This window comes from Elephas maximus, chromosome 5, assembly GCF_024166365.1.
Source record: "Elephas maximus indicus isolate mEleMax1 chromosome 5, mEleMax1 primary haplotype, whole genome shotgun sequence".
Taxonomy (NCBI): Eukaryota; Metazoa; Chordata; class Mammalia; order Proboscidea; family Elephantidae; genus Elephas; species Elephas maximus.
Genome location: NC_064823.1, coordinates 126526492 through 126598580, shown reverse-complemented (window position 1 = coordinate 126598580; position 72089 = coordinate 126526492).

Here is a 72089-nt window from a genome sequence, read left to right as displayed (position 1 = left end):
GTAAGAAAGCAAGAAACTCATTTTTTTTTTCAAAAAAGACCTTTTATTTTTCCTTAGAGCAAAAAGCATTTTTGCCCAAGGTTTTAGTTTCTGGCTTCTTGGCTCTATTCCCAGATTTAAGTATTATCTCATAAGCCATGTGTAAGTAGCCAAATAATACCTAACTCAATGCAGACACATCATGGGCTTAACTAGTAAAGTCCTATGAAGGATCTTAATGGCTCAAATTTGAATATCCCATTCTCATATATTGTGTACTCAGTTACATAGCCCAATTGTTGTTGTTGTTGTTAGGTGCCGTCGAGTCGGTTCCAACTCATAGCGAATCTATGCACAACAGAACAAAACACTGCCCGGTCCCGTGCCATCTTTACAATCATTGTTATGGTTGAGCTCATTGTCGCAGCCACTGTGTCAATCCACCTCACTGAGGGTCTTCCTCTTTTCAGCTGACCCTGTACTCTGCGAAGCATGATGTCCTTCTCCAGGGACTGATCCCTCCTGACAACATGTCCAAAGTATGTAAGATGCAGTCTCTCAATCCTTGCATCTAGGGAGCATTCTGGCTGCACTTCTTCCAAGACAGATTTTTTCATTTTTTGGCAGTCAATGGTATTTTCAATATTCTTCGCCAACACCACAATTCAAAGGCGTCAACTCTTCTTTGGTCTTCCTTATTCATTGTCCAGCTTTCACATGCATATGATGCGATTGAAAAGACCATGGCTTGGGTCAGGCGCACCTTAGTCTTCAGGGTGACATCTTTGCTCTTCAACACTTTGAAGAGGTCCTTTGCAGCAGTTTTGCCCAATGCAATGTGTCTTTTGATTTCTTGACTGCTGCTTCCATGGCTGTTGATTGGGGATCCAAGTAAAATGAAATCCATACTCCTACCAAGAAGACCAGTTAACATGACTATTATTCAAATTTATACATCAACCACTAGGGCCAAAGATGAAGACATAGAAGATTTTTATCAGCTGCTGCAGTCTGAAATTGATCGAACATGCAATCAAGATGCATTGATAATTACTGGTGATTGGAATGCAAAAGTTGGAAACAAAGAAGGATCAGTAGTTGAAAAATATGGCCTTGGTGATAGAAACAATGCCAGAGATCGAATGATAGAATTTTGCAAGACCAACAACTTCTTCATTGTAAATACCTTCTTTCACCAACATAAACGGAGACTATACACATGGACCTCGTCAGATGGAACACTCAGAAATCAAATTGACTATATCTGTGGAAAGAGAAGATGCAAAAGCTCAACATCATCAGTCAGAACAAGGCCAGGGGCCGACTGCAGAACAGACCATCAATTGCTCAAATGCAAGTTCAAGCTGAAACTGAAGAAAATCAGAGCAAGTCCACGAGAACCAAAATACGACCTTGAGTATATCCCACCTGAATTTAGAGACCACCTGAAGAATAAATTTGAGGCATTGAACACTAGTGACCGAAGACCAGACGAATTGTGGAATGACATCAAGGACATCATCCATGAAGAAAGGCAGAGGTCACTGAAAAGACAGGAAAGAAAGAAAAGACCAAGAAGGATGTCAGAAGAGACTCTGAAACTTGCTCTCGAGCATCGAGCAGCTAACGAAAAAGGAAGAATTGATGAAGTAAAAAACTGAACAGAAGATTTCAAGGGGCCTCTTGAGAAGACAGAGTAAAGTCTTATAATGACATGTGCAAAGAGCTGAAAATGGAAAACCAAAAGGGAAGAACACACTCGGCGTTTCTCAAGCTGAAAGAACTGAAGAAAAAATTCAAGCCTCGAGTTGCAATAGTGAAGGATTCCATGGGGAAAATATTAAACCATGAAGGAAGCATCAAAAGAAGATGAAAGGAATACACAGAGTCATTATACCAAAAATAATTAGTCTATATTCAACCATTTCAAGAGGTGGCATATGGTCAGGAACCGACGGCACTGAAGGAAGAAGTCCAAGCTGCTCCGAAGGCATTTGCGAAAAAAAAGGCTTCAGGAATTGATGGACTATCAGTTGAGATGTTTCAACAAACAGATGCAGTGCTGGAAGTGCTCACTCGTCTATGCCAAGGAATATGGAAGACAGCTCCCTGGCCAACTGACTGGAAGAGATCCATATTTATGCCTATTCCCAAGAAAGGTGATTCAACTGAATGTGGAAATTATAGAATAATATCATTAATATCACACACAAGCAAAATTCTGCTGAAGGTCATTCAAAAACGGCTGCAGCAGTATATCGACAGGGAATGCTGAACAAATAATCCAAGAAGCTGGACTACATGAAGAAGAACGGGGCATCAGGATTGGAGGAAGACTCATTAACAACCTGCGTTATGCAGATGACACAATCTTCTTGCTGAAAGTCAAGAGGACTTGAAGCACTTACTAATGAAGATTGAAGACCACAGCCTTCAGTATGGACTGCACCTCAACATAAAGAAAACAAAAATCCTCACAACTGGACCAATGAGAAACATCATGATAAACAGAGAAAAGACTGAAGTTGTCAAGGATTTCATAGCCCAATAATGGTGACAAATCTAATTTTCTAAAAGGCCTGAGATTGTTTTTGAGACTACAATTATAGAAGGATTTGCCAGTGGGTGTCTGACTCTAGTGAGTCTGCTATGGAAGCAACAGAGCAACAGATTCAAAGACATTCTGGACAATTGATTCCATTTTATATTCCTAATAGTGTTTTTGGAGCCCTGGTGATGCAGTGGTTAAGAACTCAAGCTGCTAACCAAAGGTCAGCAGTTCAAATCTATCAGTCACTCCTTGGAACCGCTATGGGCCATTTCTGTTCTGTCCCATAGGGTCGATATGAGTCAGAATCTAATCGAAGGCCATGGGTTTGGTTTTTTTGTTACAGTGTTTTTAGTCAGGGTAAATACCATTCCTAAACATTTATTGATTTGTCAGACCATATATTAAAATGTAGGCCTCAATCTCAGTCAAGATTTGACGTAATTGGAAGTAAGTAGAATTGTACAATGTAGATGATGGAATAATGGTATTAGCAAACTGCTAGTTACTTTAAAAAGATGTAATGAATATCATCAAGTAATGATTTTATTTTAAACCTGGAATTATTAAAAGGTTGTCTGGGGCCATGGGTCTATTTTCACTGTTTGAAACAAATGCTTGCAGTGTTTAAATTGACCCTACAAAAAGCTATAAAAATAAATCTTTTTAGAATATGATAGAAAAGTTAATATGAGGACTAGAGTGTCAAAAGTTGCTTACAGGATCTAGTGTCCCCAGAGGAGTTTATGAGGATAACAGGAAGCTTCCTTTTCTTTTTGCCATGTATCTAGACAGTAGTGTACTGTTGTAGTCCAACGACATTGTACTATTTAGTTAGACTATTTTATCATCTGAAAAGTAGTTATATGCTATATGAGCTAGTCGGACAAACAGCAAACATATTCATTCAAGATACTATGCATTTTAGTGTGCATTATTATGTATTAATAGCCCCTTACATTGGTACAGTACTTTGCAGTTTGTGAGAGACTTTCATGTATTTTACTCACTTATTAATTTGTCTGCTTTAGACCCTAAGGTGTGACTTTGGAAGACTAAAAACATCTCTAATTTACTTCCAAGATTCAGTAAAAAAGCTAAATATAATTTATAATTTAAAAGTAGATATACATTTATACTTGCAGAATAAAAATTTTAATGAAAATGTGTCTGGGAGAAAGTATTTTACTTTTCTACTCATTAAAATAAGGGAAAGAACAAAGTTGATCAAAAGTATAAATAATACAGATATGTTCTAAAGAACAGTATAGTATGTGAATTATAGGTAAAGAGAAAGAATCAGGTTTGATCAACTTAGACTAGACATAATAATTCAACAAATATTTATTGAGGGTATATTACATCTATTCCAGGTGACAGGAATAAAGCAGTAAACAGCAATGACAATGAACTAGGAAAAGAAATTAATATAAAATGTTTCAGATAGAAATAAGCCGTATGAAGAAAAATAAAGCAAGTAAGAAAAGTACTACTTTTATACATTCATCAGGAAATGATTCTCACTTAATGAGTTAGAGCAATATAAAGGAGATAAGGAGCTGAACCACGCTGATGTGTGAGAAAAAAAGAATTTTAGACAGAGAGGGCAGTAACTAAAAACATTTGTTTACCTTCAGGGCTTGTCATCTGATGTATGAATAATTGTATTTGTACAAGCATATATCTTCTTTGACAGGAAAAGATTCATGTATATACATTTACAATGTGAGGCTTTCAAAATACAAGCCATTTTGCCCTGGAATCTGGTTGTAGTATTTAACAGCATCTAAGGTTTTTTGTTTTTTTTTTAAGGTTAGGTGCTCAAAAATGGAACTGACTTTACTTAATTTAATACGTCATAACTTAATTATGGGGCATATGTAAATAAATTAACCTTAGACTTTTCTTAAAATCACTGTACAAATTATGTTGCTGCTGTGTGCCGTCAAGTTGATTCCGACTCATAGTGACTCCATGTGACGGGGTAGAACCGCCCCATAGGGTTTTCTTGGCTGTATTGTTTACAGTAGCAGATTTTTAGGTCTTTCTCCCACAGAAAAATATTATGAAATATAGGTGCTAAATTATGAAAGATGGTTTTTCAATGTCCCATTAAATTTACATGTATCATATGCTTTTTTACATAATAGCATGAAACACGTAGGAATTCAATTGTCTGCCTTCTTTACTGTGTCCTCCTGATTTTAATCTGAGCTATATTTTTTCATTATTCTATTATCAGCTTCAAAGAAGGCTGACACAACGCAAGTAATAAATATTTCTTAAATAAAGAGATACACAAATGGGTATATGAACGTTTGCATGCATGAATGAAGGAATGAATGGAACTGATGATTTGAAGTGGCATGTAAATTGTTCCAGAAACAAGAGCCTTATATGTATACATCATATACTTTCTGGCAAGTTCAACTTTGATTGGGTACCCAGAATAATGAAAGATGAACTTTACCTAATATCACTTACCTAATATCTTACCTTACCTAATATCACTAATATTACCACACCTAAAAAAAAAAAAAAAAAAAAATTTTAATATCACTACCTAATATCAGAACCTTACCTAATATCACTACAATTTTATAGAATAAGTATTTTGTTAAAATCCAACCATCTGTCATGAAATAAATAAATAACAAAGAAGGAGAACAATGGGACCTTATCAACCTGATAAAGGACATCTATGAAAACCACTCAGCTAACTAATGTTGAAAGACTAAAAGGTTTCCCTGTAGGATCAGGTATAAGACAAGGATGTCCATACATGCCACTTCTATTCAACATTGTACCAGAGGTTCTAGTCAGGGCACTTAGGGAAGGAAATAAATATAAGTTATCCATACTGAAAAGGAAGAAGTAAATTATATTTTCAGATGGCATAAATTTTAATACAGAAAATCCTAACGATTTCTCATCTGAGCAATGAGGATAAGAGAAATTGCCTTGAAGAGTTTATCAAGACTCAGAGACAATATTTGTAAGCAAAATTGTTATACTTAGCAGGGTCTAACTCTTAATAAATGACTGCTTAAAAAGTATAGCTATTTAGCAATGGCACAGTAATTAACTGTTCAGCTGCTAGCCTAAAGGTCAGTGGTTCAAACCCACCAGCTGCCTCACAGGGGGAAGATGTGACAGTCTGCTTCCATAAAAATCTCAGCCTTGGAAAACATATAGGGCAGTTCTGCTCTATTCTATAGGGTCACTCTGAGTCAGAATTTACTTGACTACAACAGGTAAGAGGTATATAAGTTCTGTAAGTGTTTTCCTCACATTAGTTTCTTTTACATGTATATATATATATATATATACATCAACCAGCATTATGATATAGATGTTATCGTAATCTCCAATTTAGAGATGATGAAGACTCACCCAAAGTCTTGCAAATATTAAATGGTGGAAATGAGATTTAAAGCCTGATAGTCTAACCCTTGGGCCTGAATTTTTATCCACTGTTCTATATTGTCTCATAAAGTAAGAGGCAAAGATATTAACATTATGTTTGAAATATGTTAGGCTATTGATGGTAAAACATTATCTTTTTAAAACAAATTAGGAAGAAGGAAAAAAACAAAATATTATTGAAATTTTAATTCTACAAGAGATACGTCAAGTCAGGTGTCTTAGTCTGGGTTCACTAGATAAGTAAAACCAGTAAAGCACCTATAGATACATATGGAGAGAGAAATTTACCTCAAGGAAATGGCTTACACACTGGTGGTAGCTGGCAAGTCCTCAATCTGTGGGTCAGATGACAGGCTAAAAACCTCTGCTGGCTCACGTAGTTGCAGGAGCTGACGAACTCAGAACCTGGAGGTCGGGTGACAGACTGGAGGCCTCTGCTGATTTATGTCCCAAAAACCAGAGGTTAGATGCCAAGAAGATTAAAGTTGAGAGAAAGGGAGTGAGCTTTGCCAGAACATTTGTTAATATACTGTATGCAGGTCACACCTCCGAGGAAACTCCTCTTCCAATTGAGTGGCATCTCATATCAGATCACGAAATGGAAAGTAATTACATCGTGTCTGTCAAACCACTAAAAATCATAGCCTAGCCAAATTGACACAGAACATTAACCATCACAGCAGGTTTCTCTTTATTTTGGATGGTATGTGTTCATGTCATAAAGCTAAACAGAGCCAACATGTAGCAAAACTTGAAAAACAGAGAAAACAAAACATGAGGGTCTTTTCTGAGATAACTGAGAGAAAATGCAAAAAAAAAAAAACAATGGTGAATACCAGTGGTCAAACTGTACTGAAGGATTCAGATGCAAGCCTACGGGAATTGGAAGTTTGACATTATATCATGCCATATGATAGAGATCTTTTCTTTCCTAGAATGATCAACCTTTTATCCACTTTTTCAGTAGTTATCTTTCTCCAGTATATAAAACTCCAAGATAAGAGGAACCATATCTTTCTGTCCATATTGTATTTGCTGGGCTCAGTCCTGATTAAATGGTATAATACACGTTCAAACATTTATTAGGTAAATAAATAAACTGACCAAGAGGTATGATTACAATCAAGATGTGTAGGGAAATAAAAATCACTGGTTTATCATTATAATTGGATTATACGTAACTAAAAAAATATAATAATCTCTCATTTTTAGAAAATCAAACTATGCACAATTTTAGAAAGCTTAAGACTCATGGGGAAGAAGTGCTTGACTGGGAATCAATACTCTTGTTATCCATTCATTAGTTTTATGTGGAATTTTAGAAAATTCTAGAAACCTCTTTGGAATTCATGCTTTTCTCCCAAAAGAGTAAGTGAATTCATTTTCTATAATGAATCTAATGACTCTCCAGCTCAAATAATCTTCTTGTTCTATGTATTTTTACATAGAAAGCATTTTTGCACTCTAACAATATCCAGAACTACAATTCTATAATTATAAATAAGAAGGTGACTTTTTATTCTTCCTTTTTCCTTTTTTTTTTTTTCCCATCTTATTGAGTGACTTTATCTCTTACTTGACTAAAGTGTCCCAAGGATTGCCTTTCCTGGCTAGTGTTTCATCTTCCAGACACATCTTTTACCATGCCCTTCCCATTAAAATGATACTACCTTACACCCAATCCACTAAAACTAGTTGAGATATATATCATATGACTTCCTTCTAAATGTCTAGTATGGAATATGTGAACTTCCATGAACCTTCCTCTGCATGTGTCTCTACTTTCATCCTCCTCATATCCTGTGGTGTAGAAATGTTGTTGTTATTGTTAGGTGTTGTTATTGTTAGGTGTTGTTATTGTTAGGTGTTGTTATTGTTGGCCCCGACTCATAGCTACCTTCTGCATAACAGAACAAAAAGTTGCCTGGCCCTGTGTCATCTTCACAATTGTCACTGTGTTTGAGTTCACTGTTGCAACCCCTCTGTCAGTCCATCTTGTTGAGGATCCAAGCATAATGTCTTTCTCCAACAATTGGTCCCTCCTGATGACATGTCCAAAGTAAATGAGATGAAGTCTTGCCATCCTCTCTTCTAAGGAGCAGTCTGGCTATACTCCCTTCAAGATGGATTTGTCTGGTCTTCTAACAGTCCAAGGTGTATTCAATATTTCTTGCCAACACCACAATTTGAATACATCAGTTGTTCTTTGCACTTTTTCATTGTTCAGCTTCCCCATGCATATGAGGCAACTGAAAATACCATGGCTTGGTCAGGCTCATCTTAGTCATCAAAGTGACATCTCTGCTTTTTAACAATTTAAAGAGGTTTTTTTGCAGCAGATTTTTCCAATGCAATCAGCTCCAGAAAACTATTCTTGATCTTTCTAGATAGAAATGATTTCACATTCCTTATAGACCACATTATACAATGGCGTATATCTTCATGGCATTGTATTATATTTATTAATTTAGACTTTCCCTGTATGTCTGCTCTTGATTATAAAAACTTAGAGGATGTCATGTAAATAGTTGGGTCCTTAGCATCTGACATTAATAAGCAGTTGGTAAATGTTTATATATGTATAAATATATACTTTTTTACAATATTTATTGTGTCTTCAGTGAAGATTTACACAGAAGTTTAGGTTCTCATTCAACAATTTCTAAATAGGTTGTTCAGTATCATTGGTTACATTCTTCACAATGAGTGAACTTTCTCATTATTTCTATTCTAGTTTTTCCATTTAAATGTTCTTTTTTTTAATAAAAGCAATAATTAAGTTAGAATGAAATTAGGTATGCTAATTTATTTTCAAGTATGTATTAGTAACTACTTATTGCTGATATTGATACCAGAAAAAAACCCATTGCTTTTGAGTCAATTCCAAGTCATAGCAACCAGTTAGTTTGTAAGAGGTACAATGTGAGCCCTAATAGAATGAAAGGTGCTGGAGATAAATGACAAGAAAAGTCACAGGTCTAGCTCTGAGGAGTTAATAACTTACATAACCAAAAAAAAAAATTTTAAAAACCCATCAGTTGCAGTCAAGTTAATTCTGACTCATGGCAACCCCATGTATGCAGAGTGGAACTACATGCCATAGGATTTTCAAGGCTGTGATCTTTCAAAAGCAGGTTGGGAGATCTTTCTTCTAAGGCATCTCTGGATGGGTTCCAGTCTCCAACCTTTTGGTTAGTAGTTGAGTGCTTAAACATTTGTCCAACCCAGGGACTAATAACTTACATAAGCATAATAGATTAGAAAGCCATCATTTTTATGGTAATAACTATGAAATCTACGTTTTACACATAAATTCTTAACATATTAATTGCCAAGTTAAAAGAATAAGATGATACTGGTAGAATGTATAGTATAGACAGGTTAGTGAAACTTGTTAAAAAAAATAAATTTAGGAAGTCTTACATTCACTGTGAGTTAAAAGTGTCCTTTTCTCCTGTGATCACAACATACTGATTTTCAGTTTTCAGATGTGAATCTCTTAACCCACTTGCGAAGTAAAAAACAAGAGTAATTGAGTCTTAAAAAAAAAAAAGCTACAAACATTCAACTGACAATCACTGATTTACCACAAAAAGGGCAAAATTTTCTGTGCTATTAGTCCAGCACATAGTTCTGGGTAGCTCTGAAAAGACAAACACTGCTATAAACAGGAGTGGCTCTGTTCAATAGTGTCTTCACGTTGCCTTGTCTTTTTAGGTGTCATCTGTTTCTGAAATAAAACTAGTTTTTAGATATCCTGATATCTAATATGTGTTGTTGCTGACTTTTCAAGTTCAGAGAGCATCAGTACATCTACCTTGAAGGCCACAGAGTTACTGAACTAAGATGTCAAACTTAAGTTTGACAGACAGTTGCCCTCTGTACCTTTAAATATCATTTTGGGTCTATACAATGATTTTACGATGTTAGATAAATATTTGCATAAGCTATTGGGTCTATTTTATTATTTATGACTTTTTATTTACTTTTCGTACTAATAACCCAAAGAATATCACGTATTTTTTAAATCTCTTTGTATGGCATTATGGATTCAAGGCGGAATATCCTTTAACACAGGTTGTGACCATCTGCCCTCTTCTTATTAAATTATTGGCTTACTCTCTTCTCTTTCTGGGGGAAAAAAAAGTTATTTCAAACACCTAGAGCAAGTTTTTTTTTTATGTTCTGATGTGTGTTTCTCCCAGAAGAAAAGTAAAATCTGGAAGTATAAGAGAAAGTTGTAAAAATATGGACCACAGAAGCTCTGCAGGGTAAGTGGACAGAGGAACAAAGTGACTTCTCTATCCTTCACTCCCCAGTATACATGCCCTGTATAGTCACAGAGGGACCTATTAGTAGAAAGACACACACTTTCTGTTTGGAGTTCATAGTGGTGTGCATTAGGTAGGATGCTGAAAGCCTGTGAAGTTATTTACCTGCTTTAACCAAACACTCTCTTTCTGTCTTATCCACTGTTACCATTTTTTAGGGCAACACTATGGCATCTTTAAGCAGTTAGTCGTTTGTGACATTGTTCTTTACAGGGGTCTCCAGATTATTCATCATACCTGAAGATACTCTCCATGTGTGGCATTTGTTTGTGTATGTGTGGGGTGTACTCTAACGTATAGTTTAAAGATCTATTTCCTTCAGCATCAGTGGCATAGGAATAAAGTGCTAGAAATAAAGCTACGTATTAATATGCCAGCATCCAAATCAACTGACTCAGAACCAAAAAACATATTTTTTGTGGAATGCAATTACCTTCAATTATGAAAGATATTTTAAGGAGTCTATAATTATTGTTAGATGACTAATTCGTAACCATCCTCATTTTTCTTCAAACAGATCCTTAGTCCGAAAGAAACAGGTTTTGGCACTGAATTAACCTGGGTCAGTATAGTGCTGATGTTACACGGATATGAATAACACATAACTCCACACAAATAATCTTTGCTTCTTATTATATGTGGATGGGACAATGGACTATTTCATTTCTTTTACACTACCATTTTATGCAATTAAAAAATATATACATACCCACACACATATGACGTACTGTGTGTTTGTCACTATTTTATACACTTGGAAAGAATATGCTGATTAACAAAACAAGAATTTATGCAGATTAAATTGAGTTGGGAGATAGAAAACAAACAAATAAAAAGACAGAATAAATGTATAACTAATATAGTAGTTAGATAATAACAAATATTTTGGGATAAAACAGAATCAAACAATTGGGATGGGAATCCTTGGTGTGGCGGAGAAAGAGAAAGTGGCATTAAGATCAAGACTAGAAAAAAAATAGCTGGGTTAGTCAAATAGTTGTATCAGGGGAAAACATTTCAAGCAGATGGAATGGCCAGTGCAAAAACCCTAAGGTAGAAACAAGCTTGGTGTTTTCATGGAATAAGGAAGGTACCATTGCCAGATAAGAGGAAAGAATCGTCAGAATAAAGTAGAAATGGGGGGCCAGACCATGTGGATCCTCGAAGACCATTAGTAGGATTTTACCTTTTACTCTATGTAACAGGAAAAGCCGTTACAGGGTTTTGAGCAGAACAGTTATATGATTTGACTACTTAGTAAATGGATTATCATGGTCCCTTTGTTGAAAATAGGGGGAAATGCAGAAGTAGGCATTCCGGTTAAACCCAGTAACCCATTAATTTCTGTACTAGATGATATTGGCTTTGACAGTGATGGTAGCAGTGGAGGTGGGGAAAAGTAGTAAGATTCTAGATATAGTTGTAGTCAAAATCAACTCTCTGATTATATTTTAAAATTCATTATATCAAGAGATATGCTGATGACAAAGGTTTTTTTTTTATATGATAATTTCCTAGAAGTTGAAGTTTACATGATTCAAAGCAGATAGTGGTGCTAAACCATGTTACTTTCCTTCTGTAGGAACCTATCTTTGCCAAATCTCTAGTGTCTTATTTTCTCACCATTCAGAGATTGGCTCAAATATTATCTTCAAAGGGATGACTTTTTTAAATTTTCTTACGTACAGCAGTAACTTCTATTACTCTTTTGTTGCTTTTCAATCTCTTTTATTTTTCCCATTCATGGTCTGCGTTACTACTAAACACTGTATTATATTTTGTGGTAATTTAGCCCATAAATGTAGTGTAAGATTCACAATGAAAAGATTTTGTTTTCATTTTTTTTGACAACAAAATCCCCAGTGTTTAAAATAGTGCCTGTCATATAGTCTCAATAAATGTATGTGTTATGAATTGAATTGTATCCCCCAAAAATATCTGTTAACTTGGTAAGGCCGTGATTCCCAGTATTCTGTGGTTGTCCTCCATTTTGTGATTGTAATTTTATGTTAAAGAGGATTAGGGTGGGGTTGTAACACCCTTACTAAGGCCACATCCCTGATCCAATGGAAAGTGAGTTTCACTGGGGTGTGGCCTATGCCACCTTTTATCTTACAAGAGACAAAAGGAAAGGGAAGCAAGCAGAGAATTGGGGACCTCTTACCACGAAAAAAGCTGTGCCGGGAGCAGAGTGTGTCCTTTGGACCCAGGGTTCCTGTGCAGATAAGCGCCTACTCCAGGGGAAGATTGATGAGAAGGATCTTCCTCCACAGCTGACAGAGACAGCTATCCTGGAGCTGACACCCTGAATTTGGACTTCTAGCCTACTAGACTGTGATGAAATAAATTTCTCTTTGTTAAAGCCATCCACTTGTGCTATTTCTGTCACAACAGCACTAGATAGCTAAGACAATATGTTAAACAAACATATTTCTAAACTTCTATACCAAACTATTTCTTCGGGGTCTCTTATTCTATTTGTTGCTGTTGTCATTGTTAGATAACGTCGAGTCATTTGACTCATAGGGGCCATATACACAACAGAAAGAAACACTGTCCAGTTCTGCATCATTCTCATGATAGTTGTTATGATTAAGCCCATTGTTGCAGCCACTGTGTCAATCCAGCTCATTGAGGGTCTTCCTCCTTTTCAATGACCCTCTACTTTACCAAGCATGATGTTCTTTTCTAGGGACTGATCTCTGCTGAAAACATGTCCAGAGTATGTGAGACACAGTCTTGCCATCCTTACTTCCAAAAAGTATCTCGACTGTACTTCTTCCAGGACAGATTTGTTGGTCTTTTGCCAGTCCGTGGTATACACTAGGTTCTTCGCAAACACCGCAATTCAAAGGCATCAATTCTTCTTTGATCCTCCTTATTCATCATCCAGTTTTTGCATGCATATGAGGTGATTGAAAGCACCATGTCTTGGGTCAGGCATATCTTAGTCCTCAGGGTGACACCTTCTCTTTTTAACACTTTAAAGAGATCCTTTTCAGCTGATTTGCCCAATGTGATGTGTCTTTTAATTTCTTGGCTGCTGTTTCCATGGGTGTTGATTGTGTATCCAAGTAAAATGAAGTCCTTGACAACCTCTATCTTTTCTCCATTTATCATGATGTTGCTTAATGGTCCAGTTGTAAGGATTTTGGTTTTCTTTATGAAGGCTGTTATGTTTGATCTTCATCAGTAAGTTGTTGAGGTCCTCTTCATTTTCAGCAAGAAAAGTTGTGCCATCTGCATAACGCAGGTCGTTAATGAGTCTTCCTCCAACCCTGATGCCCCATTCTTCTTCATACAGTCCAGCCTCTCGGAATATTTGCTCAGCATACAAATTGAATAAGCATTGACTTTTTCTGATTTAAACCATGCAGTATACAATTGTTCTGTTCAAAAGACTGGCTCTTGATCTCTGTACAGGTTCCTCATGAGCACAGTTAAGTGTTCCAGAATTCTTATTTTCCTCAATGTTATCCATAATTTGTTATGATCCACACAGTTGAATGCCTTAGCATAGTCCTTAAAACACAGGTAAACATTTTTTCGGTATTCCCTGCTTCCAGCCAGAATCCATCTGACATCAGCAATGATATCCCTGGTTCCATGACCTCTTCTAAATCCAGCTTGAATTTCTGGCAGTTCCCTGTCAATGTAGTGCTGCAGCCACTTCTGAAGGATCTTCCACAAAATTTTGCTTGCATGAGATATTAATGATATTGTTCAATAATTTCAACATTCAGTGGGATCATCTTTCTTGGGGATAGGCATAAATACAGACTCTTTCAGTCGATAGGCCAGGTAGCTATCTTCCAATTTTCTTGGCATACATGAGTAAGCACTTTTCAGTGCTGCATCCGTTTGTTCAAATATCTCAATTAGTATTCCATCAATGCCAGGAGCCTTGTTTTTCGCCAATGCTTTCAGTGCAGCTTAGACTTCTTCCTTAATACCATTGATTCCTGATTATGTTACCTCCTAAAATGGTTGAACATCAACCAATTCTTTTTGGTGTAGCAACTCTGTGTATTCCTTCCACTTTCTTTTAATGCTTCCTGTGTCATTTAATATTTTCCTAGTAGAATCCTTCAGTATTGCAACTTGTGGCTTGAATTTTTTCTTCAGTTTTTCTAGCTTGAGAAATGCTCGGCATCTTCTTCCCTTTCGGTTTTCTATCTCCAGCGCTTTGCACATGGCATCAAAATACTTTATTTTGTCTTCTGGAGCTGCCCTTTAAAATCTTCTGTTCAGCTCTTTTACTTCATCTTTTCTTCCTTTTGCTTTAGCTACTGGCTGTTCAAGAGCAAGTTTCAGAGTCTCTTCTGACATCCATCTTGTTCTTTTCTTTCTCTCCTATCTTTTTAATGATCTCTTGCTTTCTCCATGTATGATGTCCTTGATGTCATTCCACATCTCGTCTGGTCTTCTTCAGTCATTACTGCTCAATGTGTCAAATCTGTTCTTGAGGTGGTTTCTAAATTCAGGTGGCATATACTTAAGTTCGTACTTTGATTATCGTGAAATTGTTCTAATTTTCTTCAGTTTCAACTTGAACTTGCATATGAGTAGTTGATGATCTGATCCACAGTTGGCCCCTGGCCTTGTTCTAACTGATGATACTGAGCTTTGCCATTGCCTTTTTCCACAGTACTGGTCAATTTGATTCCTGTGAATTCCATCTGGCAATGTCCATGTGTATAGTTGTCATTTATGGGTTTTTTTTAAATAATTTTTATTGTGCTTTAAGTGAAAGTTTACAAATCAAGTCAGTTTCTCACATATAAACTTATATACACCTTACTATATACTCCCACTTACTCTCCCAATGAGTCAGCCCGCTCCCTCCTTCCAGTCTCTCCTTCTCTGACCATTTTGCCAGTTTCTAACCCCCTCTACCCTCCCGTCTCCCCTCCAGACAGGAGATGCCAGCATAGTCTCAACATTCCTGATGCAAGCAGCTCACTCCTCATCAGCATCTCTCTCCAACCCCTTGTCCAGTCCAATCCATGTCTGATGAGTTGGCTTTGGGAATGGTTCCTGTCCTGGGCCAACAGAAAGTTTGGGGACCATGACCACCCGGATTCTTCTAGTCTTAGTCAGACCATTAATTCTGGTCTTTTTATGAGAATTTGGGGTCTGCATCTCACTGTTCTCCAGCTCCCTAAGGGGTTCTCTGTTGTGCTCCCTGTCAGGGCAGTCGTCGGTTGTGGTCAGGCACCATCTAGCTCTTCTGGTCTCAGGATGATGTAGTCTCTAGTTCATGTAGCCCTTTCTGTCTCTTGGGCTCATAATTACCTTGTGACTTTGGTGTTCTTCTTTTTCCTTTGATCCAGGTAGGTTGAGACTTATTGATGCATCTTAGATGGCCGCTTGCTAGCATTTAAGACCCCAGATGCCACACTTCAAAGTAAGAATTTATTTTGCCAATTGACTTAGATGTCCCCTGAGGCCATAGTCCCCAAACCACTGCTCCCGCTCTGCTGACCTTCGAAGGATTCAGTTTATTCAGGAAACTTCTTTGCTTTTGGTCCAGCCCAGTTGTGCTGACCTCCCCTGTATTGAGTGTTGTCCTTCCCTTCACCTAAAATAGTTCTTATCTACTATCTAATCAGTAAATAACACTCTCCCACCCTCCCTTCCCCCTCTCGTAACCACAAAAGAATGTGTTGTTCTCAGTTTAAACTATTTCTCAAGAACTTATAATAGTGGTCTTATACAATATTTGTCCTTTTGCCTCTGACTAATTTCGCTCAGCATAATGCCTTCCAGGTTCCTCCACGTTATGAAATGTTTCACAGATTCATCACTGTTCTTTATCGACGCGTGGTATTCCATTGTGTGAATATATCACAATTTATTTATCCATTCGTCTGTTGATGGGCACCTTGGTTGCTTCCATCTTTTTGCTACTGTAAACAGTGCTGCAATAAACATGGGAGTGCATATATCTGTTCGTATAAAGGCTCTTATTTCTCTAGGATATATTCCGAGGAGTGGGATTACTGGGTTGTATGGTAGTTCTATTTCTAGCTTTTTATGGAAACACCAGATCGATTTCCAAAGTGGTTGTACCATTTGACATTCTCACCAGCAGTGTATAATAAGTGTTCCAAACTCTCCACAGCCTCTCCAACATTTATTATTTTGTGTTTTTTGGATTAATGCCAGCCTTGTTGGTGTGAGATGGAACCTCATCATAGTTTTATTACATTTCTGTAATGGCTAATGATCGATAGCATTTTCTCATGTATCTGTTAGCCGCCTGAATATCTTCTTTAGTGAAGTGTGTGTTCATATCCGTTGCCCAATTTTTAATTGGATTGTTTGTCTTTTTGTGGTTGAGTTTTAGCAGAATCATATGGATTTTAGAGATCAGGCGCTGGTCGGAGATGTCATAGCTGAAAATATTTTCCCAGTCTGTAGGTGGTCTTTTTGGTGAAGTCTTTAGACGAGCATAGGTGTCTGATTTTTAGGAAATCCCAGTTATCTTGTTTCTCTTTGTAATTTTTAGTAATGTTTTGTATTCTGTTTATGCCTTGTATTAGGGCTTATAACGTTGTCCCTATTTTTTCTTCCATGATCTTTATCATTTTAGACTTTATGTTTAGGTCTTTCATCCACTTGGAGTTAGTTTTTGTGCATGGTGTGAGGTATGGGTCCTGTTTCATTTTTTTTTTTTGCAGTGGATATCCATTTATGCCAGCACCATTTGCTAAAAAGACTATCTTTTCCCCAATTAACTGACACTGGGCCTTTGTCAAATATCAGCTGCTCATATGTGGATGGATTTTTATCTGGGTTCTCAATTCTGTTCCATTGGTCTATGTGTCTGTTGTACCATTACCAGGCCATTTTGACTACTACTGTGCCTGTATAATATGTTCTAAAATCAGGTAGAGTGAGGCCTCCCACTTTCTTCTTGTTTTTCAGTAATGCTTTACTTATCCGGGGCTTCTTTCCCTTCCATATGAAGTTGGTGATTTGTTTCTCCATCACATTAAAAAATGTCATTGGAGTTTGGATCGGAAGTGCATTGTACATATTGATGGCTTTTGGTAGAATAGACATTTTTACTATGTTAAGTCTTCCCATCCATGAGCAAGGTATGTTTTTCCACTTATGTAAGTCCCTTTTAGTTTCTCGCAGTAGTACTTTGTAGTTTTCTTTCTACAGGTCTTTTACATCTTTGGTAAGATTATTCCTAAGTATTTTATCTTCTTGGGGGCTACTGTGAATGGTATTGATTTGGTGATTTCCTCTTTGATGTTCTTTTTGTTGATATACAGGAATCCAACTGATTTTTGTATGTTTATCTTGTAACCTGAGACTGCCAAACTCTTCTATTAGTTTCAGTAGTTTTCTGGAGGATTCCTTAGGATTTTCTGTGTATAAGACCATGTCATCTACAAACAGAGATAATTTTACTTCTTCCTTGCCAATCCCGATGCCCTTTATTTCTCTGTCTAACCTAATTGCTCTGGCTAGGGCCTCCAAAATAATGTTGAATAAGAGCAGTGACAAAAGGTATCCTTGTCTGGTTCCTGTTCTCAAGGAAAATGCTTTCAGGCTTTCTCCATTGAGAATGATGTTGGCTGTTGGCTTTTTATAAATGCCCTTTATTATGCAGAGGAATTTTCCTTCTATTCCTATTTTGGTGAGAGTTTTTATCATGAATGGGTGTTGGACTTTGTCAAATGCCTTTTCTGCATCAATTGATAAGATCGTGTGGTATTGTTTTATTTATATGATGGATTACTTTAATTGTTTTTGTAATATTGAACCAACCTTGCATACCTGGTGTATAACCCACTTGGTCGTGGTGGATTATTTTTTTGATATGTTGTTGAATTCTATTGGCTAGAATTTTGTTGAGGATTTTTGCTATGAGTTGGAATTGACTCGACGGTAGTGGGTGGATTCATGAGGGATATAGGTCTGTAATTTTCTTTTTTTGTGGTGTCTTTACCTGGTTTTGGTATTAGGGATATGCTGGCTTCATAGAATGAGTTAGGTAGTATTCCGTCCTTTTCCATGCTTTGAAATATCTTTAGTAGTAGCAGTGTTAACTCTTCTCTGAAAGTTTGGTAGAACTCTGCAGTGAAGCCGTCCAGGACAGGACTTTTTTTTTGTTGGGAGTTTTTTGATTACCTTCTCAATCTCTTTTTTGTTATGGGTCTATTTAGCTGTTCTACTTCTGATTGTGTTAGTTTAGGTAGGTAGTGTGTTTCTACAAATTAATCCATTTTTCTAGGTTTTCAAAGTTGTCAGAGTACATTTTTTCCTAGTAATATGACATGATTCTTTTAATTTCGGTTGGATCTGTTGCCATATGGCTCATATCATTTCTTATTCGGTTTATTTGTTTCCTTTCCTGTATTTCTTTAGTCAGTCTGGCCAATGGTTTATCAATTTTGTTAACTTTTTCAGAGAACCAGCTTTTGGCTTTGTTAATTCTTTGAATTGTTTTTCTGTTCTCTAATTCATTTAATTCTGCTCTAATTTTTATTATTTGTTTTCTTCTGGTGCCTGATGGATTCTTTTGTTGCTCGCTTTCTATTTGTTCAAGTTGTAGGACAGTTCTCTGATTTTGGCTCTTTCTTCTTTATGTACATGTACCTTTATCGATACAAATTGACCTCTGAGCACTGCTTTCTCTGTGTCCCAGAGGTTTTGATTGGAGCGTTTTCACTCTCATTGCGTTCTATAAATTTCTTTATTCACTCCTTAATGTGTTCTATAACCCAGTCCTTTTTGAGCAGGGTGTTGCTCAGTTTCCAAGTGTTTGATTTCTTTTCCCTGATTTTTCTGTTGGTTTCCACTTTTATGGCCTTATGGTCTGAGAAAATGCTTTGTAATATTTCAATGTTTTCGATTCTGCAAAGATTTGTTTTATGGCCTAATATGTGATCTATTCTAGAGAATGTTCCATGTGCACTAGAAAAAAAAGTATACTTTGCAGCTGTTGGTTGGAGTGTTCTGAATAAGTCCATGAGGTCAAGTTGGTTGATTGTAGCAATTAGGTCTTCCGTGTCTCTACTGAGCTTCTTACCAGAAGTCCTATCCTTCTCCAAAAGTGGCATGTTGAAGACTCCTACTGTAATTGTGGAGGTGTCTATCTCACTTTTCAATTCTGTTAAAGTTTGTTTTATGTATCTTGCAGCCCTGTCCTTGGGTGCATAAATATTTAATATGTTATGTCTTCCTGGTCAATTGTCCCTTTAATCATTATGTAGTGTTCTTCTTTATCCTTTGTGGTGGATTTAACTTTAAAGTCTATTTTGTCAGAAATTAATATTGCCACTCCTGCTCTTTTTTCATTGTTGTTTGCTTGATATATATTCTTCCATCCTTTGAGTTTTAGTTTGTTTTTGTCTCTAAGTCTAAAGTGTGTCTCTTGTAGGCAACATATAGACGGATCACATTTTCTTATCCAGTCTGAGACTCTCTGTCTCTTTATTGGTGCATTTAGTCCATTTACATTCAGCGTAATTATAGATAAGTATGAGTTTAGTGCTGTTATTTTGATGGCTTTTTGCATGTGTTGTTGACAATTTCATTTTTCCACTTACTTTTTTGTGCTGAGAAGTTTTTCTTTGTAAATTGTGTGTTCCTCATTTTCATAGTAGTTGAATTTACGTTTGTTGAGTCATTATGTTTATCTTGGTTTTTATTTTGAAGTATGGAATTGTTAGACCTCTTTGTGGTTACCTTAATATTTACCCCTATTTTTCTAAGTAAAAATCTAACTTGTGTCATCCTATATCGCCTTGTTTTCCTCTCCATATGGAAGATCTATGCCCCCTGTTTAGTCCCTCTTTTTTGATTATTGTAATCTTTTACATAATGACTTCAATGATTCCCTGTTTTGAGCATTTTTTTTTAATTAATCTTATTTTGTTTTTGTGATTTCCCTATTTGAGTTGATATCAGGATGTTCTGTTCTGTGACGTTGTGTTGTTTTGGTATCTGATATTATTGATTTTCTGATCAAACAATTTCCTTTAGTAATCCTCGTAGCTTTGGTTTGGTTTTTGCAAATTCTCTAAGCTTTTGTTTATCTGTAAATGTTTTAATTTTACCTTCATATTTGAGAGTGAGTTTTAATGGTTATATGATTCTTGGCTGGCAGTTTTTCTTCTTCAGTGCTGTATATATATCACCCCATTGTCTTCTCGCCTGCATGGTTTCTGCCAAGTAGTCTGAACTTATTGATTCTCCTTGTAGGTGACTTTTCATTTACCCCTGGCTGCTTTTAAAATTTTCTCTTTATCTTTGGTGTTGGCAAGTTTGATGTTAATATGCCTTGGTGATTTTCTTTTTGGATCAAACTTGTATGGGGTTCGATGAGCATCTTGGATAGCTATCCTTTCATCTTTCACGATGCCAGGGAAGTTTTTCTGCCAACAGACCTTCAGCATTCTCTCTGTATTTTGTGTTATCCCTCCCTGTTGTGGGACTCCAATCACACACAAGTTATTCTTCTTGATAGAGTCCCACATGATTCTTAGGATTTTTTCAATTTTTTAAATTCCTTTATCTGATTTTTCTTCAACTATATTGTCAATTGCCTTATCCTCCATCTCCCCCACTTTGCATTCCAATTCTTCGATTCTGCTCCTCTGAATTCCTATTGAGTTGTCTAATTCTGTAATTTTACTGTTACTTTTTTTGGATTTCTGAATGCTGTCTCTCTGCAGATTCGTGCAGCTTATTAAATATTTCATTATGTTCTTTAATAATCTTTTTGATTTCTTCAACTGCATTATCATTGTGTTCCTTGGCTTTTTCTGTAGATTGCCTTATTTTATTTCTGAGGTCATCCTTGATGTCTTGAAGCATTCTGTGTATTAGTTTTTTATATTCTGCATTTGGCAATTCCAGGACTGTATCTTCATTTGGGGAAGATTTTGATTCTTTAATTTGGGGAGTTGTAGAAGCAATCACGTTCTGCTTCTTTATGTGATTTGATATCGACTGCTGTCTCTAAGCCATCTGTAAGATATTGTAATGATTTATTTTATATTTGCTCACTGAGTCTTGTCTTCTTGTTTTGTTTTGTTTCAATACACCCAGATGGGTTACTAGATTGAGTTGTCTTGATTGTTGTAGCCTTTGAATCACTTATGTCCTATCACCAGCTGGTTTGAGCTGTTACCAGATATAGAAGCCTAACAGTCCATTCACTATTCTTGAATAGAATCAGCTTAGGTGTCCTGATTTTGGGTCACCACGTGTGTGTTATAGGCTCTCACCTGGTAACTTAGAGGAGTACTAGTGATAGTTGTATGCACCAGATTCTAATAGCGGCAGGGGGTCATACTCTGAGGAGGGCAGAATGTTGACAATCTTCACCCACATACCAGTGAGGTAGGTGTGTCTCTATTTCTAGAGCATTTTGGTGGGAGGGCTCTGCAGTTGTACCTTAGGCACCCAGTGCTTGTACCTCTAAAGATTGGTAGGCATCACTATCCTCGGACCCCTTTAGCACGTGGCTAGGTTGTTTGGGTGGAACTTCAGCCCTCAGTTCCCCGCTGTGGATCAGTGAGGGCTCTGTTTAACAGGTAAAGTGGTATCAGATCTCAAAAACTTGTCTTTCCACTGCTCTGCTAAAACAATTACAGTCAGATCTCTATCAGAATTGCTCTTTCATTATAATAGTCACCTTGTCTCCTGTAGGGATGAAAGCCAAAGACCATGGATCTGTTATGTTTGGCTAGAGCTGGTTCTGTATTTTTATTCCAGTTTAGGGAAGTCAGGGAAGGATTCCCCCCTCCCCCCCCCCCCGCCCGGTTGTTAATTGCTGCTTCTCTCAGGCCAGGAGAATGGGTTAGGAGAAAAAAAAAAACCCGCAGAGCACTTCACTCCCTGGCCCAGGAAATTCCAATGTTAATGAAGCCACCTGGGGCAGGGAGGAGAGGGATCAGATAGGTAGGAGAGAGCAGGATGCAGGCAGTAAAGACAAAGTTACTTATCTTGCTTGGTGATGACAGTTTTATATGAGATTCCAGGGGGGTGTGTAGCCTGTGTGTGCTGGTTGGGTCGAGATTGCCGCCGGGGTCAGGCCTGCATCCCGAGCTTGTGCCGTCTCAGGAAGCCATGATCAGCTCCTCTGCTCCTAGTCCAAAGCCCAGTGCCAAGGTTTTCTGGCTGCGACCCTGCACTCCAGGCTCCAAAACCAATTGCTGCTTCCCTGTGATTTCTCCTCCTGTCATCTGCGTCATTGTACAGGCTGCGTGCGCTGGCTGTGTTTCCGCCGAGATTACTTCAGGGGGCTAGGGCTGCATCCCATGCCTGCGCCATCTCAGGAAGCTGTGCTCAGCTCCTCTGCATTTAGTCCAAAGCCTGGGGCCAAGGTTTTCTGACTGGGACACTGGTTCCAGGCTCCGAAAACAGTCACTGCTTCGCCGTGGTTGCTCCTTCTCTTGTCAGCCACATCAGTGTGCAGCCTGCTTGCACTGGCTGAGTCTCTATACCGAGGTTACTCCAGGGGTTTAGGGGTTAGGGCTGCGTCCTGTGCTTGCCCCACCTCAGTAAGTCGCGATCAGCCTCACCACTCTGGCACCAGGGAACTGCGAGGGCTCAAACCCATGGCGTTGAACACCAGTTTCAGAAGAGATATCTGCTTGAGGGCACAGCTTTTTGCTCCCCTGTCACTCAGGTCAACTCCTTAGTTCTGTTTTTGATGGTCAGGGTTCATATATTGTCATGTATGTGATTGATTCACTTGTTTTTCCGAGTCTTTGTTGCAAGAGGGATCTGCAGTAGCTTCTATCTAGTCAGCCATCTTGGCCCTGCCCTCCATTTATGTTTTTGAAAAAAGGTATTTGCCGTGAAGAAGTTGTTGGTCTTGCAAAATTCAAGCATGTGATCTCTGGCATCATTTCTATCGCCAAGGCCATGTTTTCCAACTATGGATCCTTCTTCTTTGTTTCTAACTTTCCCATTCCAATCACCAGTAATTATCAGTGCAACCTGATTGCATGTTTAATCAATTTCAGACTGCAGAATCTGGTAAAAATCTACAATTTCTTCATCTTTGGTCTTAGTGGTTGCTGTGTAAATTTGAATAATAGTCATATTAACTGGCTTTCTTTGTAGGTGTATGTATATTATCCTATCACTGATAGCATTGTACTTCAGGATAGATCTGGAAATGTTCTTTCTAGATGATGAATACAATGCCATTCCTTTTCGAGTTGCCATTCCCAGCATAGTAGACCATATGATTGTGCAGTTCAAAATGAGCAATACAAGTTCATTTTAGCTTCACTAAAAAAAAAAAAAAAAAAATTTTTTTTTTACTTAATGCCTGGGATGCATATGTTTATGCATTTCGTTTTTGACAATTTCCAATTTTCCTAGATTTGTAGTTTGTACATTCCAGGTTCCAATTATTAATGTATGTTTGCAGCTGTTTCTTCTCATTTTGAATCATGTTACATTAGCAAATGAAGGTCCTGAAAACTAGACTCCATCCATGTTATTAAGATCAATTCTACTTCGAGGAGGCAGCTCTACCCCAGTCATATTTTGAGTGTCCTCCAACCTGAGGGGCTCATCTTGCAGCACTAGATCAGGCAATGTTCCACTGCTGTTCATAACATTTTCACTGGCTAATTCTCTTCAGAATTAGACTGCCTGGTCCTTCTTCCTAGTCTCTGTCTGGAAGCTCAACTGAAACTTGTCCTCCATGGGTGACCCGGCTGGTATTTTTATACTTGTGGCATTGCTTCCAGCATCACAAGAACACAAAAGCCCCCAAAGTATGACAAACTAAAAGACATGTGGGAGCTTATGCTATTTATAGATCTTTAGATCATGCAAAAAGTTGTTTTTAACTGATACTAACACTGCAAATGAAATGATCAAATATACTAAACGGTTAAATTCAAGCTTTCTGGATGTTATCTAATTGATCTCCAAATTTACAGCTGTATTCAAATGTATTCTACAGTAACTAGCTGAATATTTCAAGTTAAAAAAAAAAAAGCTTCTGAAATTCTTCCTTACAGTTAGCTTAATAAATAATCATAAGTTGTTAGTCATATATATATTTTTTATTCTGTGAACTGTGTTTTGGTGTGGCATAACATTGAGATATGTAAATATATTTTACAACACTTTTTAATGCATTTTTAATAATACATAAATAAACGCATTCATCAGCTCAACCTTTTCAATGACAAACATTTACTGCAAAAATCTATTTTAAAAAGCCTAGGAGAAAAAGAACCTAACAGCAAAATCTATTGCTACAAATTCCTTTTGAGGGACAAATAATTCACAAAGGTTTTTTTTTCTTTTTTTTTTTAATTGAAGTATAATTTAAAAAAATAACAGTTCCATCAAGTTGATTCTGGGTCATTGAGATCCAGTATGTGTCATAGTAGAACCTTGCACGTGAGGGTTTTTCATAGCTGATTTTTTGGAAGTAGATTGTCAGGCTTGTGTTCTTTGGGCACCTCTACGTGGACTCAAACCCCCAACCTTCCTGTGAGCACCTGGGTGTGTTAACCATTTGCATTAGTCAAGGTCTCTGAAGTATAAATTATATGGTATGAAATACACAAACCTTTAGGTGTGTAGTTTGATTAATTTCAGTTAATGACTATATGTGCCCCATACCACAAACCTGTCAATGTATTTGAATGTTTTTACAAAGTCAAATTACAGATAATTCATGGAGAAAATTAGGGTAAAATGGTCAAACTATCAGTTCCTCTTGACTTGTGATAGGTTTTTGGTAAACACTGTTTTGTACCTGGTGGTTGTTTCCGTGGAAGGCTGTGGATATTAAAAATAAATAGCTCCTGCAATATAGCCTGAATGATAGATAATAATAGAAAGCTAGAGCTGTGCTGAACTAAGGATGCTATTTGTGCAGAGAAAATTATGGTATTGGGTAATTCAACTTGGATATCATACAGATTTGCCAGAATGAAAATATTTGGCTATCCATTTGAGTAAAACAGAGGAAGGAAAGAAGGCAGTTTGTAAATGTTACTCAAAGCCCTAGAAACAGATACATTAAGTTAGCTCTCCTCCTCTTTGAAATGAGTATAGATGGGCAGCCCTGAGAGCCCTGGTGGCGTAGTGGTTAAGAGCTCAGCTGCTAATTAGAAGGTCAGCAGTTCAAATCCATCAGCTGCTCCTTGGAAACTCTGTGGGGCAGCTCTCCTCTGGCCTATAGGGTCACTGTGAGTCAGAACTGACTCGATGGCACTTAAGAAAAACAACAAATAGATGAGCAGAGAAGATTTCCCGGCCTTGAAGATTCAGCAAACTGTTAATGAGTTTTTCTCTGATCGTAGTATAGTGTTATTCTTCATATAGTCCAGCTTTCGGGATTTTTGTTCAGTACACAGATAAAATAAGTAAGAGAAAAGGGTAAAACTCTGGTGCTCATCTTTTTTGATTTTACACTGCAAAGTATCCCTTTATGTTCGAACGACTGCCTCTCAATCTATGTATAGGCTCCACATGAGCAAGATTAAGTGTTCTGGAATCTCACTCTGCACACTGTTATCCATATTTTTTTTTTTTTTTATGATTCACACAGTTGAATGCATTGTGTAGTCAATAAACCACAGGTAAACATCTTTCTGGTATTCTCTGCTTTCAGCCAAGATTCCTCTGACATAAGCAATGATATTCATCCTTCCATGTCCTCTTCTGAATCCAGCTTGAATTTCTGGCAGTTCCCTATCGATGTACTGTTGCAACTGTTTTTGAATTATCTTCAGCAAAGTTTTACTTGCATGCGATAGCCCCTGGTAAAAACTAGGTGCAATTTCTTTTGCTATTGATTTTCCCATTCTGCATATTTCTTGTAAATGCAATTAGACGATATGTGACCTTTTGTGTCTGATTTATTTCATTTAGCATAATGTTTTCATGTTGTAGTGTATATCACTATTTCATTGCTTTTTATTGCCAAACAATATTCTATTATAAAAACCCATTCCAGCTGAGATGAATCTGACTCATAGCGACCCTATAGGACAGAGGTAGAGCTGCCCCATAGAGTTTCCAAGGAGAGGCTCAAGGATTTGCAATGCCAACCTTTTGGTTAGCAGCCAAGCTCTGAACTACTACACCACCAGGGCTCCATCCCATTATTATTAAAAAATAAATAAATAAAAGTTGATGTCGAGTTGATTCGAACTCATATACTATAGGGGTATTTTTTTGGTTTTACAGTATTTTGCTTATCTATTCATCTGTTGATGGACATTAGTGTTGTTTCTCCTGTTTGGTTACTATGAAAAATGTTGATATGAATACTCACGTACAGGTCTTGATGTAGACAAATGTTTTAATTTCTCTTGGGGATATACATAAGAGTGGAATTACTGGGTTGTGGTAACTCTGTTTAACCTTTTGAGGAGCTTACAAACAATTTTCCAAAGTGATTGCGCCATTTTATCACAATGTATGAGGATTATAATTTTTCCACATCTTCATTAACACTCCCTGTTTTCTGTGCTTTTTTCTTTTTTTTTTTTTTTGTAGATACTAGTGGATGTTTAGTGGTATCTCACTGTGATTTTGATTGACATTTGCCTAATGACTAATGAGGTTCAGCATCTCTTTATGTGGTTATTGGCCCTTTTACATCTTTTTTTTTTTTTTTGAGAAATATCAACTTAAAATCATTTGCCATATTTAAATTGGGTTGTCTTATTGTTGTTTTAAAAGTTGTTCACATATTTTGCATACAAATCACTTGTTGTTTTTGTTGTTTTTAGGTGCCATTTAGTAGTTTGCAACTCATGACAAACCTATGCAAAACAGAATGAAACACTGCCCAGTCCTGTGCCATCTTAAAAATCCTTGCTGTATTTGAGCCCATTGTTGCAGCTACTGTGTCCATCCATCTCATTGTCTTCCTCTTTTTTGCTGACCCTCCATTTTACTAAGCATGAGGTCCTTCTCCGGGAACAGGTCCCTCCTGATAGCAAGTCCAGTGGATGTGAGACAAAGTGTAGCTACCATTGCTTCTAAGGAGCATTCTGGCTATTCTTCCTCCAGGACAGATTTGTTCATTCTTTTGGCAGTCCATAGTATATTCAATATTGTTCTCCAACTCCATAATTCAAAGGCATCAATTCTTCTTTGGACTATCTTATTCACTGTCCAGCTTTCTCATGCAGAAAGCAATTGAAAATACCATGGCCTGTGTCAGGTCCACCTTAGTCCTCACAGTGACATCTTTTCTTTTTAGCACTTTAAAGAGGTCTTTTGCAGTAGATTTGCCCAATTCAATGTGTTGTTTGATTTCTTGAGTGGTGCTTCCATGAGCATTGATTGTGGATCCAAGTAAAATGAAATCCATGGCAACTTTGATATTTACTTGGAGCCCTGGTACAGCAGTTCTTAAGAGCTTGGCTGCTAATCAAAAGGTCAGCAGTTCAAATTCACCAGCCATTCCTTGAAATCCCCATGGGACATTTCTATTCTGTCCTATGGGGTCACTATGAATTGTAATAGACTCCATGACAACAGGTTTGGTTTTTGGTTTGTATCATAATGTTCCTTCTTGGTCCAGTTGTGAGGACTTTTTTTTTTTTTTTAAATGTTGAGGTGTAATCTACACCGAAGACTGTAGTCTTTTATCTTCATCAGTAAGTGCTTCAAATCCTTTTTATTTTCAACAAGCAAGGTGGCATCATCTGCATATCACAGCTTGTTAATGAGTCTTCCTCCACTCCTGATGCTGTGTTCTTGTTCAATATTGCAACTTGAGGCTTGAATTTTTTCTTCAGTTCTTTCAGCTTGAGAAAAGCCAAGCATGCTCTTGCCTTTTGGTTTTCTAAATCCAGGTCTATGCACATTTCAATACTTTACTTTGGCTCTCTAGCCACCTGTTGAAATCCTCTGTTCAACTCTTTTACTTCATCATTTCTTCCTTTTGCATTAGCTACTCTAGGTTTAGAGCAACTTTCTGAGTCTCTTCTGACAACTGATTTGTTCTTTTTTTCTTTCCTGTCTTTTTAATGACTTTTTGCTTTCTTCAGACATGATGTCCTTGGTGTCATACCACATCTGATCTTTGCTCATTAGTGTTGAGTCAAATCTATTCTTGAGATGGTCTCTAAGTTCAAGGAGGATATATTCACTGTCACACTTTGGATGTGGGGGACTTCTTTTTAATTTTCTTCAATTTCAACTTGAACTTTCATATGAGCGATTGTTTCACAGTCAGCCACTGGCCTTATTCTGATTAATGATATTGATCTTCTCCATGGTCTCTTTCCCCAGATGTGGTCAATCTGATTCCTGTGTATTCCATCTGGTTAAGTCCACTTGTTGTATTTGCCATTTATGTTGTTGGAAAAGGGAATTTCCAATGAATAGGTTGCTGTTCTTGCAAAATTCTGTCATACAATCTCTGGCATCGTTTCTATCACCAAGGTCATATTTTCCAACTGCCGATACTTCTTTGTTTCCATTTTCTCATTCCAATCGCCTGTCACTATCGACGTGTCTTGATTGTGTTTTTGATCAACTTCAAACTGCAGAAATTGGTAAAAATCTTCCATTTCTTCTTCTTTGGCATTAGTGGTCAGTGCATAAATTTGAATAATAGTCATAGTATCTGGTCTTCCTTATAGGTGTACGAATATTTTCCTATCACTGACTACACTGTACTTCAGGATAGATCTCGAAACATTCTTTTTGAAGATCAATGTCTTCAATGTCATTCCCAGGATAGTAAGCCATATGATTATCTGAGTCAAAATGGCCATAACCTGTCCAATTCAGCTCACTAGTGCCTAGGATATTAATATCAATGCTTTCCATTTCATGTTTGATGATATCCAATTTTCCTAAAATTCATACTTTGTATTTTCTACATTTTGAATGTTAACGGATGTTTGCAGCTATTTTTTCTCATCATCATAATAGGGGAATAGGAGAAAATATTAGAAATTTTTTGTCTGGTAAGTGACTTGTCTTATCTGTCAGTTTTTCATATCGTGGTGGCTTGTGTGTTGCTCTGATGCTGGAAGCCATGCCAACTGTATTTCAAATTCCAGTAGCGTCATCCATTCTGAAAAGATTTCAGCAGAGCTTTCAGACTAAGGCAGACTAGGAAGAAGGACCTGGAGATCTACTTCTAAAAAAACTGACCAGTGTAAACCTTATAAACAACAGAGCACAATTGTCTAATATAGTGCCAGAAGATGAGCTCCTCACTTTGGAAATCACTCAAAAGATGACTAGGAAGAGCTGCCTCCTTCAAGTGCAGTTGACCTTAATGACATAGACGGAATTAAGCTTTCGGGATATTCATTTGCTGATGTGGCATAACTCAAAATGACAAGAAACAGTTGCAAACATTCATAAATAGTTGAAAGGTGGCATGTATACTGTATGAATCTAAGAATCAGAAGTTGTCAAAATGAAATAGAACTCATAGACATCGATATCATAGACATTAGTGTGCTGAAATGAACTGGTATTTCCAATTTTGAACCAGCCAGCCATATAGTCTACTATGCTGGGAAAGACAAATTGAAGAGGAATGTCATCACATCTTCATCAAAAAGAGCATTTTGAGATCTATCCTGAATCATAAGACTATCAGTGATGAGAAAATATCCATATGCCTGCAAGGAAGACCAGTTAAAGTGACTATTATTCAAATTTATGCATCAACCACTAATACCAAAAATGAAGACATTGAAGACTTTTACCAACTTTGGCAGTCTGAAACTGATCAAATATGCAATCAAGATGCATTAATGGTTATTGGTGTTTGGAATGCAAAAGTTAGAAACAAAGAAGAAGGATTGGTAGTTGGAAAATATGGCCTTGGTGATAGAAACAATGTGGGATATAAAATTTGCAAGTATTTTCTCCTATTCTGTGTGTTTCCTTTTCACTTTTTGACAATGTCCTTAGAAGCATGAAATTTTTAACTTTAACTAAATATATTTCATCTATTATTCTTTGGTTTCCTGTGTACTGGGTGCCATATTTAAGAAAACACTACCTAAGCCAAGATCAAAAAGTTATGTTCCTATATTTTATTCTAAGAGTTTTATAGTTTAACTCTTATATTTATGCATATGATTCATTTGGAGCTAATTTTTAGGTATGCATTAGGTAGGGATTCAATTTCATTCTTTTGTGTCTACATCATATTTGACAAATACAGACATGTTTTTCCCAGTCCATTTGTCAAAAAGACTATTCTTTCCACAGTTGAATTGCCTTGACACCATTGTAAAAGTCATAAGAGTAATATTTATTTCCATTTTCTCAATTTTGTTCCATTGATGTGTATGTCTTTTCTTATGCCAACACCATATTGTCTTGATAACTGTTGTTTTGTATTCTTTTTAATCAGTTTGAATTGTCCAATTTTCTCTTCTTTAATATTTTTTTTAAATAATTTTGGATAACTTACATTTCCATATCAATTTTAAGATCAGCTTGTCAATTCTGAAAAAATGGCAGCTGGGATTTTGATAGGGGTTGTGTTCAATCGGAAAAGCATAGACTAGGTTATTGCCAGTTTCACAATATTATTTCTTCCAATTTGTGAACATGGAAGGTCTTTCCATTTATTTAGGTTTTCTTTAATTTCTTTCAGTGATGCTTTGTAGTTTTCAATGTAAATGCTTGAATTTTTTTTATTAAAATTATCCCTAAGTACTTTATCTTTTTTCTACATTTTCTTCTCTTACTGATTTCTAAATTCATTTCATTGCTTTTAGAGAGCAGATTTTGTTGTTTTCAATCATTTTAAATTTATTGAGGCTTCTTCTGTGACCTCAGAAATAGTCTATTCTGGAAAATGTTCCAAGTATGCTGGGGAAGAAATAGTATTTTGTTGCTTTTGGGTTGTGTGTTACATAGATATCTGCTACATTTATGTGGCACATAGTGTTGTTCAGAATTTCTCTTTCCTGGGAGATTTCTGCTTATTTTTTCTGTCCATTGTTGAAAGTGGGGTGATAAAGTCTCAAATTATTATTTCTGAATTGTCTATTTTGCCTTCATCTGTAAGTTTTGTCTCCATGTATTTTGGGAATATTTTGTTAGGTGCATGCTTATAATTTTTATGGCTTCCTGATGACTTCACCTTATTATTATTATAAAATGTATTTCTATTTCACCTTATTGTTATTATAAAATGTATTTCTTTTTCTCTAGTAATAATTTTTTTTTGTCTTGCTGTTTATTCATCTGATATTAGTATAGCCACTTTCCTTTGGAAGAAATCCATATTTATGCCTATTCAAAAGAAAGACAATTCAATCAAATGCAGAAATTATCAAACAATGCCATTAACATCACACTCAAGTAAAATTTTGCTGAAGATCATTCAAAGGTGGTTGCAACAATATATCGACAGGGAGCTGCCAGTAATTCAAGTCAGATTCAGAAGAGGATGTGGAATGAGGAATATCATAGTTAATGTCAGAGAGATCCTGGCTATGAGCAGAGAATACAAAAAGATGTTTGCCTGTGTTTTATTGACTGTGCAAGGGCATTCGACTGTGTGGATCATAACAAATTATGTATAACATTGTGAAGAATAGATATTCCAGAACACTTAATTGTGCTCAGAAGGAAACTATATATAGACCAAGAGGCATTTGTTTGAACAAAACAAGGGGACAGTGCATGGTTTAAAGTCAGGAAAGGTGTGTATCAGGGTTGTATCCTTTTACCATACCTATTCAATTTGTATGCTGAGCAAACAATCTGACAATTTTTTGCAGGACTATATGAAGAAGAACAGGGTATCAGGATTGGAGAGGAAGACTCATTAACAACCTGCGTTATGCAGATGGCACAACCTTGCTGGCTGAAAGTGAAGAGGACTTGAAGCACTTACTGATGAAGATCAAAGACCACAGCCCTCAACATGGATTGCACCTCAACATAAAGAAAACAAAAGTCCTCACAACTGGACCAATAAGCCACATCGTGATAAATGGAGAAAAGGTTGAAGTTGTCAAGGACTTCATTTTACTTGTATCCACAATCAACACCCATGGAAGCAGCAGTCAAGATTCCACAAGACGCATTGCATTGGGCAAATCTGCTGCAAAAGACCTCTTTGATGTGTTGAAAAGCAAAGACGTTACCTTGAAGACTAAGATGAACCAGACCCAAGCCACGGTGTTTCCAATCAGCTCATATGCGTGTGAAAGCTAGACAATGAATAAAGAAGACTGAAGAAAAATGGACCCCTTTGAATTGTGATGTTGGTGAAGAATATCGACTATACCATGGACTGCCAAAAGACCGAATTAATTTGCCTTGGAAGAAGCACAACCAGAATTCTCCTTAGAAGCAAGGATGGAGGGGCTTCATCTCGCATACTTTAGACATGTTATCAGGAGTGATCAGTCCCTGGAGAAAGACATCATACTTGCTAAAGTAGAGGGTCAGCAAAAAAGAGGAAGAGGCTCAAAGAGATGGATTGACACAGTGGCTGCAACAATGGTCTTGATCATAAAAATGATGGTGAGATGGTGCAGGATTGGGAAGCATTTCATTTTGTTGTGCATAGGGTCACTATGAGTTGGAACTGACTGGATGGCACCTAAAAAAAAAAAAAAAAACTTCTTTGCATCTCTAAATCAAAATTGTGTTTCACAAACATCATATCTTTAGACCATATTTTATATCTGGTCTAACAATCCCCTCCTTTTGTTTGGAATTTTTAATACATATTTATTTACTGTAATTACTCATAATCTGCCAAGGCATATTTGTTTTCTATATGTCTCATTTTTTTCTCCTTCTGCATTACTGCATTATTTTGTATGTAATAGATAATTTTTATTATATCATTTTAGTTATTTCATGTTTATTTTACTATATATATTTTGAATTATTTCCTGATTGTCGCTCAGTGAGTTAACATCTAATTTAAAATGATTAGCTCAGATTAATATAAACATAACTTCAATATTACATAAGACATCATTGCAATATATCTCCATTACCTCTTCTCCTTCATGCTGTCATTGTTTTTCATACACATAAATTGTAAACAAATCAACTTATATTCATAATTATTGATTTTTTCAGTTTTCTTTGAATTGGGTAGGATAATTATTTACAAATGAAATGAATTTATATTTTTTTTTCATATTCACCTATGTAGTTATTTTTGCCATTGTTTTTTGGGTTCATGCAGATTCAAGTTACTTTCTAATGTCTTTTCACTTTATTCTGAGTGATTTTGTCTGGTATTTTTTTCTAAAGAATGTTAGCAATGAATTCTCTCAGTTTTTCTATATCTGGGAATGACTTACTTTCTCCTTGGTTTTTGAAGAACAGTTTCCTGGTTATAGAGTTTTCGTTAATGGTCTTTTTATTTCATCACTTTGAACATGTCATCCTACTGGCTTCTGCTTCCATGATTTCTGATCAGTCAGATCTTGATATTACTGAGGACTCCCTGTACACAGTGGGTAACTTTCATCTTTCAAGATTCTATCTTTGTACTTGTTTTGAACAAATTAACTATGATTTATCTACTTGTGTATCCATTTGAATTCACCCTGCTTAGAGTTTGTTGAACTTCTCAAAATTACAGAATAATTTTTTTTCAAATGTTTTCAACCATTATTTCTTCAAATATGCAGCCCATCCCTTTTTCTCCTATTCTTTTCGGACTACTTGATGAGTTTCATAAGTGTTTAAGACTGTGTTCATTTTTTTTTTTTTTTTACTTTCTATGCCTCTGACTGGATAATCTCTGTTGAACTATCTCCAAGTATGATGATTCTTTCTTGTCACTTCTTATAAGCTGTTGAACCATTCCAAAGAAATGTTCATTTTTAGCATTATACTTTTCAACTCCAGAATGAATCTTTGTTTCTTTAGTATAATGGCTATCTCTTTACTATTATTTAGTTGGTGAGACATTAATATAATGTATTTTTAAACATGATTTCTTGAATATATTTACAGTACTGATTTATAGCATTTGGCTTCCTATGAGATAATTTCTATTGACTGCTTTTTGTTGTTGCTTGTATAACAACATTTCCTCTTTCTAGGTGTGTCTTTTTTTTTTTTTTTTAACTCGACATTTAAAGTAATAAAATGTGACAACTCTGGAAATCATATCCATTTTACTGTTCATTGATATTGCCTGTGTTGTTGCTGTTTGCTTGTTTAGTGACTTTCTTGAATTTATTTCTTAAAGTCTGTTTTCTTTTTCATGTGTCACCACTGAAGTCTCTGCTAATAGAAGGAGAGAACTCTTCCTGACCCACCTTAAGAAGACATCATTATGCTGATTACAAAGCCAGATAAAGGCACCACACACACATAAAAAACCAATATCCCTTATGAATATTGATGCAAAATTTTTCAATAAAATACTAGCCAATTGAATTCAAGAGCATATTAAATGAATTATGAACCATGACCAAGTGGGATTTATCCAAAGAATGCGAGGGTAGTGCAAAATAAGAAAATTAATCAATGGAATTCACCATAGCAATAAAAGGAAAGAAAACAACAGCAACATAACCATCTCAATTGACACAGAAAAGGCATTTGACAAAACCCAAGGCCCTTTCATAATAAAATTACTCAGAAAATCAGGAATAGAAAATAAATTCATCAGCATGATAAAGGATGTATATGAAAAGTCCTCAGTGAACATCATATTCAATGGTAAAAGACTGAAAGCTTTCCCCTTGAGATCAGGAACAAGACAAGGATGCCTCTTTTCACCACTGCTATTCAACACTGTACTGGAAATCTTAGACAGAGCAATTACGCAAGATAAAGAAATAGAAAACATCCAAAGAAGAAAAAAAAGAAGTAAATTTATTTCTATTCACTGATGTCATGATATTGCATATAGAAAATTCCAAAGAATCTACAAGAGAGCTCCTAGAACTAATGAACAAATTCAGCAAAGTTGTAGGGTGTAAGATTAACACACAAAAGTCAGGTATTTCTATATACCAGTGATAAGCAACCTCCAAATCTTGCCTTTCACTACTCAGCTAAAACAATTACAGTCAGATCTCTATCAGAATTGCCTTTGCATTATTATAGCCACCTGGTTCCCTGTAGGGATGGAAGCCAAAGACTGTGGATCTCTTATGCCTGCCTGGAGCTGGTTCTGTATTATTATTCCAGTTTAGGGAAGTCAGGGAAGGATTTTTCCCCGATTGTTAATTGAAAAGGAAATTAAGAAAAACATTTGTTTTACAATAACGTCTAAAAGAATAAAATACTAAGGAATAAATTTAACCAAGGCCTTTATACTGAAAAGTGTAAAACTTTGGAGAAAGAAATTAAAGGATACCTAAATAAATGGAAAGGCATCTGTGTTCAAATATTAGAAGACAATATTGTTAAACTGTTAATTCTACCCAAAGTAATCTAAAAGTACAGTGTGATTCCTACTAAAATTCTAGCACTTTTTGTTTTGTCTTGTCTGCAGAAATGGAAAAGCCAATCTTAAAATTCTTATGGAATCGAAAGGGACTTTAAATTGCCAAAACAATCTTCACAAAAAAATAAAAACAATGTAACAGGAGGGTGGGACTAAGATGGCTGACTAGGTAGAAGCTTCCACTGATCCCTCTTGCAACAAAGATTCAAAAAAAAAAAAAAAAGAAATGATTACATACTTGACAATCTATGAACTCTGACCATCAAACTCAGAACTAAGGAGTTGACCTGAGTGACAGGGGAGCGAAAAGCCTCACAATGTAGCAGCGACCACTTCCAGAGCCGGAGTGCTGTGCCACAGTCTTGAGACCTCGTGGTTCCCTGGAGCAAGAGTGGAGGGGCTGAGCACAGCTTACTGAGACAGGGCTAGCACAGGATGCAGCCCTAACCCCCTGGAGTAACCTCGGGATGGATCCAGCCAGTGCATGCAAGCTGCACACTGATGCAGCTGACAGGAGAGCAAGAAGCCACGGGGAAGCAGTGACTGGTTTTTGAGCCTGGGGCGCAGCATCCCAAACAGGAGACCTTGGCACTGGAGTTTGGATGAAGCATGGAGGGGCTGAACAAGGCTTCCTGAGATGGCGCAAGCATGGGACCCAGTCCTAACCCTCTGGGGCAATCTCGACCCAGCCAGTGCACACAGGCTACACACCCCTCTGGAATCTCAGATAAAACAGTCTACACCAAAAAAGATAAGTAACTTTGTCTATCTTGCCCACTGCTCTCTCCTATCTATCTGATCCCTCCCATCCCTGCCTCAGGGGGCTTCATTAACATTGGAATTCCCTGCGCCAGGGAGTGAAGTGCTCTACGGGTTTTTCCTAACCCATTCTCCTGGCCTGAGAGAAGCAGCAATTAACAATCGGGGAAAAATCCTTCCCTGACTTCCCTAAACTGGAATAATAATACAGAACCAGCTCCAGGCAGGCATAAGAGATCCACAGTCTTTGGCTTCCATCCCTACAGGGAACCAGGTGGCTATAATAATGCAAAGGCAATTCTGATAGAGATCTGACTGTAATTGTTTTAGCTGAGTAGTGAAAGGCAAGATTTGGAGGTCTGATACCTCTTTACCAATTAAACAGAGCCCTCACTGATCCACAGCAGGGAACTGAGAGCTGAAGCTCCACCCATACCACCTAGCAACCTACTAAAAGGGTCTGAGGATAGTGATGCCTACCAATCTTTAGAGGTACAAGCATTGGGTGCCTAAGGTACAGCTGGAGAGCCCACCCACCAGAGTGCTCCAGAGAATAGAGAAACTCCCACCTCACTGGCACATAGGAGAAGGCTGTCAGCATCCTGACTTCCTCAGAGTGTGACCCCTTACTGCTACTAGAATCTGACACATACAACCACCACCAATACTCCACTAAGTTAATAGATAACAGCTTACACCACACACTAGGTGACCCACTATCAGGACACCTAAGCTGATTGTATTCAAGAATAGTGAATGGACTCATAGGCTCACATATCTGATAACAGCTCAAACAAGCTGGTAACAGGACATAAGTGATTCAAAGGCTACAACAATCAAGATATCACAATCTAGTAACCCATCTGGATGCACTGAAACAGAACTAAACAAGAAGATAAGACTCAGTGAGCAAATATAAAATAAATCTTTACAATATTTTATAGATGGCTCGGAGACAGCAGTCGATATCAAATCACATAAAGAAGCAGACCACGATTGCTTCTACAAACCCCCAGATCAAAGAATCAAAATCTTTCCCAAATGAAGATACATTCCTGGAATTGCCAGATGTAGAATATAAAAAACTGGTGTATAGAATGCTTCAAGACATCAGGGATGACCTCAGAAATGAAATAAGGCAATCCATAGAAAAAGCCAAAAAACACACTGTTAAAGCAGTTGAAAAAAACAAAACGATTATTCAAGAACGTAATGAAAAATTCAATAAGCTGCAAGAATCCATACAGAGATAGCATTCAGAAATCCACAAGATTAACAATGAAATTACAGAATTAGACAACTCAATAGGAAGTCAGAGGAGCAGAATCGAGGAATTGGAATGCAGAGTGGGGGAGATGGAGGATAAGGCAATTGACACCAATATAAAAAAAAAATTATAGTTGAAGAAAAATCAGATAAAGGAATTAAAAAAAATGAAAAAACCCTAAGAATCATGTGGGACTCTATCAAGAAGAATAACTTGCGTGTGACTGGAGTTCCATAACAGGAAGGGATAACAGAAAATACAGAGAGAATAGTTGAAGATCTGTTGGCAGAAAACATCCCTGGCATCGTAAAAGATGAAAGGATATATCTATCCAAGATGCTCATCGAACCCCATACAAGATAGATTCCCCCCAAAAATCACCAAGACATATTATTATCAACCTAGCCAAAACCAAAGATAAAGAGAAAACTTTAAAAGCAGCCAGGGGTAAATGAAAAGTCATCTACAAAGGAGAATCAATAAGTTCAGACTACTCGGCAGAAACCATGTAGGCAAGAAGGCAATGGGATGACATATATAGAGCACTGAAGGAGAAAAACTGTCAGCCAAAAATCATATAACCAGCAAAACTCTCTCTCAAATACGAAGGTGAAATTAAAACATTTACAGATAAACACAAGCTTAAAGAATTTGCAAAAACCAAACCAAAGCTACAAAATTACTAAAGGAAATTCTTTGGTCACAAAATCAATAATATCAGATACCAACACAGCACAAGGTCACAGAACAGAACATCCTGATATCAACTCAAATAGGGAAATCACAAAAACAAAATAAGATTAATTAAAAAAAAAAATGCTCAAAACAGGGAATCATTGATGTCATTATGTAAAAGATTACAATAATCAAAAAAGAGGGACAAAATACAGGAGGCATAGATCTTCCATATGGAGAGGAAACCAAAGTGATATAGGATGATACAAGTTAGGTTTTTACTTAGAAAAATAAGGGTAACTATTAAGGCAAACCACAAAGAGATCTAACAATTCCATACTTCAAAATAAAAACCAAGATAAACATAACGACTCAGCAAACATAAATTCAACTACTATGAAAATGAGGAACACACAATTTACAAAGAAAAACTTCTCAGCGCAAAAAATTAAGTGGAAAAATGAAATTGTCAACAACACACAAAAAAAGCCATCAAAATAACAGCACTAAACTCATAATTATCTATAATTATGCTGAATATAAATGGACTAAATGCACCAATAAAGAGACAGTCTCAGACTGGATAAAAAAACGTGATCTGTCTATATGCTGCCTACAAGAGACACATCTTAGACTTAGAGACACAAACAAAGTAAAACTCAAAGGATGGAAGAATATATATCAAGCAAACAACAATGAAAAAAAGCAGGAGTGGCAATATTAATTTCTGACAAAATAGACTTTAAAGTTAAATCCACCACAAAGGATAAAGAAGAACACTACATAATGATTAAAGGGACGATTGACCAGGAAGACATAACCATATTAAATATTTATGCACCCAAGGACAGGGCTGCAAGATACATAAAACAGACTTTAACAGAACTGAAAAGTGAGATAGACACCTCCACAAATACAGTAGGAGTCTTCAACATGCCACTTTTGGAGAAGGGTAGGACTTCTAGTAAGAAGCTCAATAGAGACACGGAAGACCTAATTGCTACAATCAACCAACTTGACCTCATGGACTTATACAGAACAGTCCACCCAATAGCTGCAAAGTATACTTTTTTTTTCTAGTACACATGGAACATTCTCTAGAATAGATCACATATTAGGTCACAAAACAAACCTTTTAGAATCGAAAACATTAAAATATTACAAAGCATCTTTTCAGACCATAAGGCTATAAAAGTAGAAATCAATAACAGAAAAATTAGGGAAAAGAAATCAAATACTTGGAAACTGAACAATACCCTGCTCAAAAAAGACTGGTTGAGAAAAGACATTAAGGAGGGAATAAACAAATTCATAGAATTCAACGAGACTGAAAACACTTCCTACGAAAACCTTTGGGACACAGCAAAGGCAGTGCTCAGAGGTCTATTTATATCAATAAATGCACACATAAACGTAAAGAAGAAAGAGCCAAAATCAGAGAACTGTCCTACAACTTGAACAAACAGAAAACGAGCAACAAAAGAATCTGTCAGGCACCAGAAGAAAACAAATAATAAAAATTAGAGCAGAATTAAATGAATTAGAGAACAGAAAAACAATTGAAAGAATTAACAAAGCCAAAAGCTGGTTCTCCAAAGAAATTAATAAAATTGATAAACCATTGGCCAGAATGACTAAAGAAATACAGGAAAGGAAACAAATAACCCAAATAAGAAATGAGATGGGCCATATCACAACAGACACAACTGAAATTAAAAGAATCATATCAGATTACTAGGAAAAATTGTCTTCTAATGAATTTGAAAACCTGGAAGAAATGGGTGAATGCTTAGAAACACAGTACCCACCTAAACTAACACAATCAGAAGCAGAACAATAAAATAGACACATAACAAAAAAAGAGATTGAAAAGGTAATCCAAAAACTCCCAACAACAAAAAAAAGCCCTGGCCCGGATGGCTTCACTGCAGAGCTCTACCAAACTTTCAGAGAACAGTTAACACCACTAGTACTAAAGGTTTTTCAAAGCATAGAAAAGGATGGAACACTCCCTAACTCATTCTATGAAGCCAGCATATCCCTCATACCAAAACCAGGTAAAGACACCACAAAAAAAGAAAATTACAGACTTATACCCCTCATGAACATAGATGCAAAAATCCTCAACAAAATTCTAGCCAATAGAATTCAACAATATATCAAAAAAATAATCCACCACAATGAAGTGGGATTTATACTAGGTAGGCAAGGATGGTTCAATATTAGGAAAACAATTAAAGTAATCCACCATATAAATAAAAGTCAAAAACCACATGCCATCTTATCAATTGGTGCAAAAAAGGCATTTGACAAAGTCCAACACTCTTTCATGATAAAAACTCTCAGCAAAACAGGAATAGAAGGAAAATTCCTCAACATAATAAAGGGCATTTATACAAAGCCAATAGCCAATATCATCCTAAATGCAGAAACCCTGAGAGCATTTTCCTTGAGAACAGGAACCACACAAGGATGTCCTTTATCACCTCTCTTATTCAACACTCTGTTGGAGGTCCTAGCCAGAGCAATTAGGCTAGATGAAGAAATAAAGGGCATCCAGTTTGGCAAGGAAGAAGTAAAATTATCTCTGTTTGCAGATGACATGACCTTATACACAGAAAACCCTAAGAATCCTCAAGAAAACTACTGAAACTAATAGAAGAGTTCAGCAGAGAATCAGGTTACATGATAAACATACAAAAATCAGTTGGATTCCTCTACATCAACAAAAAGAACATCAAGAAGGAAATCACCAAATCAATACCATTCACAGTAGCCCCCATGAAGATAAAATACTTAGGAATAAATCTTACCAAAGATGTAAAAGACCTACACAAAGAAAACTACAAGGTACTACTGCAAAAAACCAAAAGGGACCTACATAAGTGGAAAAACATACCTTGCTCATGGATAGGAAGACTTAACATTGTAAAAATATCTATTCTACCAAAAGCCATCTATATATTCAATGCACTTCCCATCCAAATTCTAACGACATTTTTTAATGTGTTGGAGAAACTAATCACCAAATTCATATGGAAAGGAAAGAAGCTCCGGATAAGTAAAGCATTACTGAAAGAGAAGAACAAAGTGGAAGGCCTCACTCCACCTGATTTTAGAACATATTATACACTCACAGTAGTCAAAACAGTTTAATACTGGTACAACAGACACAGACCAATGGAACAGAACTTAGACTCCAGATATAAATCCATCCACATATGAGCAGCTGATATTTGACAAAGGCCCAGTGTCAGTTAATTGGGGAAAAGATACTCTTTTTAGCAAATGGTGCTGGCATGACTGGATATCCATCTGCAAAAAAATGAAACAGGACCCATACCTCACATCATGCACAAAAACTAACTCCAAGTGGATCAAAGACCTAAACATAGAGTCTAAAACAATAAAGATCATGGAAGAAAAAGTCGGGGCAAGTTTAGGAGCCCTAATACAAAGCATAAACAGAATACAAAACATTACTAAAAATGCCAAAGAGAAAGCAGATAACTGGAGATTTCCTAAAAATCAAACACCTATGCTCATCTAAAGGCTTCACCAAAAAGACCACCTACAGACTGGGAAAATATTTTCAGTTACAACATCTCCGACTAGCACCTGATCTCTAAAATCTACGTGAATCTGAAAAAACTCAACCACAAAAAGACAGACAACCCAGTTAAAAATTGGGCAAAGGATATGAACACACACTTCAGTAAAGAAGACATTCAGGTGGCTAACATATATATGAGGAAATGCTCTTGATCATTAGCCAGTAGAGAAATGTAAATCAAAACTACCATGAGATTCCACCTCACTCCAACAAGGCTGGCATTAATCCAAAAAACACAAAATAATAAATGTTGGAGAGGCTGTGGAGAGATTGGAACACTTCTACACTGCTGGTGGCAATGTAAAATTTGTACAACCACTTTGGAAATCGATTTGGCGCTTCCTTAAAAAGCTAGAAATAGAACTACTGCACAACCCAGCAATCCCACTCCTCAGAATATCTCCTATAGAAATAAGAGCCTTTACACAAACAGATATATGTACACCCATGTTTATTGCAGCACTGTTTACAATAGCAAAAAGATGGAAGCAACCAAGGTGCCAATCAACGGATGAATGGATAAATAAATTATGGTATATTCACACAATGGAATACCATGCATCGATAAAGAACCGTGATGAATCTGTGAAACATTTCATAACATGGAGGAACCTGGAAGGCATCATGCTGAGTGAAATTAGTCAGTTGCAAAAGGACAAATATTGTATAAGACCCTATTATAAGATCTCGAGAAATAGCTTAAACTGAGAGGAACACATTCTTTTGTGGTTATGAGAGGGGGGAGGGAGGGGGGTGGGAGAGGGATATTTACTAATTAGATAGTAGATAAGAACTGCTTTAGGTGAAGGGAAGGAGAACACTTAATACAGGGGAGGTTATCACAACTGGACTAAACCAAAAGCAGTTTCTTTAATAAACTGAATGCTTCGAAGGTCAGCGAAGCAGCGGCAGGGGTTTGGGGACCATGGTTTCAGGGAACATCTAAGTCAATTTGCATAATAAAATCTATTTAAGAAAACATTCTTAAAGTGCATCCCACTTGGAAGAGTGGCGTCTGGGGTCTTAAACGCTAGCAAGTGGCCATCTAAGATGCATCAATAAGTCTCAACCTACCTGGATCAAAGGAGAATGAAAAACACCAAGGACACATGGTAATCATGAGCCCAAGAGACAGGAAGGGCTACATGAACCAGAGACTACATCATCCTGAGACCAGAAGAACTAGATGGTGCCAGGCCACAACCGATGACTGCCCTGAGAGGGAGCACAACAGAGAACCTCTGAGGGAGCAGGAGAGCAGTGGGATGCAGACCCCAAATTCTCATAAAAAGACCAGACTTAATGGTCTGACTGAGACTAGAAGGGCCACAGTGGACATGGCCCCAAAACCTTCTGTTGGCCCAGGACAGAATTCATCCCCAAAGCCAACTGGTCAGACATGGGTTGGACTGTACAATGGGTTGGAGGGGGATGCTGATGAAGAGTGAGCTACTTGGATCAGGTGGACACTTGAGACTATGTTGGCATCTCCTGCCTGGAGGGGAGATGGGAGGATAGAGTGGGTTAGAAGCTGGCAAAATCATCATGAAAACAGAGAGTGGAAGGAGGGAGTGAGCTGTCTTATTGGGGGGATAGTAATTGGGAGTATGTAGTAAGGTGTGTATAAGTTTTTACGTGAGAGACTGACTTGGTTTGTAAACTTTCACTTAAAGCACAAAAAAATTATTAAAAAAAAGAGGATTCACACTTCCTTATTTCAAGATACACTACAAAGGTACTGTAATTTAAAAAAAAAAAAAAAAACTCTGATACAGGTAGAAGTACAGACACACTGACCCAATGGAATAGAATTTAGAATACATAGATGAACAATTGATTTTCAAAAATGTTTATCAAATACATTTGACAGGGAAATAATATTCTCTTTAAAAATGCTGTGCAGGGGCAAAAACCAGAAGCCGAACCCATATTTTACACTACATGAAAAATTTACTCAAAATGGATCAATGACCTAAACATATGAGCTAATACTATAAACTCTTAGAAGAAAACATAGGAGTAAAGCTTAAAGACCTTTTTTTAGGCAATTTTTACATATGGCACGAAAAACACAAGCAACAAGAGAAAGAAAAATAGATAAACTGAATTTCATCAAAATTAAAAAAAAAACTAAAAAAACTTCTTGTGCACCAAGGGACATTATACCAAGAAAGTGAAAAGACAACCTTCAGAATGGGAGAAAATATTTAGAAACCATTATCAGATAAGGGTTTCACATGCAGAATATGTAAAGAATTCTTAAAACTCAACAACAAAAAGACCAGCAGCCCAGTTAAAATATGAGCAAAGAACTTAGACATTTCTCCAAAAAGACATGCAAATGGCCAACAAGCACATAAAAGAATTTTCACCATCATTAGTCATAAGAATAATCCAGATCAAAACCACAAGGAGATACCACTTCATTTCCATTCGGATGGCTATTATCACAAAAACAGAAAATAACAAGTGTTGGCAAGGATATAGAGAAATTGGAACACTTGTAACTTGCTAGTAGGAATGTAAAATGGTGGAGCCACTAAGGAAAACAGCTTGGTGTTTCCTATAAAAGTTAAACATAGAACTACCATATGATTCAGCAATTCTACTCTTGTGTATACCCAAAAGAACTGAAAACAGAGATTCAAACAGACACATGTGTACCAATGTTCATTACAGCATTATTCACAATAGCCCAGTGGTGGAAACAACTCAAGTGGCTATCAACAAATGAATGCATAAACAAAATGTAGCATATACATACAATAGAATATTATTCAACTATAAAGAGAAATGAAGTTTTGATACATGCTTCCACATGGATGAACTTTGAAAACATGCTAAGTGAAATAAGGCAAAAAAGGACAAATATTGTATGATCCCATTTATACGAAATATCTAGAACAGATAACTTCTTTGAGATAAAAGATTAGTCATTACTAGTGTATGGATACCTGGGGCTATACCTCAGTGGTAGAGCTCATGCTCAGCATGTACAAAGCCTTTGGTTCAGTCCCTGGTATCTTCATTTGGAAACCCTGGTGGTGTGGTGGTTAAGTGCTACAGCTACTAACCAAAAGGTCAGCAGTTCAAATCCACCAGACGCTCTTTGGAAATTCTGTGGGGCAGTTCTGTTCTGTCCTATAGGGTCGCTATGAGTGGGAATGGACTCGACTGCAATGGGTTTTTTGGTTTAGTGTGTGAGTGGCTTAGTGGTTGAGCGCTATGGCTGCTAACCAAAAGATTGACACTTCAAATCCACCGGGCACTCCTTGGAAACTCTGTTGGGCAGTTCTACTCTGTCCTATAAGGTTGCTATGAGTCAGAATCGACTTGAAGGCAACAGTTTGCTTGTTTGTTTAGTTTAGTATAGAGGTGGAGGTATATGAAGAGTTAAAAAAATTATAAGGCCATATTCTAGGAAAAGAAAAGGAAATGTTGCTATATGATGACACCATAGGCGATGACCAAGAAGAGTATTTATCTTGGTTGTTTTCTGTATCTCAGGAATTAGTTGTACACACTTGAGATATTTGATAATTATAGGGCTATATCTATGTGCGTGTGTTAGTATATTCAGGGATAAATATACATATACCTACACACATACATATCTATGTGTGTATATGTGTAAGTGCGTGTGTGTGTGTGTGTATACCATAGTATCTTCTGTTTTTATAAAGCCTCTTCCTTTTAATCATCACAAGGCAAGACATCTGAAACACCCACAGCAAAGAACTTACACTGTTACTTTTCTGAGGTGAGAATGAAATATGAATGTTTCTAGTCCTTGTTTTTAAATAGCACAGTCATGTGACCCCATGCTGGAATCTAAAAACATTCTACCAATAAGATTATAACTGTAAAAGTTTCTTGTTTCATTGGGCTATGTAACATTTTAAAGGCTCCTGGTTGCACGAGAATATCTTTTTCTAATGACTAGCTTGAATGCAGTCTAAGCTGTTATAGGTGTTCTATAAACAACCCAGTAACTTATTTTTCACTGTTTTTACAGTTTATCATTTCTTCAAATGACTTACATTTCACACAATGTGTAACAGAAAAATACACAACACACTTTAATCACAATGAGTTTTTCTACTCGGTTTGCAGTTTTCCTTCTCAGCCTTATTTTCTTTTCCTTGAAGTAACCATGCTGACACTTAACACTTTTTAAGAGGATTTTAGAAGATAGAAAAGCTGGGAATGAGATAAGTAAACAGAAGCTTAAAAATAGAAAAAAAATAATACTAACCTCTGGGGCATCCAATTATTTTCACTGTGGGATAACCTCTTGGCATTCATCTGTAGACCCTTCAAACAGTGTTTTGTACCGCATAGTTCTAAAATGAGTGCTTTTAATTTTTCCAGTTTATGATGCAGTAAGAATGAGGAGAGCATATGGCCTCATATAAACTTTATCCTTTCACATTCTGCAGAGTAAACTGCCACTGGGAAATGTTTTATAATAACTGAAAACTTCTCCCCCCTCCACTCCCCCTTACCTATTCTCTGAGCATAAGTAGCGTTTCATTGCAATGGCCCTTGTTACTAAGTAAATTATCATTTAGCATTATGCTTGGTAAAGAGCAAAAACCTACAGTATTTTTGATGTCTTACTAGGGTCACATCAAGCAAGTTTTTTCAATGAGAGGAAAATTTTCAAAAAGCCAAAAATGTACAATTATTCTAGAAATTATATATATTCTATTTTCCCCCCAACTGCAACTGGATTATAAGATATAAAATGTCCAAAAGTACAACAAAAATCCATTCACTAGTAAAAACTCCAGGTTTAAATGGGCAAACAATAATATTAGGAAAACTGACTCATGGGTATTCAGAGTATAAAGAAACACATTGGGACTCTGGCGTATTTTATTTCAATAGCCATTATTTGCATATTGTGTTAAACATTTTTAGAGAAATAGCCAGTAGATTTTTTAATTTTTTGTTTTTCTATTTAGAGTTCTCCACAATATGTAGCACAGTGAGGAATCTTGCCTTTTAGAAACACTGTTGCTTGGCTTCCAGGAGGCTACAGGGTTTTTAAAATTGTGCTTAAAATACCTGCTCATCCATTTCCCTTGCATTTTTCTCATCATACACTCTAAACACCTAATTACTGTTGCTCCTTTGGCTTAGTTATAACCATTCTTTTTCTCTCTCTAGGGGTCAACTCTTAGTAATCTCATAAAATTCCAGTAAAATTAATACCTACTATCCTGGCAGTTTGAATCTACCAGCACTCGCTCCTTGGAAACCCTATGGGGCACTTCTACCCTATCTTATAGGGCTGCTCTGAGTCGGAATAGACTGGATGGCAACGAGTTTTTTTTTTTTTTTTTATGATATAATAATGAAGCCCTGGTGGCACAGTGCTTAAGAGCTTGGCTGCTAACCAAAAGGTTGGCAGTTCGAATCCACCAACTACTCCTTTGAAACCCTAAACTCTATTCTGTCCTATAGGATTGCTATGGGCAGTGGGTATGATTTAATAATTCTCATATGTATATCTGCAAGTTATAACTATCTTCTGAACCCCATGTCTACATATGTAAATGCTTATTAAACGTCTCCACTCAGATGTATTCCAGGTATTCCCAAACTGTATTTTTGACCCACACTTCTCTATACACTTGTGTTCCTCATCTTCATAAATTTTACCTTCAAATATACTTTTGTGTGAGCCAGAAAGCTGACACTTTTCTCCACCTCTCCTTGACTTTTCTGACCCATTGTAGTCAATTCAATTCCAACCCATATTGATCCTATAGGACAGAACAGAACTGCTCCACAGGATTTCTAAGGAGCAGCTGGTGGATTTGAGCTGCAGACCTTTTGGTTAGCAGCTGAGCTCTTAACCACTGCACCACCAGGGCTCCGTTTGACCACTATAGGCCTCCTATTGTACTAATTTTCCTTCTTCTACTCTTCCAGATTTTTTTTTTTTAATGCTGCAAGTGTATAATGAGTGAAATAAGTAAATCACAAAAGGACAAATACTATATGGCCTCACTTATATAAAAAGATAAATTAATGTAACTGTTGTCATTAAGTTGTACACCTGTAAAAAGTTGAATTAGCCAATGTGGCATGATATATATTTTTACAAATAAAAAAAAGAGCATCTACTGAGGATGCTTATGTACGAACACCTTATGGGATTTTGTTTCTGGATTTGGAGGTTTACGATTTCATGGGATATCCCAGTTAGTTGGCCTAATATTGTGTTTAGTGCTTCTATTCTACCTCTTAGATCACTGTGTAGTGCCAGGGATCTTAAAAGCTTGTGAGTAGCTATCTAAGGTAGAATAATTGGTCTCTATATTCCTAGAACAACAGAGGAAAAGGGAAAGTCAGAACTGGAAGGAAGAAACAGAATACATGCCTAATTGCTTCCATGAACAAACGTATCTTTTGCTATGAGATCGGAAGGATTGGATGTCACTCAACTACCATTGCTGAAGATTTTAATCAAAAATTCCATAGGAGAATTCTTTTCAAAGGGGGGGGGGGAATGCTGAACAAAATTTCAAATTCTTCTAGAATCCAGAATTTATGGAGTCATTGAGGCTGGATGAACCCCTGAAATTGCTTCCTTGAGATAATCTTTACACTTTAAACCAAAAATACCCCCAGAAGTCTTCTATAAAAAAAAAAAAACATAAATAAGTTACTTTATTTTGTAAAGAATGTTTGCTGTGAATATTGTGCTGTTTTGAAGAACTATCAGTATGGGCTCAAATTGACAACAGCAGCTCAAAAGATCAGATGAGAAACTTAGGGGGCAGTGAGTTCATAATCATGGGGAAAGAACAATTCAGAAAAGAAGGGCAAGAATGGTTGCACAACATGAAGAATATAATCAGTCACTGAATTTTACATGTAGAAATGGTTGAATGGCTGTATGTTTTGCTGTGTATACTTTCAACAATAATACAAAAAATTTAAAAAGAAGAAAAATCTGCTGCAGGTATGTGGGAGGGGATACCCATATCATAATGTGATACTAGTCAGAAATAAATGTTAATTTAAGCCACTGAGATTATGAGGTTGTTTATGATTACAGGGTGCATTGATTACCCTAACAAACAAAATTTGCTTTTAAAATGGGGTGCAATGGTAATGAAAATAAAAATGTGTAGCACTGGCTTAGTTGTTTTGCAGAAGTGAAGGTAAGGAAACCAATATATTAGGTCAGAAAACTAGAGATCCATGTTGCTAGCTATCATGACAGTAAAACTCTTATCTGTAGTATTTTAAGAGAGAGAACACTATTATCTTCAACAGGGAGCTCTAGAGAATGTTATTAGAAAAAAATCAGAGCACTGTTATGAATGTTGGAATTACCGGCTGCTTTTAACACTTTTTTTATGCAAAAAAAAGAGGTTAGAATTGACCAGTATACAGGCAGAACTGAAGGGAATTCAGAGAGAGAGCAGATTTTCGAGCTAAGGGTTTAGAAGCATATTGCATCTGGGTTTCAAACTATAAAACATGTTATATTAAAATACTTTGAAAGTTGTGATAGTTTGTATCAGACTAACTCTCTCAACAATAACCTTAAAATCTGGAACTATAAACAAATCAATATAGGCAGTGAGGGCATTGGAGAACACCGAACAGCCAGGACTTGAGTAGCGAGGAGTCCAGGAAAAGGAAAAACATTCAGATGAATCTAACATTGACAGTTCCTGTCCCCTCAGGTCAATTGAGGTTTCACAATGCAAGGAGCTAATTAATAAAAAGTAGTTTAGAGCTTGCAGCAGGTACCATCTGCAGCTAGGGAGATAAAAAATTGGTATGTATATACTAAAATAACTTGAAATGAGGACTCATGAGCCTGGGTAATATGTAAGCATGGAAAGGAATGTAGTCCAATGTCATGAACGTTATTTCCCCTTGAGGGAAAATTACTACTCTGAACATACACAAGTAAGACACTAAAAATAAACCAAAACAAATCAGGCAAATGCTAAAAGACTAATAAGATACTTATTTTAATAATCTCAAATGATAGATTAACATTGGAGTAGACCATAAAAAAAGAGATAAATTCCCCAGAGATCTTTAAAGAGCTATATCTATAGTGTCTTAGTCATCTAGTACTGCTATAAGAGAAATACCACAGGTGGATGGCATTAACAAAGAGAAGTTTATTCTCTCACAGTCTGGTAGGTTACAAGTCCAATTTCAGAGTGTCAGCTCCAGGGGAAGGCTTTCTCTCTTTGTCGGCTCTGGAAGAGGGTCCTTGTCCTCAACCTTCCCCTGGGAGAGGAGCTTCTCAGGAGCAGAGACCCCAGGTCCAAAGGGTGGACTGCTCCTGGTGCTACTTTCTTGCTGGTATGAGGTCCACCAATTCTGCTTGTTTCCCTTTCCTTCTATTTCTTGAGAGATAAAAGGTGGTACAGGCCACACCCCAGGGAAACTCCCTTTACATTGGATCAGGGAGGTGACCTGAGTAAGGGTGGTGTTACAATCCCAACCTAATCCTCTTTAGCATAAAATTATGAACACAAAATGGAGGACAACCACACAATACTGGGAATCATAGCCTAACCAAGTTGACACATTTTGGGGAGGACACAATTCAATCCATGACATTCTGCCCTTTGGATCCCCAAAAATCACACCCTTGCAACATGCAAAACATATTCACCCCATCATATCATAGCAAAAGTCTTAACTCCAAGTCCAAAATCCAAAAATTCCTCTTCATCTGTGAAATCTAGAATACAAGTTATCTGCTTCAAATGGTATGATGGCAGAACAGGCACATGCCGGACATATTCATTACAAATGAGAGAAACTGGAGGGACAGAAGGGTAACAGCCACCAAGCAAGTCAGCAGAACACATCATTTTAGCCCTCAAAGCTCTGAAAATAATCCTCTGTTCTCTGAGGCTATTTACACAATTGCCCTGCCCTCCAGACTTTTTTTTTTTTTTTCCAGACTAGGTATTATCCATACTCTCCGGATTCTGAGTGGAGGACCCTCAGCCTTGGGCTCCAGCTCCACATTCCAGGCCCACTGCGACAGCAACTCTGCTCCCTCAGCTTTAGACACACCATTCTCCTAGTCAATCTGAGTGGCAACTCCATCCACCCTTAGAAACACCAGAGGCTGTGACTCCACCCTTTGAAACCCCTGAGGTCATGGGCATATCCTTTGACACTGAGGCAGCTCAGCTTCTTGTGTTCTTTGTCTCTTCAGCTTCTGCTTCCTAGTTTCTTGGCCTCTAGGCTCCTCGGGCCTCACACCCGCATCTGCCCTGGTGGGGCAAGTGTTCCAAAGCTCAGTAACTCCACTGACAATTGCATGGAGGCACCCCACTCTGCCAGGAAACCTCCTGCACATAGGCATTCAGCTCTCTGGCTCTGTGCATCGGCTTCAGTGCCTTGCGCTGGTCTCCTTCTGCTGCTGCTGGTCCTCTGCTGTTGCCACTTCTCTTCCGCTGCAGGGTCTCTGCTGCACTGGTCCTCTGCTGCTGTCGCAACTCCATCCATTCACAGTTTCAAGACCACTTCCACGTTTTAGGTATCTGTTAGAGAAGTACCGTGCTCTCTTGGTACCAAATAGAGGGAAAATTACTACTCTGAACATATACAAGTAAGATACTGAAAATAAAACAAAGCAAAACAAAAAGTCAAGCAGAAAGCAAATGGTAAAAGACTAATAAGATACTTATTTCAGTAATCTCAAGTGATAGATTAAAATCAGAATAAAGTACAAAAAAAGAGATAAATTTCCCAGAGATCTATAAAGAGCTATACCTATAGTATAAGAGGAAACAAGTTATATCTACAGAATACTTACTACCTGCTTCGGGTGAATTGGGTGAAATTGATCTTCCATACTCTAAATTCCTGCCTGGAAAAAAAATCTATCCTCTAACGGAGGGAGATAGCATTAGTTAGGTTATCTGGCAATTTTAGACACACTGTGTGAAACTGAATAAGTAATTACCAGGGATCCCAGGGGATAAGACTAAAGATCAAGACAGGAAAAAAAAAAAAAGAGAGAGAGACTATAACACAGGTCCCCCAAGGATCCAAAATGTGAACGTTATCAAATATTGATGTTAATATAATTACAGCCATTAGGAACAAAGCAACATATGAATGAGTGGACAATGTTATTAATAAATGAAATTTTAAAAAATTTAAATAGAAAATATAGAATGGTATATCTTTTTTAATTTTAATTTTGTTTTGATGTCAAATAGATTAGAGATTTTAAATTTCAAAAATAAATTAAAAGATAACATTTAGTGACATTGTCACTTGTGGTAACGATAGTCTAAGAAACTACCAGAGGACTTTCTTATGGAAACAATTAATACATTATCCAAAGAAACTAGAAGAAGACACAAAGGAACAACAGAAAAAAAGATAAAGCAAATAGAAAACAAATAATAAAAAGGTAAACTGAAACTCAACTATGCCAATATTTGTCTTGAATATTAATAGATTAAGCCCTTCAATGAAAAGATGCAGGCTGTCAGAATGGATAAAAAATAATATGTTCCAACTTTTTGCTGTTTCCAGGATAAGTACTTGAAATATAAAGTCACAGATAAGCTAAAAATAAACATATGGATAAACCATACCGTTCAAACTGTAAAGATAAGATAGCTGGGATAGCTGTATTAATATCATAAGAATGTGATTAACAACAGGAATTAATGCTCAAGATGAGGAGGAAAGATTTTATTATGATAACAGGATCAACTCATTAGTAAGACATAATAATAATAAATGTGTGAATAATTAATAAGAGAGCTTCAAATTCTATGAAGTAAAAATAAAGATAAATTAGAAAGAGCAATTGATTTCACAATCATAAGTGGAAATTTTAAAATCTAGACATAATATACTACCTAGAAGGTAAGAAAAATACAATAAAATATCTGAATTAACTAATATTTATACAATACTTCACAAAAAGGGCAGAGAATACATTTACGGGGAGAGACATTAATGGGCTACAGAGCAAATTTCAATAAATTAAAAATTTGGCAATCATACAGAATATTCAGCAATGGTAGCAAATTAGAAAATAATATAACAAAACAAACCATTAATATGCATATGTTTTTAAAAATTCAAAATAATCCATGGGTCCAACAAGAAAACCAAAGAACTTATAGAATAGTTTAAATTGAATGAAAATAAAAATACAGCATAACAAAATCTTTAGAATATAGCTAAAGCAGAGTAGAGGCAAATTGAAAGCTGATTTTAGAAAAGAAGAAAGGTCTAAATATAATTATATAGGCTTTCATATGAAGAATTCAGGAGAAGAGCAAAGTCAACCTAAAGCAAATAGAAAAAAATGAGGTAATATACAGGCAGAATATATTAAAATAGATAATAGAGAAAAACAATCAAACTAGAAGAAAATCCCTTTAGCATATCAAGCACCAGAAAAATCAATGAGAGAAAAAGACAAGTATTCATAACGGTGCTAAAGAACCTAAAAAGTTCAGAAGTCTGTAGAGAAGAATATCAATATCTGAGTGATGGACAGATACAGCAAACTCTAGCAGGAATAGTTATTATTAAATGTGGCATTCAATAAAGGATTCTTCATGCTTGATTTTAATAACACACACTACAAAAATACTGAAAACAAAAGTTTGAAACTAATAATCAGGTAGATATGTTGTGGTTGTTCTTAGGTGCCATCGAGTCAGTTCTGACTCATAGCGACGCTATGTCCAATAGAATGAAATACTGCCCGGTCTTGTGCCATCCTCACAATTGTTGTTATGCTTAAGCCCATTGTTTCAGTCATTGTGTCAGTCCATCTTATTGAGGGTTTTCCTGTTTTTCGCTGACCCTCTACTTTATCCAGCATGATATCCTTCTGCAGGGACTTATCACTCTTGACATGACCAAAGTATGTGAGACGTAGTCTTGCCATCCTTGCTTCTAAAGAACATTCTGGTTGTACTTCTTCCAAGACAGATTTGATCATTCTTTTGGTATATTCGACATTCTCTGCCAGTACCAAAATTCAGAGGTGTCAATTCTTCTTTGGTCTTCCTTATTCATTATTCAGCTTTCACATGCATAGGAGAAGATGAAAACACCATGGCTTGGGTCAAGCATACCTTAATCTTCAAGATGACACCTTTGCTTTTCAACACTTTAAAGAGGTCTTTTGCATCAGATTTACCAAATGCAATGTGTCTTTTGATTTCTTGACTGCCGTGTCCATGTGTGATGATTGTGGAAACAAGTAAAATTAAATCCTTGACGACTTCAATCTTTTCCCCATTCATCATGATATTGCTTATTATCCAGTTGTGAGGATTTTTGTTTTCTTTATGTTGAGGTGTAATCCATACTGAAGGCTGTAGTCTTTGATCTTCATTAGTAAGTGCTTCAAGTCCTCTTCACTTTCAGCAACCAAGGTTGTGCCATCTGCTTAATGCAGGTTGTTAATGAGTCTTCCTCCAATCCTGATGCCCCATTCTTCTTCACAGAGTCCAGTTTATTGGATTATTCACTCAGCATACAAGTTGAATAAGTGTGGTAAAAGGATACAGCCCTGACACAAACCTTTCCTGACTTTAAACTACCCTGTATTCCCTTGTTCTATTCAAAGGACCGCCTCTTGATCTCTGTGCAGGTTCCTCATGAGCACAATTAAGTGTTCTGGAGTTCCCATTCTTCTCAATGTTATCCATAATGTGTTATGATCCACACAGTCGAATGCCTTTGCATAGTCAATAAAACACAAGTAAACATCTTCCTGGTATTCTCTGCTTTTAGCCAGGATCCATCTGAAATCAGCAATGATATCCCTGGTTCCACATCCTCTTCTGATGCCAGCTTGAATTGCTGCCTGTTCCATGTTGATATACTGCTACAGTCACTTTTGAATGATTTTCAACAAAATTTTACTTGTATGTGATATTAATATTGTTCAATAATTTCCACATTCGATGGGATCACCTTTCTTGAGAATAGGCATAAATATAGATCTCTTCCAGACGGTTGGCCAGGTAGCTACATTCCAAATTTCTTGGCATAGACGAGTGAATACTTTCCAGTGCTGCATCCATTTGTTGAAATATCTCAACTGGTATTCCGTCAATTCCTGGAGTCCTGTTTTTCACCAATACCTTCACTGCAGCTTGTTCTTCTTCCTTCAGTGCCATTGGTTCCTGCAGGTGTGGTACCTCCCGAAATGGTTGAATGTCAACCAGTTCTCTTTGGAATAGTGGCTCTGTGTATTCCTTCCATCTTGTTTTGATGCTTTCTGAGCCATTTAATATTTTCCCCATAGAAACCTTCAGTATGGCAACTCCAGGCTTGAATTTTTTCTTCAGTTCTTTCAGCTTGAGAATGCAGATCGTGTTCTTCTCTTTTAGTTGTCCATCTCCAGGTCTTTGCACATGTCATTATAATACTTTACTTTGACTTCTCGAGCCACCTTTTGAAATTTTCTGTTCAACTCTTTTGCATCATAATTTCCTCCTTTCACTTTAGCCAGTCTATGTTCAAGACCAAGTATCAGAGTCTCTTCTGACATCCATATTGGTCTTTTCTTTCTTTCTTCTCTTTTTAATGACCTCTTGTTTTCTTGATGTATGATGTCCTTGATGTCATCCTATAACTTGTCTGGTCTTCCAACATTAGTGTTCAATGTGTCAAATCTATTCTTGAGATGGTTTCTAAATTCAGTTGGGATATACTTAAGGTCGTACTCTGGCTCTCATTAACTTGTTCTGATTTTCTTCAGTTTCAGCTTGAACTTGCAGATGAGAAATTGATGGTCTGTTCCACAGTTGGTCCCTGGCCTTGTTCTGACTGATGATATTGAGCTTTTCCATCACCTCTTTCCACAGATGTAGTCTGCTTGATTCCTGTGTATTCAGTCTGGTGAGGTCTACGTGTATAGTTGTTGTTTATGCTGGTGAAAAAAAGATATTTGCAATGAAGAAGTCATTGGTCTTGCAAAATTCTATTATGCAATCTCTGACATAGTTCCTATCGCCAAGATCATATTTTCCAACTACCAATCCTTCCTCTTTGTTGCCAACTTTCTCATTCTAGTCTCCAGTAATTATCAATGTATCCTAATTCCATATTTGATCAAATTCAGACTGCAGAAGTTGGTAAAAATCTTCAATTTCTTCATCTTTGGCCTTAGTGGGGCATAAATTTGAATAATAGTCCTATTAATTGATCTTCCTTTTAGTCATATAGATATTATCCTATCACTGACAGCATAGATTTTAGATAGATATTGAAATGTTCTTTTTGATGATGAATGCAATACAATACCTCTTCAATTTGTCATTCCCGGCTTAGTAGACTATATGATTGTCTGATGCAAAATGGTCAATATCAGTCCATTTCAGCTCACTAATGCCTAGGATATTAATGTTTATGCATTTTATTTCTTTTTTGATGACTTCCAATTTTTCTAGATTCATACTTTGTACATTCCAGGTTCTGATGTCTGGATGCTTGCAGCTGTTTTTTCTCATTTTGAGTCATGCTACATCCGCAAATGAAGGCCCCGAAAGCTTGACTCCCTCCATGTCATTAAAGTCAACTCCACTTTGAGAAGGCAGCTCTTCCCTTGTTGTCTTTTGAATGGCTTCCAACCTGAGGGTTCATCTTCCAGCACTATATCAGACAATGTTCCACTGCTATTTGTAAGGTTTGTACTGGCTAAATCTTTTCAGAAGTAGACTGCTGGGTCCTTCTTCCTAGCCTGTCTTAGTCTGGAAGCACAGCAGAAACTTGTTCTCCATGAGTGACCCTGCTGATATTTGAATACTGGTGGCATAGCTTCCAGCATCACAGCAATATGCAAGCACCCACAGTAAGACAAATTGACAGATACGTGGGAGCAGGTAGGTATAAGATTGCCAAATATAATAGATGATGTCTAATTAAATTCTATTCTTAGATAAACAACAGAATATTCAAGTCAGAAAGAGTGAAAATGTGCAAAAAACTTGTATCTGACAAAATGCTTGTAACCAGGATATTTGAAAAACACACACCCATACATTTATATACCACAAGGGGGAAAAAAAATACCTACGTTAAAAAAATTTTCAGAATTTGAAAGTTGTTGTTAGGTGCCATCCAGTCAATTCTAACTTACAGGGACCATATGAACAACAAAAGTAAACACAGCCTGGTCCTGTGTCATCCTTGCCATTGTTGCTATATTTGAGCAGATTATTGAAGCTGTTATGTCAATCTAACAGTTTGAGGATCTTCTTTTTCACTGATGTCCTGTTTACCAAGCATGATATCCTTCTCAAGGCACTAGTCCCTCCTGATAACATGTCCAAAATATATGAGGTGAAGTTTTACCATCCTTGCTTCTTCGCAGACAGATTTGTTCATTCCTCTGGCAGTCCATGGTGTCTTCAATAATCTTCACCAACATAACTCAAAGATGTCAATTCTTCTTTGATCTTCTTTATTCATTGTCCAGCTTTTGCATGCGTATGAGATTGAAAATTCCATGCCTTGCGTCAGGGGCACCTTAGTCCTCAATGTGTCTTCTTTGCTTTTTAACACTTCAAAGAGGTCTTTTGCAGCACATTTGTCCAGTGCAATACTGTCCTAGTTAGTTATCTAGTGCTACTATAATAGAAATGCCACAAGTGGATGGCTTTAACAAAGAGAAATTTATTCTCTCAAAATTTAGGAGGCTTGAAGTCCTAATTCTGGGTGCCAGCTTTAGGGGAAGGCTTTCTCTCTCCGTCGGCTCTGGGGGAAGTTCCTTGTCATCAATCTTCCCAGGTTAAAGAACTTCTCAGCACAGGGAATCTGGATCCAAAGGACACTGTTCTCCTGGCTCTTGTTTCTTTGTGGTATGAGGTCTCCTTGTCTCTCTGCTAACTTGTCTTTTTTTATATCTCAAAAGAGGTTGACTTGAGACACAACCTAATCTTGTAGATTGAGTTCTGCCTCATTAACATAACTGCCTCTTATCCTGCCTCATTAACATAATAGAGGTAGGATTTACAAAGTATAGGAAAATAACATCAGATGAAAAAATAATGGACAATCACGTAACACTGGAAATTATGGCCTAGCCAAGTTGACATGCATTTTTGGGGGACACAATTCAATTCATAACAAATGCATTGTTTGATTTCTTGACTGCTGCATCCATGAGTGTTGATTATGGATCCAAGCAGAATGAAATCTTTGACAACTATAATCTTTTCTCCATTTATCATGATGTTGTTTATCAGTACAGTTATGGGGATTTTTGTTTTCTTTATCTTGAGGTATAATCCATACCGAAGGCTGTAGTCTTTGATCTTCATCAGTAAGTGCTTCAAGTCCTCTTCACTTTCAGCAAGCAAAGTTGTGCCATGAGCATTAGGTAGGTTTTTAGCGAGTCTTCCTCCAATCCTGATGCCCCGCTCTTCTTCATACAGGCCAGCTTCTCATGTTATTTGCTCATCATACAGATAGAATAAGTATGGTGAGAGGGTACAACCCTGACACACACCTTTGTTGACTTTAAACCAAGTGGTGTCCTCTTGTTCTTGTTCTGTCTCTTGGTCTAAACACAGGTTCGTCATGAGCATAATTAAGTGTTCTGGAGTTCCCATTCTTTGCAATGTTATCCATAATTTGTTATGATCCACACAGTAGAATGCCTTTCAAAACACAGGTAAACTTCTTTCTGATATTCTTTGCTTTCAGCCATGATCCATCTGGCATCCAGCAATAATATCCACTGTTCCACATCCTCTTGTGCATCCGGCTTCAATATCTGGCAGTTCCCTGTCTAAGTACTGTTCCAACCACTTTTGAATGATCTTCATCAAAATTTTACTTGTGTGAGATATTAATGATATTGTTTGATAATTTGCCCATGCTGTTGGATCTCCTTTTTTTGGAATGGGTGCAAATATGGATCTCTTCCAGTCATTTGACCAGGTTACTCTCTTTCATTTTTCTTGACATAGAAAAGTGAGTGCTTTCAGGGCTGCATCTGTTTGTTGAAACATCTCAATTGGTATTCCCTCAATTCCTGGAGCCTTGTTTTTTGTCAATGCCTTCAGTGCACCTTGGACATCTTCCTTCAGTACCATTGATTCTTGATCATATGCTACCTCCTGAAATGGTTGAACATTTACTAATTCTTTTTGGTACGGTATCTCTGTTTATTCTTTTCATTTTCTTTTGATTCTTCCTGTGTTGTTAAATATTTTCCCTGTGGGATCCTTCAATATCACAACTTTAGTCTTGATTTTTTTTTTTCAATTCTTTGAGCTTGAGAAATTTTGAGCATGTTATTTGCTTTTGGTTTTCTATCTCCAGGTCTTTGCACATTTCATAATACTTTGTCTACTCAAGCTGTCCTTTGAAATCTGTTCAGTTCTTTTACTTTATCATTATTTCCATTCACTTTAGCTACTCTATGTTCAAGAGCAAGTTTCTAAGTCTCTTTTGACATCCTTTTTGGTCTTTTGTTTCTTTCCTAACTTTTTAATAATCTCATTCTGTCTTCATTTATGATGTTCCTTGAAGTCATTCCACAACTCGTCTGGTCTTAGCCATTGGTGTTCAACGTATCAAATTTATTCTTGAAATGGCCTCTAAATTCAGGTGGGATATTCTTAAATTTGTACTTTGGCTCTTGTGGACTTGTTCTAAATTTCTTCAGCTTCAGCTTGAACTTGCATATGAGCAACTGAAGGTCTGTTCTGCCGTCAGCCCCTGGCCTTGTTCTGACTCATGATATTGAATTAGATAGATGACAGCTAGATAGGCAGGCAGGCAGACAGACAACAGACACATAGATAGATGATAGATAGATAATGACAGATAGACAGACAGACAGACACGCAGGTAGGTAGGTAGATAGATAGATAGATGATAGATAGATAGATAGATAGATAGATAGATTAGATAGATAGAGAGAGAGAGAGAGAGAGAGAGAGAGATGATAGATAGATAGATAGATAGATGGATGGATGGATGGATGGATGGATGGATGGATGGATGGATGGATGGATGGATGGATGGATAGATAGATAGATGATAGATAGATAGATAGATAGATAGATAGATAGATAGATAGATAGATAGATAGATAGATAGATAGATAGATAGATAGATAGATAGATAGAAGCAAGGATGGTGAGACTGCATCTTATATAATTTGGACATGTTGACAGGAGAGATCAGCCCCTGGAGAAGGACATTATGCTTGGTAAAGTACAGGGTCAGCAGAAAAGAAGGCCCTCAATAAGTAGGATTGACCAAGTGGGTGCAACAATGGGCTCAAGGATAACAGCAATTATAAGGATTGTGAAGGACTGGGCAATGTGTTGTTCTGTTGTGCATAGGGTCACTATGAGTCAGAACTGACTTGAAGGCACCTAACAACAACAACAACCAGCTGAAAGTTTGGTGGTTTGAATCCATCAAGAGGATCCTTGGAAGACAGACCTGGTGATCTGCTTCCAAAAGGTCACAGCCTTGAAAACCCTATGTGGCAGTCATACTCTGCACACATGGGGTTGCAATGAGTCAGAATGGACTGTATGGCAAATAGCAATATACATCGTTGCTATATATGTATATAGAGAGATTTACTTCAAGGTTTACCTGATTGTGGGAAGCTGGCAAGTTCAAAATTTGTAGGTCAGGTGACAGGCTAGAGATTCATACAGGCTTGATTCCCAAAATCCATAGGTCAGGTGAAGGGAAAAGTAAAGAGTATTTGGCAAAATGTCTATTTAGTGTCCCTATAACCTAGAGAAACTCCCTTTTTGCTCTTAAGGTCTTGAACTGATCACTTGATGCCCACCCACATTATGGTAGGAGTCCTGGTGGAGCAACAGTAAAGCACTAGGCTGCTAACCCAAAGTTTGACCATTCGAATCCACCCAGTGGTTCTGCAGTAGAAAGGTCTTGTGATCTGCCCCCATAAAGATTATGGCCTAGAAAACCCTATGGGACAATTCTACTTTGTCATATGGGGTTACTTTGTCACATGGGGAGACTTGACAACACTTAACAACAACAACCGCATTATGAGAGTAATCTGTTTTATTTTATGCCAACTGATTTAACCACATTGGATCCCTGGTGGAACAGTGGTTTAGAGCTTGACTGCTAACCACAAGGTCTGCAGTTGAAGCCTACCAGCCACTCCATGGGAAAAAAAATGTGGTAGTCTGCTTCCATAAAGATTACAGTCTTATAAACCCTATGGGGCAGTTCTACTCTGTCCTACGGAGTTGCTGTGAGTTGGAATCCACTCATTGGCAATGAGTTTTAATTACTGTATAATAGCAACTACACTAGAGTTTTACCAAATAACTGGGCACCAGTGCCTAGATGAGTTGACATATAAAATTAACCATCACAAGGAGTTTCATTTTCTCATGTCTACTTACCACTTAGATACCACTTTTTTATGTTCATTTACCTACGTGATTCTTGATTAGTTAAATTTGATGGAACCCTTACTTCTGAAAAAAATTAACTTTTTCTGAAATTTACTGATTATAATATTATACAACCATAATATACTACAGTGTACTATTATAAAAAGACAGATAATCTAAAGGAAATTTATTCATTTTATCACCATAAGCAGTGCCATTTATTGGTATCATACATTTCTAACTTATTAACAACCATATACTGAACATTATGACTTTATGGAGACTGTATATGAATGTTTTGCTCTCAGTTTACAGTTTGAATATATTGAAAGAAAAGTCATTTTCTTTTAATGTTACCACCTTTGGGAATTAATTTATTTTTTTGCAGTAACAAGTTTATAATGTTTTTCATTATCGACTCTTTAATATAATAATTTTATTTTTTCTTAATTGATTCATTATAATTTTAAACAACCCTGATTTTATTTTTTGTGCCCAGTGTATGGATATATATGTGACATGACCATGAATTTTTCTTCAGGATTCAGAAGAAAAAAGTAAATGTAGTAGCCAAGTCGACCATGCCATTTTCTTCTGGGAAAACTCATAATTTCTTACTCTCAAGTAATTTAAACTGTAAAGAAAATTTGTGACCAACCCAGTAGTCTGCCAAATCTACAATTAACTCACCAGAGGTCATTTTTGAAGAGGTGCATGGGAAATTATATAGTCAATAACTTTTACTTTTATTAATATGATTCCCCATACACTGCTTTGCAAAGTGTTTCACAACATGAATATCCTTTGCAATATTTGTCATGTCAGCTCAAGCTTATCACACCCAGAGGCCAAAAAGGAATATAAAACATCCTCCATAATTTTTCCTAATTAAGCACAAGAAAGCTCAATAGATGTAAAATTCTGCTCAGCACCTGCCACTTAAAACAGTTACTTATAAAAAGCTCAGACAGTGCTTTGTCAACTGAGGATACTATAATTTACAAATCACAATATTTTTATCATTAATAATGTGACTTCATGGTAATACATTATAAGGGAGTTCTAAATATGCACTGTAACTTTTTGCAAAGAGAACTACATATAAACTAAAAGTAGAAATCACATTATTATTTACCTTTGGTCTCCCATGCCTAATTTGCCACCACTAAAATTGCTAGCTTAGTACCTCAAAAGGAAAGGTGCTAAAATATTCATATTTTTAAAATAAATGAATATGAATAAATTAGTATATAAATTGTCCTTTATTTTAAAATCTCTAAATAATAAGAGATTACAGAAGAAGAATGTACCTTACTACACTTGAAAATTAGCTCCACTGTATAAAATAGGTGTGATATCAGGCAAGCTAATTAAAGCTGTGCCTCAGTTTTATCATCCAGAAAATGGGTAAAATAATATAATCTATTTTACAATGATATTGTAAGGATTAAATGAAATAATATAAATAGTATGCTCACAATATTGCATGTCAAATATATACCATCAATATACCTTTGATTATTCATATTACTAATTATCAGCATTTCCTAGATTTTTAACATATATTTAGTGAATTACCAATTACCTTAAAAAGTCACAGGTGAGAGGGCGGAGCCAAGATGGTGGAATAGACAGATGCTTCCATCGAGCCCTCTTTACAACAAAGACCTAAAAAAACAAGTGAAACGAGTATATTTGTGACAAACTGGGAGCCCTGAGCATCATAGGCAAGCTTAGACAACGAACTGAGGGACAGGGGAAGGAAGAGACCGTTCAGAAGCGGAGGAGTTGCCGGGCCTGAATCGCGGGGAGCCCTCAGGCACCATTCCCAGAGCGGCAGCGGCAGAGGCGGGCTGGTCCTAGCGTTCAGCCACAGTTTCCTCAGGGAGAAGCAGCCAGCCACACAGCCCACTCACACCTCCAGAACCTGAGCAGAAGGGCGCTCTCGGCTAAAGCTAAGTACTTGCGTATATTTTACCGTGCCCCCCACCCCCACCCAGCTTCAGCGGCTGAATCCCTAGGCCTGAGATAGACCCTGGTGAGCACCTGGAGCCATCCTCCCGGCCTTGGGGAAAGAAAAAATTTCCAACTGGGGGGAAAAGATAATTTGCTAGCTCCATTAACTGGGGGAGCTCAGGACAGAAGCGGCTCCTGTACAGGCATAAACTGTCCGTGGACCTTGAGCACCTTTCCCTTCTGCATGGACCTGAGTGGGCCTATTTTGGGAGAATAGGCCCTTGTTGGCAAACTCCAACCATTTCAGCTGTGTGGTGGAGAGGTGGGTGTTGGCATTTGACATTGCTTTGCCTGTTATACAAGGTCTTCACCTACCCACAATAGGGATCTAAGGACTGGTGGCTCCACTTGGGTCGCCCAGCAACCCGCGACAGGGGCCCAGGGTTAACTGGTACCTTCCAGTCCTTACAACAAAATCTCTGGGTGCCCATGGTCCCTTTGCAGAGCCCACCCACCAGCACGCTCTAGGGAACAGAGACACGTTTTCCTCAGAGACACTTGGGGGTCAGTTCTCAACCCCCTGCCTTTTTCAGAACATGACCCCCTGCTGCAATCAGATACAGATATATACGCCAATCATCCCTGCCCCTCTAAGACTGTAGGACAGAGCCTGCACCACACACTTGATGACCAGCTACCTGGAAACCTGAGCTGAATTTATACAAGAAAACTGAATGGACTCCTAGACTGATATACCTGATAACAGCTCTAGCCAGCTGGGGACAGGACACCAGAGCTCCAAAGGTGAAAATAATCAAGCTAGCTCACTCAAGCATCCCATAGGGGTATACCAAAACAAAACAAAGCAAGCAGCTATGACACAGTAAGCAAGCATAAACTAATACAATAACTTATAGATGGCTCAGAAAAAAAACAGTCAATATCAAGTCACATAAAGAAACAGGCCATGATCACCTCAACAGGCTCTCAAAACAAAGATTCCAGGGATCTTTTAGATGCAAGTGCATTCCTGGAATTACCAGATGCAGAATACAAAAATTTAATATACAGAACCCTTCAAGACATCAGGAAGGAAATGAGGCAATACACAGAACAAGCCAAGCAACACACAGATAAAGCAACTGAAGAACTCAGAAAGATTATTCAGGAACATAATGAAAAGTTTAATAAGCTGGAAAAATCCATAGACAGACAGCAATCAGAAATTCAGAAGATTAACAATAAAATTACAGAATTAGATAACTCAATAGAAAGTCAGAGGAGCAGAATTGAGCAAGTAGAAGCTAGAATTTCCAAAATCAAAGATAAATCCTTGACACTAATATATTTGAAGGAAAAATCAGATAAAAGAATTTTTTAAAAAATGAAGAAATCTGAAGAATCATGTGGGACTCTATCAAGAGAAATAACCTACGAGTGATTGGAGTACCAGAGCAGGGAGGTATAACAGAAAATACAGAGAAAATTGTTGAGGATTTGTTGGCAGAAAACTTCCCTGATATTGTGAAAGATGAGAAGATATCTATCCAAGATGCTCATCAAACTCCACATAAGGTAGATCTTAAAAGAAAGTCACCAAGACATGTTATAATCAAGCTTGCCAAAACCAAAGATAAGTCACCTACAAGTGAGAGCCAATAAGAATAAGCTCGGACAACTTGAAAGAAACCATGCAGGCAAGAAGGCAATGGTATGACATATTTAAAAAATCGAAGGAAAAAAATTGCCTGCCAAGAATCATATATCCATCAAAACTGTCTCTTAAATATGAAGGTGAAATTAAGACATTTCCAGATAAACACGAGTTGAGGGAATTCATAAAAACCAAACCAAAACTACAAGAAATACTAAAGGGAGTTCTTTGGTTAGAAAATCAATAATATCAGGTATCAACCCAAGACTAGAACACTGGGCAGAGCAACCAGAAGTCAACCCAGACAGGGAGATCCAAAAAAAAAAAAAAGCAAGATAAAAAAAAAAAAAGCCCAACACAGGGTAACAGCAATGTTGTTATATAAAAGAAAACAACATCAAAATAATAAAGAGGGACTAAGAAATGTAATCATACACCTTCCATATGGAAAGGAAGATACGGTGATACAAAGAAATAAAAGTTAGTTATAAATTTAGAAAAATAAGGGTAAATAATAAGGTAACCACAAAGGAGACAAACTATCCTACTCATCAAAATAAAATACAAGGGAAAAACACAGACTCAGCAAAAACAAAATCAACAACAACAAACATGAGGAAAGAACAATATACAAAGAAAATCTACTCAGCACATAAAATCAATCGGGAAAAAGAAGCTGTCAACACACAAAAAAAGACGTCAAAATGATAGCACTAAATTCATACCTATCCGTAATCACCCTGAATATAAATGGACTAAGTGCACCAATAAAGAGACAGAGAGTGGCAGAATGGATTAAAAGACAAGATCCGTCTATATGCTGCCTACAACAGACACACCTTAGACTTAGAGACACAAACTAAAACTCAAAGGATGGAAAAAAATATATCACGCAAACAACAATCAAAAAAGAGCAAGTGTGGCAATATTAATTTCTGACAAAATAGACTTTAAAGTTAAATCCATCAGAAAGGATAAGGAAGGACACTATATAATGATTAAAGGGACAATACACCAAGAAGATATAACCATATTAAATATTTATGCACCCAATGACAGGGCTGCAAGATACATAAAACAAACTCTATCAGCATTGAAAAGTGAGATAGACAGCTCCACAATAATAGTAGGAGACTTCAACACACCACTTTCGGTGAAGGACAGGACATCCAGAAAAAAGCTCAATAAAGACACGGAAGATATAAATGCCATAATCAACCAACTTGACCTCATAGACATATACAGAACACTCCACCCAACAGCAACCAACTATACTTTCTTTTCTAGTGCACATGGAACATTCTCTAGAATAGACCACATATTAGGTCATAAAGCAAGCCTTAGCAGAATCCAAAACATTGAAATACTACAAAGCATCTTCTCTGAACGTAAGGGCATAAAAGTGGAAATCAATAACGGGAAAAGAAATCAAACACGTGGAAACTGAACAATACCCTGCTCAAAAAAAGACTGGATTATAGAAGACATTAAGGATGGAATAAAGAAATTCAGAGAATCCAATGAGAATGAAAACACTTCCTATCAGAAACTACGGGACACAGCAAAAGTGGTGCTCAGAGGCCAATTTATATCAATAAATGCACACATCCAAAAAGAAAAAAGGGCCAAAATCAAAGAACTATCCCTACAACTTGAACAAATAGAAAGAGAGCAACAAAAGAAACCCACAGGCACCAGAAGAAAACAAATAATAAAAACTAGAGCTGAGCTAAATGAAATAGAAAACAGAAAAACAATTGAAAGAATTAACAAGACCAAAAGCTGTTTTTTTTAAAAACTCAACAAAATTGATAAACCATTGGCCAAACTGACAAAAGAAAAACAGGAGAAGAAGCAAATAACCTGAATAAGAAATGAGATGGGCAATATTACAACAGACCCAACTGAAATTAAAAGAATCATATCAGATTACTATAAAAAACTATACTCAAACAAATTTGAAAACCTAGAAGAAATGGATGAATTCCTAGAAACACACTACCTACGTAAACTAACACAAACAGAGGTAGAACAACTAAATAGACCCATAACAAAAGAAGAGATTGAAAAGGTAATCAAAAAACTCCCCCCACCCCAAAAAAAGCCCTGGTCCAGACAGCTTCACTGCAGAGTTCTACCAAACTTGCAGAGAAGAGTTAACACTACTACTACTAAGGGTATTTCAGAGCATAGAAAAGTATGGAATACTACCAAATCCATTCTATGAAGCCAGCATATCCCTGATACCAAAACCAGATAAACACACCACAAGAAAAGAAAATTATAGACCTATATCCCTCATGAATGTAGATGCAAAAATCCTCAACAAAATTCTAGCCAATAGAATTCAACAACATATCAAAAAAATAATTCACCATGACCAAGTGGGATTCATACCAGGTATGCAGAGATGGTTCATCATTAAAAAACAATTAAGGTAATCCACCAGATAAATAAAACAAAAGAATCACATGATTTTATCAATTGATGCAGAAAAGGCATTTGACAAAGTTCAACACTCATTCATCATAAAAACTCTCAGCAAAATAGGAACAGAAGGAAAATTTCTCAACATAATAAAGGACGTTTACACAAAGCCAACAGCCAACATCACCCTAAATGGAGAGAGCTTGAAAGCATTCCCACTGAGATCAGGAACCAGACAAGGATGCCCTTTATCACCACCCTTATTCAACGTTGCGCTGGAAGTCCTAGCCAGACCAATTAGGCTAGATAAAGAAAGAAAGGGCATCCAGATTGGCAAGAAAGAAGTAAAAGAGTCTCTATCTGCACATGACATGGTCTTATACACAGAAAACCCTAAGGAATCCTCAAAAAAACTACTGAAACTAATAGAAGAGTTCAGCAGAGTATTGGGATATAAGATAAACTTACAAAAATCAGTTGGATTCGTCCACACCAACAAAAAGAACATGGAAGAGGAAATCACCAAATCAATGCCATTTATAGTAGCCCCCAAGAAGATAAAATACTTAGGAATAAATCTTACCAGAGACGTAAAAGACTTATACAAAGAAACCTCAGTACACGTCTGTAAGAAACCAAAAGAGACTTATATAAGTGGAAGAATATACCTTGCTCATGGATAGGAAGACTTAACGTTATAAAAATGTCTATTCTACCAAAAGCAATCTATACATTTAATGCAATTCTGATCCAAATCCCAACTACATTCTTTAATGAGATGGAGAAACAAATCACCAATTTCATATGGAAGAGAAAGAGGCCCTGGGTAAATAAGGCATTACTGAAAAAGAAGAACAAAGTAGGATGCCTTACTTTACCTGATTTTAGAAGCTATTATACCGCCACAGTAGTCAAAACAGCCTGGTACTGGTACACCAACAGATATGTGGACCAATGGAACAGAATTGAGAATCCAGACATAAATTCATGCCCATATGAGCAGTTGATATTTGACAAAGGCTCCAAAACAGTTAAATGGGGAAAAGACTGTCTTTTTAACAAATGGTGCTGGCATAACTCGATATCCATCTGCAAAAAAATGAAACAAGACCCATACCTCACTCCATGCACAAAAACTAACTCAAAATTGATCAAAGACTTAAATATAAAATCTAAAATGATAAAGATCACGGAAGAAAAAATAGGGACAGCATTAGGAGCCCTAATACATGGCATAAACAGTATAGAAAACATTATAAAGAACATAGAAGAAAAACTAGACAACTGGAGCTCCTAAAAATCAAACACCTATGCTCATCCAAAGACTTCACCAAAAGAGTAAAAAGACTACCTACAGACTGGGAAAAAGTTTTTAGCTATGACATTTCTGATCAGCGCCTGATCTCTAAAATTTATATAATACTTTAAAAAGACAAATCACCCAATTAAAAAATGGGCAAAAGATATGAATAGACACTTCACTAAAGAAGGCATTCAGGTAACTAACAGATATATGAGGAAACGTTCACCATCATTAGCCATTAGAGAAATGCAGATCAAAACTACAATGAGATTTCATCTCACTCCAACAAGGCTGGCATTAATCCAAAAAACACAAAGTAATAAATGTTGGAGAGGCTGTGGCGAGATTGGAACACTTCTACACTGCTGGTGGGAATGTCAAATGGTACAACCACTTTGGAAATCGATCTGGCGCTTCCTTAAAAAGCTAGAAATAGAACTACAATACAATCCAGCAATCCCACTCCTTGGAATATATCCTAGAGAAATAAGAGCCTTTACATGAACAGACATGTGCACACCCATATTTATTGCAGCACTGTTTACAATAGCAAAAACACGGAAGCAACCAAGGTGCCCATCAATGGATAAATGGATAAATCATGGTATATCCACACAATGGAATACTACGCATCGATAAAGAACAGTGAGGAAACTGTGAAACATTTCATAACATGGAGGAACCCGGATGGCATTATGCTGAGTGAAATTAGTCAGTTGCAAAAGGACAAATATTGTATAAGACCACTACTATAAGAACTTGAGAAATAGTTTAAACTGAGAATAAAACATTCTTTTGTGGTTACAAGAAAGGGGGAGGAAGGGTAGGTGGGAGAGGGTTATTTACTGATTAGATAGTAGATAAGAACTACTTTAGGTGAAGGGAAGGACAATACTGAATACAGGGAAGGTCAGCTGAACTGGACTGGACCAAAAGCAAAGAAGTTTCCTGAATAAACTGAATGCTTTGAAGGCCAGAGTAGCAGGGGCAGCAGTCTGGGGACCGTGGTTTCGGGGGACATCTAAGTCAATTGGCATAATAAAATCTATTAACAAAACATTCTGCATCCCACTTTGAAGAGTGGTGTCTGGGGTCTTAAACGCTAGCAAGCAGCCATCTAAGACACGTCAATTGGTCTCAACCCACCTGGATCAAAGGCGAATGAAGAACACCAAGGACACAAGGTGATTATGAGCCAAAGAGACAGAAAGGGCCACAGGAACCAGAGACTACTTCATCCTGAGACCAGAAGAACTAGATGGTGCCAGGCCACAACCGATGACTGCCCTGACAGAGAACATAACAGAGAACCCCTGAGGGAGCAGAAGAGCAGTGGGATGCAGACCCCAAATTCTCATAAGACCAGACTTAATGGTCTGACTGAGACTGGAAGGACCTAGATGGTCATGGCCCCCAGACCTTCTGTTGCCCAAGGGCAGGAACCGTTCCCAAAGCCAATTCTTCAGACATGGATTGGAGTGGACAATGGGTTGGAGAGGGATGCTGGTAAAGAGTGAGCCTCTTGGATCAGGCAGGCACTTGAGACTATGTTGGCATCTCCTGCCTGGAAGGGAGATGAGAGGGTGGAGGGGGTTAGAAGCTGGCGAAAAGGACACGAAAAGAGAGAGTGGAGGGAGAGAGCAGGCTGTCTCATTAAGGGGAGAGTAATTGGGAGTGTGTAGCAAGGTTTATATGGGTTTTTTTTGTGAGAGATTGACTTGATTTGTAAACTTGTATTTAAAGCACAATAAAATTATTTAAAAAAAGTCACAGGTAACTGAATACTTCGTTTGCCTCTGAACACATTTAGCAGGAACACAATGAATTATCAGTTGAAGAGTTTTTATCATTTAGTATGCCTTTAAGTTATTAATTTTTATGAATTTTTTAATATTTTTTGGCTACAAGTCCTATGTCAAGTATGTGTATTATGAATATTTTCTCTCAGTTGATTGCTTGGCTCTTCCTTTCTTAAAATGAGATATTTTGTTAAAGATACATGTTTAATTTAGTTTTATCATTTCATAATTTTTGTTGTCAACGCTTTTGGTGTCACATGTAAGAAATCTTTGTCTTAATTACACTTCTTATAGCTCCTGTATTTCTTAAAAGAACTTTTTGATTTTACATTTTTCCTTTAGGTCTACAATGCAGTTAGTTAACTTGTGTGTATGGTTTTAGGTAGGGGGTCAATATTTCTTTTTCCATAAATCTATCCAGCCTCATTTGTTGAAAAGACTATCCTTTCCCCCATTGAGTTGTTCTGCAGCTTGGTAAAAAATCAACTGAATATATATGTAAGACTATTTCTGGATTTTCCATTCTCTTCCATTTTTTTTTTTTCCATTTATTTATTTATTCACGCTTGTGTCAGTATGACTCTGTCTTGTTCATTGTAGCTTGGTTGTAATTCTTGACATCAGTTAACAAGGGCCTTTCAATTGTCTGTGTGTGCGTGTGAAAGTTCCTTCCAGGTCTTTTGTGATTTTACCCAAATATGCTAATTTTTACAAAAAAAAAAAGCTTAGTGGAATTTTGACTGAAATTGCATTGAATGTATAATAAATTTGGGGAGAATGACATCTTAGTAAATATTCTTTCGATCCATGTAAATGACATATTTCATTAGCAGTGCCTTGCAGTTTTCTGTGGTGAGGTCATGTACATCTCCTCATACTTCACCTGCTTCATCTTTTTGACTTTTGATTCCTGTTTCTTCATTTTTACTCTCCTTTCCTTTTTCTCCCATGATGCTTCTTATTCCTTTTTACATAGGCCAGGATAGTAACTGAAGGAGGAGTCTTGGTGGCACAAACTATTAAGCGCTGGGCTACTAAACAAAAGGTTGGCTGTTCAAACCCACCCAGCAGCTCCATGGAAGAAAGATTTAGCAATCTGCTCAAGTAAAGATTAAAAAAGAAAAGTTTTCTTTTCTTTTCTTTTCTTTTTTAAGATTACAGCCTAGAAAATCCTATGGGGCAGTTCTACTCTGTCACATGGGGTCACCATGAGTCAGAAATTGACTCACTGACACCTTACAACTGTAACTGTAGAATCAGATCCACATGTAAATTTTTCTTTCTGCATATTCACACATCCTCTACAAAATACCTCCACTTCTAATGATTAATATTCTCCAATATGTACCTTTATATCCTGGAGACTACAGTTTGCCTTTATAAATACTTTTCCTAAAAGGGTTTCTTTTTATGATGTTTGTAGTGTTGCCACTTTTTCAGACTCTTCTTTCTCTTTGATAGATGTTTTTTGGTTCTTCTGTTTTTCAACAGCTGCTGCCAATCACCTTGTCCTTCATCTCTTTTTGCACTAAAGCTTCATTTTTCCACTGATCATC